This window comes from Lactuca virosa, chromosome 3 (assembly GCF_052849685.1).
Source record: "Lactuca virosa cultivar CGN04683 chromosome 3, Lactuca_virosa_CGN04683_v6, whole genome shotgun sequence".
Lineage (NCBI taxonomy): Eukaryota > Viridiplantae > Streptophyta > Magnoliopsida > Asterales > Asteraceae > Lactuca > Lactuca virosa.
The window spans coordinates 289,161,441-289,233,529 of NC_136428.1; the positions used below are offsets into that span (position 1 = coordinate 289,161,441).

General features: G+C 33.8%; 1 long non-coding RNA gene across 1 annotated transcript; it reads left to right on the forward strand.

The window, feature by feature from the left end:
* The first annotated feature begins 30,294 nt into the window (after window positions 1-30,294).
* Window positions 30,295-32,027, forward strand: LOC145163248 (uncharacterized). Its single transcript, XR_013739675.1, has 3 exons — window positions 30,295-30,405; window positions 30,496-30,580; window positions 31,956-32,027. It is a non-coding gene; the product is annotated as an uncharacterized LOC145163248 (long non-coding RNA).
* Window positions 32,028-72,089: the final 40,062 nt, after the last annotated feature.

Here is a 72,089-nt window from a genome sequence, read left to right on the forward strand (position 1 = left end):
GACTGTCTTATCAATATTAATTATATATGACTTGTAGACACAAAGCGATTATAGAGAGACTGGATAGGGATCATAATATCAAGTATCATTCACCAGAACAATCTTTCAGTTAGAACACTTAATACAGTACAAAACATTCGCAGTAGTAATAACAAGGTCAAAACAGAAAGCACTAGAATCGTACACACAGATGCACTGATGTTATAACACGACAACTCCTTCCGAACTAACTTAACACGCGAGCCTACGATGTCATCCCACCTAGTCTAATTGAGTCCACGTTATATCAAACCCACGTGTCACCGAGGAGACCCTTCGCCTTAAACCGACCGAATAACAAAACTCTCGTCACTCATAACGACAAACTAGATGCGAACCTTGGAATAGTCTCTCGCTTCAAACCTCCGAAGTACTCATGCGAGAAGTACGGTATCCTCCTGTAACCTTCCTTAAGAATTTCCAGCAGATCACTTGGAAGATACCAATTGCGCAGCAAGTCAAGTTCAAGCCCAGAGGCTAGGGACGAATACGGTTAGCCTATCATGTTTTGTGAAAGCGCGAGGGTGGTGTATAATTAAGATTCTATGGACTTAGGATGTGTGTTTCCGCCCTATCTCCTGTTCCTTGTCTGGTTGTGGACCTGGGGCAGAGCCACCCATCCGACCGTCTTATCAATCTTAATTATATACGACCTGTGTACACAAGGTAATAGTAGACGAACCAGGTATGAGTCCTACCATGAACTTCAGGACAAAAGCTACTCAGATCTACAAATGGACATTCTACCAGTTAGATCAACATGGTCAAGCAAGTCGAACCTACACACCCTCCACAAGCCAAAACAGTAGACACAACAGGGATGAGCCGCTGAAGCACCCAGCGAGGATCTGAATCCACAAAAGAACGCGAGGGTTAGATGGAACCGAAGTACCCACCTCATTTCTTTATCCTTAACCAACAACTCAGAATCCTAATTTCGAGACGAAATTCCATCTATCGGGGGGATGATGTGACAACCCGAAATCTCTACATGTAAGTCAACGCAACCAATATAAAGTCAGACTTGTTTTTGCTTCGGTCTTACTGTGTTTAGGATCAGTTTGAGAGTCTCTAAGCCTAGTATACTTAACGATTGAAGGTTGAGAAGTGTTAGTTCTGGATTAGAGGAATGCATTCGAGCCGGAAACATCATCTAGGGATGTTCACGGCCGCAAACTAGGTTCACGGCCGTGAACCCATGTTGGGCCGTGAACCCCTCTCCATATATATATATATATATATATATATATATATATATATATATATATATATATATATATATATATATATATATATATATATATATATATATATATATATATATATATATATATATATATGTTTTTCCTTCATTTACCCCTCATTTCTTCTCTCCTTAGCCGAAAACTCCTCAAGACTCTCTCAAGACTCATCGAACAAAAGCTCTCTTTTCACCCCACAAACGTAAGTAAATCATCCCTCTTCACTTGTTAATCATCTTATTCATGTAAAGAGCTTCATATTCATCCATTGATTCATCACTTTCATCATCATCTTTATGAACTTGAAGAGTTCACGGCCGTGAACCCTTCATAGGGTCGTGAACCCTTCATAGATGGGTCGTAAACCCATCAAGTGTTCATGAGTTCATGGGCCGTGAACACATATTGGGCCGTGAACCCTTCATGTGTTCATGGGCCGTGAACACATCTTATGTCGTGAACCCATGGTGGTTTGGCCGTGAACTCCATTTCATCCCTCATTCTTGGTTCTAACACTTCATTGCAAGTGTTTCCTACATTCTAAGGGTGTTTCCTATGATCATTAGTGGTTTTGGACACTAATTTTAGGCCTATTCATGTTTTTATGTGCTTAATAGGGCCGTATTGTGCTCGGGACTTCACTTAGCATACCAAGCATCCTACTTTTGTCATTCATCCAAGTCATTCACAATCAAGTGAGTTCATACCCCCTATATTTTCTGAACTTTTAATGTTTTAAAGGGGGGAGGGGGGAATACAAGTAAAAGCACAAGTAATCTTGTGTTTGAAAATATAATTTGGTTTAATATATTTTCCTATCATTAGCATACATTGAATATAGAACTTACTAAACATGGTAAACATTGTTACTACTAGACTTGAAATCAGTTTTACAAAACATGTTAAGATACAAACATTACAAACACAGTTTTCAAAACAAAGGAAACAAGCTTATGAATTATGAAATAAAAGGTACTATTTTATAAGGATTCATGTTAATAACAAAAAGGGTTTTCATAGTACTATTCGTGGATTCGTTGAGAGAACTACAGTGTGAGACACGTCTTCTGGGAAGTCTACCCCTTGTAACCAAAGTCTCCTGGAGGGAGAGCGTGAGTTTGTGTATAGATCTATATGGGAGTGACAATCCCGCACCCTGACTATTAGCTACAGTCAACCTGGGGTGACTAATGTCATTCAGTTTGCGACGTCCGAAGTACGTCGTAATGTTTATCGTCCATAGTATGGTTATAAGAACTCACAGGGGAAACAACGACTCGTTTACGTAATAATATACCTAACGAACAGTCAACAGGGTTAGTAACTATGTGATGACTTAGTATGTACATTAGGGTAATATGAAATTAACATCCGACATGCAGCGGGATGTGTGTTCTCCACCTCATTTCATGTTCTTTGTTTGGTTGTGGGCTTAGGGCAGAATCACCCAATCGACTGTCTGTTCGATCTAGATTTATATAACACGTATGTACTAAGTGATCACAGGAGGGTATTAACAACACTTCTAGATTACAGAACATACTACATATTACTGGTGGTAGCCAAGGTTTTTCAAACAAAACAATGCTTAAACAACATAAGTATGGTAGATACTTGTACTCTTTAGTTTCGGAACAGTTAAGACAATAACTTACACTTAAGGAAAATATTGGATTTTCCAGGATAAACATCAGTACTTTACAAACAATTGGTTTATTATTCAACTAACGAATATTCATTATTAATTCTATAATTCCTTAGTTTATGCATCCAGGTTACGTATGAAGAATATCCGATAGACGGTGGAATGTGTGGTTTCCGCCTCATTTCATGTTCCTTGTTTAGTTGTGGGCTTAGGGCATATCCACACAATCAATTATCTATTCGATATTGGTTTATACATAGCTAGTATGAGCTAAGTAGTTATAGAAGGAATTAGTTTAATCATGCTTTCACTAAGAAAATATTGGATTTTCTTGAGGAACACTATCAATAGATTTCAAAAGACCAATACAGTTAACTTTGTAAGTCCTAGTGAATACTTCAGGGTTATATACATTAAGGTCCGACAACCAGTGGAATGTGTGGTCTCCGCCTCATTTCTTGTTCCTTGTTTGGTTGTGGGGTTGGGGCAGAACCACACAATCGATTGTTTGTTCGATCTGAACTGTATATGATTTGTATACACTAAGTACTCGCAGGAGGAACTAGTAAGAATCATTTTTACTTAACATTCATTACATCGGAAAATATAAGGTTTTCTGAAGAAACACAACGCACTTTTCGAAAGAACAAAGAACCTGTTTTCTAAAACAAAACGCTTATGAACTCACAAGCTTTATGCTGATACTCTTTCAAAACCTACTTGTATTCTCAGGACGTTAGTAGACAGGTACACGCACAGGATTCAAGAAGACGGAGCATAGTAACTTTGAGTCTTTACTTGTTATTTACTTTTGGAGTCAATCGTGTATGATTTGAATGTAATGTAAACATTATACTATTAATACAATGGTTGTTGTTGCTTTGATTACTATTATTCAATTGTTGTGATACTATACATGACGTCCTCTGCCCCCGAACGTTTCCGCCGTTCCGGTTTGGGGGTGTGACAGATCTTCATCAAAACATCACAAATCTTGTGTTATACTCCTAGAATCATCATATTTTTGAGGATCCTCTCAAGAAAGCTTCTAGGGCCGAGATCCTTCTCAATATTCATCCAAGACCGAAAACAACAACCCAAAGTGAGTTCATACCCCCCCTAGTTTCGGTTTTTACTATGTTTTGGGGGAGAATACAAGTTGTTTTGTGTAGATATATGTGTGTATGCATGATTTTGTGTGTTTTTCATGTTATATATGTGATTATGTGTTATAAACTCCATGAACTTAAAGATCTACTAAAAGATGATGCTATTTGTAGAACATAACACTCATTTCAACTTATCTTACAAGGAAATGGTTTTAAAATACATACAAGTTACTTAAAACCAAGAAAAATTGTATAATAGGGCCAAAAGTGACAAAATGACCAAATTTGGGTTTATTTATGTAACTCACAGTTAGTAGGGGTTCAAAAAGGATTATTTTTGCTAAACATGGTTAGTTACGGCATTTGAGACCCTACAAGGAGTAAAAATGTAAAAAAAATTCATAATTGGGCTTTATTTGGGCTTCTCACGGCCTTAGGCCAAAATTGTAACTTTTTGGGCTTTGTGGGCTTAAGTGTCATTTTCAACATAGTTGTGTCAAAAATGTAAATTTTTGCTAAGAAAAACTAAAAATATGAATTTGTTAGAACTTGGGCCAAAAAGATAAAACTATTTACAAATGGGTCAAGAATGCACATTTTCATAAAAATCAAGCCAAAAATGATATTTTGACAAAAAGGAGTTGAAAATGTTATTTTTACAAAAACTAGCCTTAAATGCAAGTTTCGTTCTTAAAAGGGGCCTAAAATGTTATTTTTACCAAAAATGTGTCTTAACTGTAAATTTTCGGCTTAATGGGCCAAGAATGTCATTTTTACAAAAAGTGGGCCTTTTATGTCATTTTGGTAAATAATTGAACTAAAACAAGCAATATAATAACAAACGGGCTAATTACGTCATTTTCATGTTTATTGGGTCTTAGTGACCCATTTATATGTTTGATAGGTCTTGTATACTCTTTACATGTTTATTGGGCTTTGTTGACCCATTTACATGCTCGACGGACCTTGGATTCTCCTTACGTGCTTATTGGGCCTGTAAATAATATACATGTTAATTGGGCCTTAGTTGTCCTTTTACATATATATTGGGCTCGGGTTATATATATAATCTCATTCCTTTTGAGCCTAGAAATGATTTATATGCTTAGCGGGCCTTAGTTGTCCACTTACATCTTCATTGAGCCTGGAATGTACCTTAAATGTTTCTCTTCGCGTAAATTCGATTAAGGATCTAGTGAGATGTGTCGGTTGACACCTATTGAGTGTACGATCATAGCCTGTAGTTATAACCAGACTCTCTTGGAGGGAGAGCGGGGGTTTGTGTATAGATCTATACCTGGGTGACACCCCACACCTGAGTTGTTCGCTACAGTTAGACTAGACCAGTCTAGGGTGACAAAAAGCTTACCTTATTCCGTCGGCGTCCGAAAAACACCAAGACAAGCGAAATTGTCATTATCTAGTATGGTTATAACTACTCACTTAGAGGAATTAACGTTATAAAATTTACGGGAAACCATTCTCTTTTCTCTTTGGATTACTCGGTAACATACTCGCGCTGGTACTCAACCTCGGGGGTTGATATACCAGCATTCTCTTTCACAGACAACATGGGGTTGTCTAGGGTCATTCTCTTTATATTCTCTTTGTCATTCTCTACATTCTCTTTTTGCATTCTAGTAAACATTAACACACATGCATTAATACAAGATCGGACACAAACATACTAAATTGTTTTCAGAAAATATAGGATTTTCTGGTGGTTACAAAGTTATACAAATCATTTTCTCAAACATGCTTATGAACTCACCAACATTTTTATGTTGACCTTTTTAAATTAACTTGTATTCTCAGGAAATCGTTGAGCAGGTTGGGCAGAACGAATTCATGGATATTTTGTCATATTTTGTTTCATCATACTTTAACTATTTTGGCATGTAATATTCAAATACAATACTAGATGTAAACTATGAATATTGTTATATTACATGTGTGATGATGATGATGTTATGTTTCAATTATATACTCTGTGATGATACTACAAAAATGAAGTCACGTCAAGCCCCCAGACGTTTACGCCATCTGGTTTGGGGGTGTGACATATATATATATATATATATATATATATATATATATATATATATATATATATATATATATATATATATATATATATATATATATATATATATATATATATATATATGTTTGTGTGTGTATGATGTGCATAATGTAACACCTTGAATTTCACAACAAATTTTTCGTTTTTAATTCACCAAACATTACTCATAAATTCAAGTCATCACATAAATTATAGGTTATTATCAAAACATCATCAGAGTATCCCAAAATCCACAAGATATCATAAGCCGACGAATGTGTACAATCATGCCTCTGCCTTCCCGGAATCTACAGAAGTACCTGGAACATATTTAAATCAACATTGTAAGCATGAAGCTTAGTGAGTTCCTCAAAATACCATATACACAAATAAGTAGCCTCTCGTGGCTAAATCTTGGTAAGGACCCTCCGGTCATGTGTCTCAGTGAAAACCCTCCGATCTCACGTCTCGGTATGGACCCTCCGGTAATAGCTCAACATATATACATAATAATATAACAGCATAAGTCACAAAGACAAAATTCATAATATCACATAAACAGATAAGAAAATAACACCCTCCGTTCAACAATATGAATAAGACCCTCCGGTCGATAATATAAATAAGACCCTCCGGTCAATAATATGAATAAGACCCTCCGGTCAATAACATGAATAAGACCCTCCGGTCAATAACACGAATAAGACCCTCCGGTTACACATGCATTATCACACAGATAAGTATAGTGGGAAGACTCACCTCAGCGATGGACCATTCCTACAACTGTTGATGTCGCGCACCGACCCGAAACACTGAGCCAAACTCACAACTAACTCAATTAGTATCCAAGGCTAAACCCAAGCACTAAGTCCAAAGATGGCCCAACTAACCAGGCCCACAGAAGGTCCAAGCCCATTGGGCCCACTAAGGCCCATAAATAAGTCCAATCCTTAATGCAATCCTCAGTCCATCAAAAGCCCAAATAGCACAAACCCATACAAAACCCAAGGCCCAAAGTCCAAACGAAGAACAAGTCCAAAAGCCTACTGACCATCATTACGATGGGCGTAATCCTGGTATGCCCTGCGTACCAAGTTGCTCGTCTGAAAACGGGGAGATGCATGCGTACGCTCAACGTACCCATTTTTACGCTCGGCGTAAGCGCCAAAAACCCAAAATATCCATTAAGCACTTAATGCTTAAGACCAGAAGCCCACAACACAGATCCAACTCTTAATGAACGTCTAGAACCATAAAGTCACGGACTTGGTGACTTTGCATTCCCCAAGAGGACCCCATCTCAAGAAATGACACTCTACTTCCACTACATGAACATTAACTTATGCATGAAAGGATTATACTCATCAAGATCTAAACATTAACTTGTATTCTCAGGAAACCAACAAGGACCAAATACAAAGATCAAAGGTTCTGGAGTAACTCCTACTCACAAGAACTACCACAAGGGGACCAAAGCCATAACCAAAAACCACCTAGCTAGATCTTCATGAAAAAGTTGCCAAGTTTGAGACTTTATACCTCCAGAAGCTTGCAAAGTTAATGAAGGTTCTGGATCTAGAAGCTTTACTCTAACCATAGCTTGATCACCAAGTTCCTTCTTCTTCAAGGGCCAAACATAACAAGTCATAACCCAACTAGATCCACATGAGAAAGACACCAAGATTCAAGCTTTATAATTTCTGGAGCTAGATCAATATGAGTAGGGCTTGGATCCACATGCTCCAAGCCAAGCAATTGTTCCTCAAGAAACTCCTTCTTCCAAAATAAGCACCAAAAACCCACTAAATCACCAAAAAGCTCAAGAATCACTCAAATGGAGGCTCAGGGACAATTTCTAGGGTTTAGAGGGATGGAGGCTGAAGATATTATGATTAGGTTATGAGATAAGGAGCTTAAATAGGGTCTAAGACCCTAAAATAGGGTTTGGGTCTGATTGGAGTACGTCCAGCGTACTCCGAAGAGCATCCGCGATCATCCTGGTCAGTACGCCCAGCGTATGCCAAGGTATGCCCCGCGTACTACTCTCTTCACTAGTATGCCCCGCGTAACCTTTGAGCACGCCCCGCGTACCCGACTGAACCTCAAAACCACCAAACTTCCAGAGGCCAAAACTTCTTTGTTATAAGTCCGTTTCCGACGATCCTTATATCCACGAAAAGGTAGCGAGAAGCCCTACACTTCTATCAACGTTATTTCTCCTGACGCCCACTCGAACTTAGATCTAAAATTCATGAAAGGCTCGAACGAACGCCTTTAACAATTCCCTTGGGCTCTAAAGCACAAACCGAACTCTTTTATCACACAACCTACCTTACCCACATCCCAAAAGGGTCTAAACCTTCCTTCTTTAAAGCCTCAAAACTTCTCATACCCAAATTATCGCCCACGAGCCTTAAATTACAGAACGCTTCGAAACAAGATGTTACACATAAACTTGTCATGAAATATTTATGATGTTATTTGTGTTGATTTGTTAAAATGGTTGTAATATTTATTTATTTATATGGTATGTATTAATTAAATAAATAGGTTTCATTTTATTTATTTTTGTAACTAATTGCTTAGCTAGAATAGTTTATTTTTATAAAAATGCAACAAGATCGAAGATGGTAGCCATTTTGAAGATCAAAAGTTCATGAACTTAATTTTATTAAAGTTTTATAAACATTTTAAAATTATTTTTATGAACTTGCTATAAGGTGTTGAAGCAAATAGAAAAACATAAAGATATCATAAGAAGATTTGTTCCCTTAATGTCTCTTAGGAATAGACTTGGCATTTTTTATTGATGAGTCACAAAATATCATTAGTTTATGGTTGGTTTATGCACACATGTTTTATGCTTTGTGATGCTTAATTTTATGTTATATTATTCATGGTTTTAAAATTAGATTTTAAACTGTTAGATAATATTTTAAACATAAAATGATCATAAGGAGTTTGGTTTTAATACAGTTTTTCTTTGAACATAAGATGGTAAAAAGGTTTTAAAAATAAAATGAACTTTATCGTTTTAAACTAGCTAACAACATATTTAGACGATTTAAAATTTATAAGATTAAAATTGGGATTTTAGAGACTTATTAAACAATAAACTTTATATTATAAAATAAAGTTTTATTAAAAGGTTTATAAATATTCTTTAGCGCTCAAACATCAAAACTTAATACTAAATATTAACTTTAAAGTTTGATCGTGTCAATTATATAAAATTGAATTTCATAGAAGAACATTGTTAAAATGTAATTTTATATAAAAGTATGTAATGGCTTATTGCATGCATGCAATAACCATAATATTATATGGTTTTTAAACTAGAATTATAAAAATAAAAATAAAAAACATTAAAAGACCCCTTATTAAACGCAAATCTATGTCTTCTACTATGAAAGCACTCACACGTATCCCTCAAATGGAGGCTCAGGGTCAAATTCTAGGGTTTAGAGGGATGGAGGCTGAAGATATTAGGGTTAGGTTATGAGATAAGGAGCTTAAATAGGGTCTAAGGCTCTAAAATAGGGTTTGAGTCTGATTGGAGTATGCCCAGCGTACTCCGAAGAGCACCCGTGATCATCCTGGTCAGTACGCCCGGCGTACGCCAAGGTATGTCGCGCGTACTACTCTCCTCACTAGTACGCCCCGCGTAACCTTTGTGTACGCCCCGCGTACCCGGCTGAACCTCAAAACCACCAAACTTCAAGAGGCCATAACTTCTTTGTTATAATTCATTTTCCGACGATCCTTATATCCACGAAAAGGTAGCGAGAAGCCCTACACTTCTATCAACTTTATTTCTCCCGAAGCCCGCTCGAACTCAGATCTAAAATTCACGAAAGGCTCGAACCAACGCCTTTAACAATATCCTTGGGCTCTAAAGCACAAACCGAACTCTTTTATCACACAACCTACCTTACCCACATCCCAAAAGGGTCTAAACCTTCCTTCATTAAAGCCTCAAAACTTCTCATACCCAATTACCGCCCACGAGCCTTAAATCACAGAACGCTTCGAAACAGGATGTTACACATAAACTTGTCATGAAATATTTATGATGTTATTTGTGTTGATTTGTTAAAATGGTTGTAATATTTATTTATTTATATGGTATGTAATAATTAAATAAATAGGTTTCATTTTATTGATTTTTGTAACTAATTGATTAGTTAGAATAGTTTATTTTTATAAAAATGCAACAAGATCGAAGATGGTAGCCATTTTGAAGATCAAAAGTTCATGAACTTAATTTTATTAAAGTTTTATAAACATTTTAAAATTATTTTTATGAACTTGCTACAAGGTGTTGAAACAAATAGAAAAACATAAAGATATCATAAGAAGATTTGTTCCCTTAATGTCTCTTAGGAATAGACTTTACATTTTTTATTGATGAGTCACAAAATGTCACTAGTTTATGGTTGGTTTATGCACACATGTTTTATGCTTTGTGATGCTTAATTTTATGTCATATTATTCATGGTTTTAAAATTAGATTTTAAACTGTTAGATAATACTTTAAACATAAAATGATCATAAGGAGTTTAGTTTTAATACAATTTTTCTTTTAACATAAGATGGTAAAAAGGTTTTAAAAATAAAATAAGCTTTATCGTTTTAAACTAGCTAACGACAAATTTAGACGATTTAAAATTTATAAGTTTAAAATTGGGATTTTAGAGACTTATTAAACAATAAACTTTATATTATAAAATAAAGTTTTATTAAAAGATTTATAAATATTCTTTAGCGCTCAAACATCAAAACTTAATACTAAATATTAACTTTAAAGTTTGATCGTGTCAATTATATAAAATTGAATTTTATAGAAGAACATTGTTAAAATGTAATTTTATATAAAAGTGTGTAATGGCTTATTGGATGCATGCAATAACCATAATATTATATGGTTTTTAAACTAGAATTACAAAAATAAAAATAAAAAACATTAAACGACCCCTTATTAAACACAAATTTATGTCTTCTACTATGAAAGCACTCGCACGTATCACTCAAATGGAGGCTCAGGGTCAATTTCTAGGGTTTAGAGGGATGGAGGCTGAAGATATTAGGGTTAGGTTATGAGATAAGGAGCTTAAATAGGGTCTAAGACCCTAAAATAGGCTTTGGGTCTGATTGGAGTACGTCCAGCGTACTCCGAAGAGCACCCGTGATCATCCTGGTCAGTACGCCCAGCGTACGCCAAGGTATGCCCCGGGTACTACTCTCTTCACTAGTACGCCCCGTGTAACCTTTGTGTACGCCCCGCGTACCCGACTGAACCTCAAAACCACCAAACTTCCAGAGGCCATAACTTTTTTGTTATAAGTCCATTTCCGACGATCCTTATATCCACGAAAAGGTAGCGAGAAGCCCTACACTTCTATCAACTTTATTTCTCCCGAAGCCCACTCAAACTCAGATATAAAATTCATGAAAGGCTCGAACCAACGCCTTTAACAATACCCTTGGGCTCTAAAGCACAAACCGAACTCTTTTATCACACAACCTACCTTACCCACATCCCAAAAGGGTCTAAACCTTCCTTCTTTAAATCCTCAAAACTTCTCATACCCAAATTACCGCCCACGAGCCTTAAATCACAGAACACTTCGAAACAAGATGTTACACATAAACTTGTCATGAAATATTTATGATGTTATTTGTGTTGATTTGTTAAAATGGTTGTAATATTTATTTATTTATATGGTATGTAATAATTAAATAAATAGGTTTCATTTTATTGATTTTTGTAACTAATTGATTAGTTAGAATAGTTTATTTTTATAAAAATGCAACAAGATCGAAGATGGTAGCCATTTTAAAGATCAAAAGTTCATGAACTTAATTTTATTAAAGTTTTATAAACATTTTAAAATTATTTTTATGAACTTCCTACAATGTGTTGAAACAAATAGAAACATAAAGATATCATAAGAAGATTTGTTCCCTTAATGTCTCTTAGGAATAGACTTGGCATTTTTTATTGATGAGTCAGAAAATGTCACTAGTTTATGGTTGGTTTATGCACACATGTTTTATGCTTTGTGATGCTTAATTTTTTGTTATATTATTCATGGTTTTTAAATTAGATTTTAAACTGTTAGATAATATTTTAAACATAAAATGATCATAAGGAGTTTGGTTTTAATACAATTTTTCTTTTAACATAAGATGGTAAAAAGGTTTTAAAAATAAAATGAGTTTTATCGTTTTAAACTAGCTAACGACAAATTTAGACGATTTAAAATTTATAAGTTTAAAATTGGGATTTTAGAGACTTATTAAACAATAAATTTTATATTATAAAATAATGTTTTATTAAAAGGTTTATAAATATTCTTTAGCGCTCAAACATCAAAACTTAATACTAAATATTAACTTTAAAGTTTGATCGTGTCAATTATATAAAATTGAATTTTATAGAAGAACATTGTTAAAATGTAATTTTATATAAAAGTATGTAATAGCTTATTGGATGCATGCAATAACCATAATATTATATGGTTTTTAAACTAGAATTATAAAAATAAAAATAAAAAACATTAAAAAACCCCTTATTAAACGCAAATCTATGTCTTCTACTATGAAAGCACTCGCACGTCACTTGTATAAGCTAGTGGGATAAAGCTCACCTAACCACTAGGGTTATCTTTTAATGGTTGAGGTGTATTTCGATTTATGTAACCAAGTTATAGGTTGATTATACAAGTTCCTCAAACTGGATGAGTTGATCAGAAATCTATTGTGATAAAAGTTACCTAAGCAATAGAGATTGATGCGTAGATGGGATCAAATTGATGGTTTTTTTTATGCATCTTTACACTAGATTTAGGCAACTGAAGCATTAAAAAATAATGCTAAGTGTGCACCCTAGCTTTTGGCAACCTACTTTCAAGACTATGAATTTAACTATTAAGAAGGAATAAAATTACTAACCTTTCAAATATAATCGTATATTCTTGTGATTCCTTTAAAGATCGTGAACTCTTAGTTGCTCTTAGATGAATCTAGCACCCAAAGTAGGAATGCCTCTAATGACTCACACCCAAAAGACCAAAATATTTATTAAGAATCAAATTCTTATAGATAATATATTTGTTTCAACTTGTTATTGGTGTGACCCTTTAGGATCATATGATTCTTGAGCATATAATCTTTCAATCTCCCACTTGCACAAGACTCGTTATTGACTGATATAAACAATGGTGAACGTCTAACAACATTTCACTGCCCCTAATAACAACGACAAAGTGTCATTCAACAACATGCAATTCCCAAAAAGCTCAAAGCTTCAATTGATGTTTAAGGTAAGTAATCAGTTATCTTTTTATCACAGACATCATGTTGAACATGATATATATGGATCACAATCAATCTTATTTAGTGTTCAACTTTTGATAAGGCTCTTTAAATGTCTAATTCTCAACACATAAGATGAAAAAAACTCATTCTTGACTATACACATCTTTTGTGTAGTTCATATTATACCTAATAATGATCTATATAATTGTCTGGTTAAATAACAACATTTGACCATATCAAAGTATAACATTCCCCACACTAAGTCTCAAATATGTATCTCAAGTATAAAGATACACATATATGACTTTTATCAAGTATCACAAATGATAGTGATCAATGAAGTGATCTCGAAATTAGTCAAGTTCAATACTCGTTCTCTAACAAATACATATGAAGTTGGATGCAACTCTTTGTCTACTTTCATCTTATGAAAGTAAATTAATCTACTTCATATTAGTCTTACATCATAGTTATTCTCATAATTATGACCGACTATAGACCTTTTAGAATAACTAAATTATTTATGGACTAAACATGTTAATATGGAACACAACAAATATTAATGAAAATAATATCCCATATATCAAAACAAATCAACAATTATTACTTCTAATATTCAAATATTAAATCCAAATTAAATCTTATTACTAGAATAACGAAGTCATGTTCCCAAGCATGACCTTCAACAACAATATAGACATGTTATAAGATAAACAATATCGCATACTTTATTTTAAGACCTTTTAAAAATAGTCGCTTGTATAATAAAATATCGATCTAGCAAACTAGCTAAATTATTTAGTGTGACAGGATTAACCAATGTCAACCGACCAAAGAACATTATTGAACGTAGAAAGGACCTGAACTTTGAAATAGGTTGCTTCGTTCAACTTTTTTCTATATTAAAATTTTAATTTATGTTTGGTAATATTATGGTTATTAAGGTGCCTTGTGTCATCACTTATATTTAATATTATGGTTATTAAGACGCCTTGTGTCATCACTTATATTTATGTCGATTTAATGGACAATAATTCATAAATTAAAAACATCAGTTTCATGTCACAATCTGATTATTACTGATGTGTTTGACCAAAAACGGCACGTGGTTTAGATCTTTTAGCTTTTTCTCATAACCCCTTTTTAACATTTAAATGATTATGTCTCAAACGTTTTAATTTTAACTTGTAGTAGTTACTTTTCTAACATTGGTAGATAAATTTTATTTTCTATTGCCGACTATATAATTATATAATAGCTTTACGCTTTTTGTATGGTTGGTTTCATTACCAACAATAATTAAAACAACAACAAATAGAAAGGGAAATGATATATATATATATATATATATATATATATATATATATATATATATATATATATATATATATATATATATATATATATATATATATATATATATATATATATATATATAGTACGTGTAAAACTCATGTATTATATGGGTTCATTTAAAAAATTATATATAAAATTATAAACATTTGAAAAGTTGAATTTATAAGAAAAATAGAAAAATATTGAATTATTAAAATTAAAGTGTTTTTTCTTTTTTAAATTTAAACAAATAATTTAGATAAATAAACAAAGAAAACTAATAAGCTTTAATTTAGAAAATTTAAAATTAAAAGGAAAATCAATTAACGAAATGCAAATGTCTTTATTATTATATTTATTGCAATTAATACATTTAATAAAAATGAAACAACCACAAAATACCATGTGAAAAAGAATTTAATTGAAAATAACTACAAAATGACATTTGGCCAAATCAATGAGAATGTGACAAGTGACAAAAGTTTTTTATTTATTAGGGAGGATATATATATATATATATATATATATATATATATATATATATGAGAAATTAAATTGGTTCCTACTTTTTATGCCTACAAATGTTCCTACCCAATAAGATTATGACAAATGTCATCATTCCATATTTTTTTTAACTAACTCATTAAGGCTATATTAGAAATATATTAAATAAAATTGAATTTAATGGTGATTTGTCATAATTTTAGTGGGTAGGAATAATTGTAGGCATAAAAGTTAGGAAGTAATTTAATTTCTCTCTCTCTCTCTCTCTCTCTCTATATATATATATATATATATATATATATATATATATATATATATATATATATATATATATATATATATATATATATATATATATATATATATATAGGATGGTTTAATTGAGAAAAAAAAGGTTGAGAATACGGGATTCATTCTCAGCCATACATTTATTTTGCCGCAAAACACTTAGGCGTACCGGCAGAAATGGATAACGAATAAACATGTGTTTTCCAACCAAACATGTTTTCTTAAACTATGTTAATCATTACCTTAATATACACAAAAACATACTTTTTTTTGTTTTTTTGATTTTTAGAAAGCCATTTTTATCGAAAAATTATTTTAGATATATATCGAAATTCATAATTTTTTATTCTCTATAAATAGACATCCATATTGATATAGTTTTGAAATAAAATAAAAAAATTATTTTTTTAGTGATTCAGCTCTCGTTATTCATAAGTGAATAAAAATCTATCAGATTTTATTACAGTTCATTCGTTATTCACTTATGAATAAAACGTATGCTTAACTTTTTTTAGTTTAAGTATCGTTCATAAGTAATAAAGTTTTCTTACTTAAAATATATTTTTTACATCATCTTTCGCCATATATTATATTTATATATGAATAAAATGTGTATTAGTTGTCGTTATATTTTATATTCATATATGAATAAAAAATTTATCAGATTTTTGTTACAGTTAATTTGTTATTAATATATGAATAAGTAGTATAAATGATACTTAAACTGTAAAAAAAATTAATTATATATTTTTATTCATAAGTGAATAACGAATGTACTGTAGCAAAAATCTGATGTATTTTTATTCACTTATGAATAACGTTAGTTGAAAATATAAAAAATATATATATTTTATCTTAAAATTATATCAATATGGATGTCTATTTGTAGAGAATAAAAAATCATGAATTTTGGTATATTTAAAATCATTTTTCTATAAAAATAGTTTCTTAAAAATTAAAAAAACGAAAAAAAAAAACTATGTTTTTGTATATATTAAGGTAATGATTAGTATAGTTTAAGGAAACATGTTTTGTTGGAAACACATGTGTATTCTTTATCCATTTCCGCTGGTACAACGTAGGCTTTTGCGGTAAAAATAAATGAGGCTTTTGTTGAAAACACATGTGTATTCTCTCTCTCTCTCTCTCTCTCTCTATATATATATATATATATATATATATATATATATATATATATATATATATATATATATATATATATATATATATATATATATAAAAGGAATATGATTTTTTTCAAATAGGATTCTTCTCAAAGAAAGTTGTAATATTTTCTATCAGAGAACCTTTCTAAGAAGATGGAAAAGGATATTCCAATTATTGATAGTGACATTTTTTCGAGACTTGTACCATATAGCTTTTTACTCAATGTTTTTTTAGATTATTTTGTAATTTTTTAATGTTTTACTCCATAGATAACCTTTCGTAATTTCCCGTGACTCCGTAACTAGACTTACCAATATGAGCGAATAGATATTGATTCACATCCTTTTAATAAATTTCAAAATTCGATCAAAACAAGCTCCGTAACCCATAAGGTTTTAAATAATCATACTCATATCTTTATCCATCGAATTAACAGATATCCAAACTCGTCCTGTAACCCATATGTTTTTTGAATAATCAAAACACAATTTACTTACTTCTTAAAATAACATTTCTTAAATAGAACAAATGTTGATTTAGAAAATGCATTACGTACTCAAGGACTTTCTATTAGAATTAAAATCACTATTATAGTAACTTTCGATTGATTTTTGACTGTCGATTATAGTGGTAGAGTATAACAATTACAAACTTTATGTTGGGTTAATCGGATATTAAACCAAGGGCATTTTAAGAAAGTTCCATATTTAAGTTTTATTTTATTGTTTTAGAGTTTGAGTAGGTCTCTTTTAGAATTAGTATAAGTAAGTGTATTTCGATTGCTTTGTTTAATCAATTTTAGAACCAAGTTTTGTAGCAGTAACTTGTTCTTAATCTACTATTGGTTATTCTTTTTCCTGTGTATTTTATGGGGCCTAAACCTTAAACTTGGTATCAGAGCGGTTTCGTTGAAGGGGGCGTGATTCAAGGTTGATTAGAAGCAACCTCGGTTTCTTTTAATCGGGTTTGTGAGAGACTAATCGGAGGCGCGGAATAAACGGACAGGAAGACGTCAAAGCGGGTGGTTTTGATTCGGTACGTTTTGCGGGTGACGGAAGACAGTAAAGGTGGTCGTGACCTTGTCTTGTTATCCGGTGGAAGAGTTCTCTCGGAACAAGCTTGATTAAAGAAGCTGGGGTTAAGGAGAAAAGGATGTTGTTGGTTAAAGAAGGAAGTTCGATGACATATCAAGTTCCGGTTTTGACTCCAACGAATTATCAAGTGTGGGCGGTCAATGTCACACCCCCAAACCAGAACGACGGAAACATTCGGGGGCGGAGGACGTCATGTTCAGTATCATAACAATGCATAATAGTAAAACAAGCAACAACATCATCCATTGCATTAATAATATAGTTAATACAAGTGTGTTCTGAATGTATTTGTAAGACACCAAAAATATATATATCAAAATAAAAGACGAGTCTTGAACACACTCCGTCTTCTCAAAACCTGGTCCAGTGTACCTGTCTACTGGTAACCTGAGAATACAAGTTATTTTGAAAGCGTAGATCAGCATTTAAGCTGGTGAGTTCATAAGTATTTTAGTGTCAATTGTTTGTATAAGTTTGATGAAAATGTTTGTAAGTGTTTGATGTAAAGTTTGTAAATGGTTGATGTAAATGTTTGTATACTTCCTAGAAAATCCTATATTTTCTACTAAATTGGAAAGTAGTCTTCTACCAACACCCGAATGTTTTGTATGTTTGTTCTTTTGTAAAAGTGAGTGTTTTCCCAAGTATATGACTATTATTACCAGAAAATAGTTTACATTACCTTTTATGTGAGAAGATCACTATATGAATGTAATGGGAAAATGACAGTGTACAGTAATGTTGTAATAATTAACTACTGAAGCACTAACTACCTTAAAATCAATTTGTTTAATTAAGGTTAAATGTGATGAGGTTATAACCATACTGATTGACGAGTGATTAACACGACGACCTGCTGGCATCGAAACTGATGTGACATTTGTCACCCCTTGGCCTGCCGGCCAAACTGTAGCGAACAGTCGGGATGCGGGATTTTCAGTCCCGTATAGATCTATACACACAATGCCCGCTCTCCCTCCAGGAGACTCTGGTTACAAAACGCGACCTATGTGACAACCCAAAATTTCTATCTTATCAACCAGTCAATTCAATCAAAGTCAGACCCATTTCCGTTATCTTTTAGCATTGTTTAGAGCCTGTTTGAGTGTTCTAAGCCTAGTACCATCAAGGTTTGGGTTTAGGGATGAGATATCTTAAGTCATAATATAGCATTCGGGCCATTCACTCCTTCACGAGGAGTGTACGGCCGTACACCCGTACACCCATGTACGGCCGTGAACCCTCGCCTATATAAGTGATACTTAGTCATTTTTCAACACTTTTTCACCTCTCCAAGCTAAGAATTCGGATTCTCTCTCTAGCTTCATCAAGTTTCTCACCTAGATCCCCAAAGATGTAAGTGTTTCCTACCTTAATTTGTTACTACATAGCTTTAACTAGTGATGAATCCATGTTTCATTCCATAAATTTCATCTTTTGTTAGATCTTCATCTTTCACCAAGAACACACACTAGTTCTTGGTGGCCATAAACCCTCAATCAAGCTTCCAAATTGTGAGTAACTGCTTCCTATGCTTGTTATCTACTAGAAACACTTGTTATTTATCTTAAAATCGACAATCCTAGCAAGAACATGAAGGTGTATGGTCGTAGACCCGTGTACGGCCTTAAACTTTCATTAAAGCTAAGCATGGGACCAACAACACTTCCTTGATACCAGATAGGGCCTTAAAAGGACCTCATTTGCATACCTCTTCATGAGTGTACGGCCGTACACTCATGGGCCGTAAACCCCATGGCCGTACACACACTAGTGTGGCCGTGAACCTCCCTTATTCAATCATACGTGATTTTAGCACTTAGTTTCAAGTGTTTCCTAGTCCCTAGGGTGATTCCCTATCATAACTAGTTGTATTATACACTAATTTGATACAAATATGTGTCATTATATCCTAAATAGGATCCGTGTATACTCGAGTCTTCACTTGACACTTAGCTTCCTACAACCAATCTTACGTACACATCACTCGCAGCAGGTGAGTTCATACCCCTACATTTTTCCGAGTTTTTAATGTTTTCAGGGGGGGAAATACAAGCCAAACATAAATGATTTTATGAAATTTATACAAAAATGATTTCAATAAACTTAAAACGGATGCAATCGATACAAACATACAGTTTCCATACTTTTATAAAATATTTAGATATTTTATCCCTTCTGTATTATGCTGAGCATAAGGGACGTTTTCAACTTACAAGATTAACCACAGTTTTCAGATCAATACATGATTATACATATACAAACACACAAACTATAATGGGTATAGTTTGGGAATTCATACAAGGTTATACATATACAAACACACAAACTATAATAGGTATAGTTTGGGAATTCATACAAGGTTATACATATACAAACACACAAACTATAATAGGTATAGTTTGGGAATTCATACAAGGTTATACATATACAAACACACAAACTATATTAGGTATAGTTTGGGAATTCATACAAGGTTAAACATATACAAATACACAAACTATATTAGGTATAGTTTGGGAATTTATACAAGAATATACATATACAAACACACAAACTATAATAGATATAGTTGAGAATTCATTTAAACGGTTTACAAACTTATCTTTTATAAACCTCTCCGTTATTTATAAAAAGGGTTTTCCTGTATTATTACTTGTAAAGTCGTTAATCTAGTTGGAGACACGTCCTTGGGCGCTTACAAACATAACTAAGTGGAGGACTACCCCTTATGATCCAGAGTCTCCTCGAAGGAGAGCGTGAGTTTGTGTATAGATCTATACGGGACTGACAATCCCACACCTTGCTGCTAGCTACAGTAGGACCGGCAGGTCTATGGGTGACAAACTCATAAAGGATACTGGTGCCCGATTCGCGCCATATCTTGTTTAGTATGGTCATAAAACTCGCAAATAGATAACAACGATATACTTATGTAATAATATACTTTACATGAAAAATGATTATTTAGCATAATTATGGAAAATACATGGTTTCTTTATGAGAAAGAAAACCACTATACATACTGGTAATAACCAGGGTTTTCAAACAGAACATTCTACACAGAGGTTTTTCATACATAATTCATCATACAATACATCTAGTAGTAATCAAACATACCAACTAATATGTTTTATATACTACAACTGGATACAATAACAAACATTCATAGTTAGTTCTATAACTCTTTAGTTTATGCATCAGGATTACGTATAAAGAATACTCAATAGACTGTGGGATATGTGTTTTCCGCCTCATTTCCTGTTCCTTGTTTGGTTGTGGGATTAGGGTAGATCCATATAACCAACTGTCTGTTCGATAATTGTTTATACGTGGCTAGCATGAACTAAGTGGTTATAGATGAAATTGATATTATCTCACTCTTACTAAAGGAAATATTGGATTTTCTTGGAAACATACAAACATTTCACTGATTCGTTAACCAGTTTTTTTTCTTTTATTACAAAAAGATGCTTATGAACTCACCAGCTTTTATGCTGATACTCTCTTTCAAAACCGCTTGTATTCTCAGGAAATCAGTAGACAGGTACCTCGACAGATTTTCGAACAGACGGAGCGTATGGAGTCTCTTATTTCTTTTTGTTACTTTTGGATGTATTAAAATATGATGCAAACAGATGTAAACACTTATTATATATATTCAATGTAATGGTTGTGTTTACTTTGATTACTATGATGCAATTGTTGTGATACTATACATGAAGTCATCCGCCCCCGAACGTTTCCGCCGTTTCGGTTTGGGGGTGTGACAACCTAACAAGTATATTGCTAAGCCGTGAAGTAGTGGTTTCACATTAATGTTATCTTGTTCTTGTAAAAGGATGTATGTTCCTTTCTGTTCTTGTTATTGTATGTTCCTTCCTGTTCTAGTTATTGTATGTTTCTTCCTGTTCTAGTTATTGTATGTTTCTTCCTGTTCTAGTTATTGTATGTTTGAACTGACTCATGTATGAATTGACTCATATAAGTTTCATTGTTCTAGAAATAGTAAGTAGTAACTTCCTAAACTATACCTATTATAGTTTACTAGTAAGCTATGTTATTGATTGACTGATCATGTTTGTTGTGATAACCGTCAAATTTCGCTCAAGTCAAAGTCAAACAAAGTCAACAAGTCAAACCGGTCAACTCCATTAACCCTTGTATGTTAGGGTTTACATTATACAATTCGCTATTTCAATGAGAAAACATCATTTGAAAAATTCATGTGTTTGATTTTCCTTAGCCTTAACAGTGCTAAACAACAAACCAAAGCGATAAAACACTATTGCACAATCATCGGGATTGTGTAAGACACTAAATCATGGCTTAACGGGGTTTATGGACCTTTCGTTGCGAAGCCGGACACTCAAAAAGATCACAAACGAAACCTCTCACAATCTCTTTCACTCAACCTCTCTCTATTAAAATCTCTCCCAAATCTCTCCCGAATCTCTCCCAAATCTCTCTCAAAAGTTCCTTTAATTTTTTGTAATCATTCGGGCCATCCCGACCCTTAACTGGGTCAAAAACCACTTGAAACGGGGTAAAAACGGGTAAAATAGGCTTAAGGACCCAAAACTGAAGCTTCAGGACCGAAGTCCCTGTCATAAAGGAAGACGACACACATTTGTCTGTCGTAACCTTACGACTCGCGTATTGATGACACGCAATGAGTATCAAGGAAGCCCCTGTCATAAAAGAAGACGACATGCATGTTTGCGTGTCATAATGTTTCCGGTTTTTCGACTACGACTTCGTTTTAACTCCGTTTTTCATTATTTTAACGTGGGATTTTCACCCAAAACTTTATTTTATAAACTAAGGCCCCAAAATATATAAATCTCCAGGGTTTTTATAAAAATGTATTAAAAGAATTGGTGGTTGGACTAATTATTGAGGGAATATTTGCTTTTCCTTATTTTATGACAAAAGCAAGCCACCACCACCTCACTCTATGATCATCCACTCTTTCCCACTACTCCTTGTCACCTTAGTGGACCTTTACACCCAATCTCCAGCTCTTCCCATGTTCTAAGAGCTGGAGGATTGATCCTCTCTCCTCATTCTCCATAAAGTTCTTTCATTCTACACTTAGCAACCAAAGGACACTCTCCAAAATTCTCTCATCTTTTCTCTCAATTTCAAGAACTTCAAGGCTTTCTCCAGGGATTTCTTCCTTCAATTAGTAAGTATCTTCATCATTCACATAATTATTAAACTCCATTCTACTCAAATCATTGATATCTTACACAAATTCCATCTTATTCGGTGTTAGATTCTCGAATCATCAAGACATCTTCTTAGTGTTCTTGGGTTGAACACTTCCTCTATCTCACTTTCATCTACTGAAATCACATAAGGTGAGTTCATACCCCTACATTTACATGTTTTTCTTAAGTTTTAAGGGGGGAATACAAGTAAAATCATCAAGAACACAATTAAACTTTTTCTAACAGATTACATCAGAAAAGATGGACGTTAATCACGGACTGTTTTGGTCAACTTAAATATTTTAGTTTTCAAAACTGTTCCAGGTACAAGTAGTTCAAACTCTTAGCTTTAAAATGGCTACTTGCACATCTCCATATGATTTTTCTACAATTTATGGTGATTTTTACAAAACTGCCTGTCATTTCAGAGGCAAACCCGGACCTGTCTGTGATTATGAACATTTTCACCTCTGTTAGAGATCACTAAAAATCATGGTAAAATTTACGAACAAACTAGACTCATATTCCAAACTCTCAAAATTTGCGGATTTGGATTTAGAGTTTTGATGATTTTTTTATAAATTTTGTAAGAACAGTAACAGAAACTGTTTTTCAACGAAAAGTTGCTGTTAATTTCATTTCACCTTGTAACATGTTGAGCAAGGTGTATATCTTTATGTGATTATATGTTATTGCAATATATGACATTTTATCTTAATATTTAGACACACATCAGTTTACAAATGGATTTGGTCATATAAAATATAAAGAATAACAAGTGATTATAATCAAAGTACAATCGATACATTCAAACATTTAATAAACTATTTTGAATATAGTTTGCATACATTACCACGTACTACCCTTGGTTGATAAACTATAATAGGTATAGTTTATGATACATTACATAACAAATACATTTAAAAAGGGTACATTTATACAAATGATATTTTCATTAAGCAAGGTACGGCCATACGGTACCAAGTTTTCATAACACGTAATTCCGTTAATGACTTTGTGAGACATTTACTTCAAATTACCATTAAGTCCTGTATTGTAACCAGAGTCTCCTTGAGGGAGAGCGTGATACTTGTGTATAGATCTATATTGGGTTTGACAAACCCACACCTAAGCTGCATGCAACAGCTAGACCGGCAGGTCTGGGGTGACAAATGTCATAACATTTCCGACGCCTGAAGAACGTCGTTTCAGGCCAACTAGGTCATAGCATAGTTATAATAACTCACATAAAGTATTAATAAACGTTGGAATTTACGGGAACTTCATTAAAATTTAACGAGTTTATGTCGATTTAAACTTGCATTGTTTTACTATAAATATGACAAATTACTTGTACATTTCGGTCTTTGGGTTTTAAGACTACATTTACACATTAAGGAAAATATTGGATTTTCTAACACAAATACTACTTTCACAAACGAAAGGCTTTTAATAATACCAAACAAAAGCTTATGAACTCACCAACCTTTGTGTTGACACTTTTTCAAACAACTTGTATTCTCAGGAAATCATTAAACAGGTAATCAAGTGCTTTTGAGGATGGGACGCTAAGGCGTCTACTATTTCATATTTTGTCAACATATTGTAATTGATTCGTAAACATGTAATTCATACAATGATGTAACTTTTTCAATTATATATATGTTGGTTGTGTTTGCTTGAATTACTATTACAATTGTTGTTATGATACTATACATGAAGTCCTCCACCCCCGGACGTTTCCGCCATCCTTGGTTTGGGGGTGTGACAGGTTGGTATCAGAGCACAGTTTATAGTGAATTAAGTATATCAAACCACATAAGATATACAAACTATAAACACAATTGGGACTAATAGTCTCTGATTTGTGCATTTTTCAAATAAATATACTTTTAGAAAATAAATGATTTTTTATTAAAAGTATAAATACATGCATACATGCTCATATAGTGTCATAACTAGAAGAACATAAAATAAAAGAAGAGGAGTTGTACATTATGGGTATGCCTTGGTATATGTAAATCAAGTCTGGGAAGGATATAGCCTGATCAACTATATCTGTCCGAGGAGTGACTTACATATACTGGGGGATAGTCATAATGGGCAACAAATCTATCAACCTAACTACACCCTACAGAGAATACTTTAAGAATCGAATCTAAATAGCTAAAAATACTATAGGAGTATTTGGTGATACTATAACCAACTTATGTGAAAACTAAAGACCTCTATTAGTAGGCCTATGATAACTGAGTGCATACGCCAAGGTTATACATAATTAAAGATATTATAGACTCAGAATCTATGACTATTGCTCTACTTCCTGTTCCTTGTTTGGTTGTGGACTTAGAGTAGAGTCATTTATTCGAAAGTCTATTCTATCTCAAATTATGTATAACTGATATGCACTACGTGATTATAGACGTAACTAATAAGGATCACCCCTATAAGTAATTATAGGATTAGGCGTCTATTAATTATCTCTTCTACCCCTATTCTCGCAGGAGCAACATGATGTGTAAATTTTAACGCCCGTACAAAACCTACTTCTACCCACTACCATAACTCCATCTCCAAGACGTTAACAGAAACACCAAGAATAGTTCACTAAAGTGCGAAAATATACATGTGTATATAAATGGTAAGGATATTTACTAAAAGGTTTATCAATGAAATAGGCATGCATTTTATTTCATTGAATCTCACTACTTGGTATTACAAACAATTTACAACTGGTAACTCTAAGATTCTTTAGGTGTACCTCGAAGTTATGTGTAATTAAGGAATGATTGACCTAGAAATGGTGAGTCCGCCTTAGGACCTGTTCCTTGTTTGGTTGTGGACTTAGGGTAGACTCATTAGGATCAACAGTCTAATAAAATTTTAATTATATATAACTGGGGGCATGTCAAGAGAATCTTAGGAGTGGATCAGACATGGAACAAATCACAAGATTATAATCAAGTTATTCCTACTAAATTCATAAGTCTATTTATATAGACCTCTGGTATAGAGTCGTCGGCGTAGTCGTGTCGGCAATCTAAAATATGGCTAAATACATAATACAAACTATAATACCCAAATTATACAAAATTTTCTGCATTAAAAATCAATAGACAAATACATAAAATGAAACTAAAAAAAAAAAAAAGAGTATCAAACTATCAAGAGAAAAACACATACAATGTAGATTAAAATCCACTAATGATAACAAAATGGCTAAAAGAAAAGGTAAGGACTAAGGATTGTTAAGTCCTCTCTTCTTATAAATAGCTTTGAAGCAAGCTAGCCTAAGCTTCTTTGTTCTTTCTGTCAGTTCCATACCTGGCAATTTCTCCATCATCTTCTTGTGCCCTGCTAACGTCTCTACCTCCTCCTTTAATCCCAACTCCTAGTTTTTTTAGGTAGATGCAATATATTTTTCGTGTGAGTTCATAAAATTTACAATGAGTTAAGTTTATGTAAATATAAATCAGAAATCGTAGTAAAACAATTGATTCGATGTGGCATATGCCTAGGGCCTATGTTTATGTTATAAAGAAACTAATAATTAAAATTTTAGAAAATACCAAAACTACTTTGGTTACCAAGTGCATGCATACATGCATGAGTAATGTATAGAAGGTTATTATCGTAGTTTACCTTGGCATTTTGAATGAGGGATTGAAGGCTCTTAAGTTTTCTATGAGGCCATCTGTTTATGTTTAGCTCTCTGCATCTTTTCTTCAACAATGTTAACCCTATCCCTAGTTCCTTTGCTGCCATGATTATCGGCATCTCAAAGTACTTCGCTATCTCTTCAAACTCCAATGGTCTCAATCTATTTGCCACCTTCCGGCCACCGTGATCAGTGGTGGCAGCACTAGAACTACCTGTAGCCTCACCACCGGATTTACAGTCTTCACTGAAACTAACCAATGGTAAATTACCATCCTCCCAACAATCCCATAAGCTTATGTCTTCAAGGGGATCAAGATCATGAAACTCATTTCTAGAAATGATGTTTTGATCTTTGTTAAGTACTGTGGAAACATTCTGATCGAGCACTTCATGCGATTTTTCCGACAACTCGAAATCCTGATGGTTGAGCAGGTCACCACTGCAAAAATCAAACCATGTTTTGATCAATATAAACAAAATCACTTTTCGGTGCGAAAGATGGTGTAATGAGTGACATTTATATATACCTGAACAGATACTGATGATCAAAGTACTGAAACCGATCGAGGTCATCTATGGGGTTTTGATGATCTGCAGGCGGATCCATTTGTGAGGGAGAAGTTAAAGAGTCGCGGTAAGAATGTGCTGATTTATATAAGGGAAGTGGGAGAAGTAACGAATAACAAATAAAGAGGAAATGAATGGTCTTTGAGCCGTAACCTTCTTCTGTGATGATTTATATAAGGTAAGTGGGAGGAGTAATAAATAAAAAATAAAGAGGAAATGAATGGTCTTTGAGCCGTAACCTTCTTCTTCAATTCACACACATATACGTATATATTGCTGCAAATTAGGACTTTTGTGCCTCATGCATTTAATGCATCACATGCCTACTGTATATTCTTGACTTTGAAGCTACGTACCAGTTTCGAATTTCCCCAGTAGCACACTTTTCATTAGAAAGTACTCCAAGTCTTCTCACATGCAAATTATGACTTGAGTGTCGCTATAGGTAACTAATAAAACTTTATTTTTTTTAACCCCTTAAATATCAGTACAAGCATCTAACATCGACATTTAAATTCTAAATTTCTTTTTATTACTAAAACTAGCATCTATTCAAGTCTATAAACCATGAATCTTGGGAACACGGCAAAACCCAAATAAGTCTTATCATCTATGTAAAAACTCAGGGTTTTTACCAGTGAATCTATCAGTAGCGGAGCTTGAACAATTAACTTGGGGGAGGGGGCCGAAAATATTATAAACTGAAATTAACAAAAAAAAAAAAAAAAAAATCAAAATCAAAATTTGAGCAATAACCAATAACTCATTTAACAATAACCAAATCTATAAGTTCATAACTTGTAAATCAAATTGGAAAATCGCCAAATCACAAATGACAGCCAAATTAAAAAGGAACTCAGTAAGACAGTAGTAACGCATAAATAGGCAACGGATTGACTGAAAACAGCAGCAGCAGTGCAATACTCCAACACCAACAATCAACAATCTTACAATCAGAAAGGAAAGAACAGCTGAACAGGATATGGGTCTCGGGATTACATACCTGATTTCTGTGAAGTGTGAATAGGGATGTGGGCATTAGGCGATGGCGATTGGCGAGAGTGAGACCAGGCGACTGACTTAGCGAGACAGCGAGAAACGAACAGCAGGCGAGATAGGCAGCGAATTGGGCAAATAGGGATGAATCGATTTTGATTTCTTGATATCGGGCTTGGTAACACTTGCCTATAACCCAAGTGGGGTAACAAAGTGGATGTTCATTTGAGTTGGCCCAGTAGGCAATGTGGGCCTGAAGAGCCGAGACATGTTATCTATCCACTGTCGAGAGAGAAGAGTTTTTGCAGCTCTGTGAAGCCAGCCTGACGCATTGCCTCTTTCTCTAAGACCCAAGCCTAAGCTCAAGCCACATGAATCAACTCTCGACTTGGAGCGGGCAAGAGTATTGGACCATTCTGATTAGGAATCGGGAGGGGCCAAAGCCCAAGTTTGAAGATAGCAGGCTTATAACAATTTTATTTTGAACTACAATTCCTACTCCTGGCCCCAATAATACTACGCCCCTGGAATCTATGATGGCTAGTGTAAACGTTATGGTCATATATCATTAAGATTCTATGGACTTAGAATGTGTGATTCCGCCTCATTCCCTGTTCCTTGTTTGGTTGTGGGCTTAAGGCGGGGTCACCCATCCAAAATGCCCTTGCAATCTTAATGATATACGACTAGTTTACACCAATCGACTATAAAAGAACTAGTAGGACTTATAATGCAAATTTCGTCAAAATTTGTTGAAACATTCGTAATGATGGAACTCGCTAACTATAAAATATTCATAGTGGTAATACCAAGGATAAAACAGGGAGTATAAAAGCACACATAGAATATTCTATCATCCTAAAACAATAAACTCCTTTTAAATTGACTCAGCTCAAGTTACAATAAGAAATTTCCAAGGTCGTCATGTGACATCAGGCAGGTTGTTCCTCGCCATAATCAATTTCTTGTACTACGAGAAGTTTTCCACATCTTTTTCCAAACTCTTGAAGTCCCAGTCAAAATGCAAATTTCGGGACGAAATTCCCTCTAACGGGGGGATGATGTGACAACCGTCAAATTTCGCTCAAGTCAAAGTCAAACAAAGTCAACAAGTCAAACCGGTCAACTCCATTAACCCTTGTATGTTAGGGTTTACATTATACAATTCGCTATTTCAATGAGAAAACATCATTTGAAAAATTCATGTGTTTGATTTTCCTTAGCCTTAACAGTGCTAAACAACAAACCAAAGCGATAAAACACTATTGCACAATCATCGGGATTGTGTAAGACACTAAATCATGGCTTAACGGGGTTTATGGACCTTTCGTTGCGAAGCCGGACACTCAAAAAGATCACAAACGAAACCTCTCACAATCTCTTTCACTAAACCTCTCTCTATTAAAATCTCTCCCAAATCTCTCCCGAATCTCTCCCAAATCTCTCTCAAAAGTTCCTTTAATTTTTTGTAATCATTCGGGCCATCCCGACCCTTAACTGGGTCAAAAACCACTTGAAACGGGGTAAAAACGGGTAAAATAGGCTTAAGGACCCAAAACTGAAGCTTCAGGACCGAAGTCCCTGTCATAAAGGAAGACGACACACATTTGTCTGTCGTAACCTTACGACTCGCGTGTTGATGACACGCAATGAGTATCAAGGAAGCCCCTGTCATAAAAGAAGACGACATGCATGTTTGCGTGTCATAATGTTTCCGGTTTTTCGACTACGACTTCGTTTTAACTCCGTTTTTCATTATTTTAACGTGGGATTTTCACCCAAAACTTTATTTTTTAAACTAAGGCCCCAAAATATATAAATCTCCAGGGTTTTTATAAAAATGTATTAAAAGAATTGGTGGTTGGACTAATTATTGAGGGAATATTTGCTTTTCCTTATTTTATGACAAAAGCAAGCCACCACCACCTCACTCTATGATCATCCACTCTTTCCCACTACTCCTTGTCACCTTAGTGGACCTTTACACCCAATCTCCAGCTCTTCCCATGTTCTAAGAGCTGGAGGATTGATCCTCTCTCCTCATTCTCCATAAAGTTCTTTCATTCTACACTTAGCAACCAAAGGACACTCTCCAAAATTCTCTCATCTTTTCTCTCAATTTCAAGAACTTCAAGGCTTTCTCCAGGGATTTCTTCCTTCAATTGGTAAGTATCTTCATCATTCACATAATTATTAAACTTCATTCTACTCAAATCATTGATATCTTACACAAATTCCATCTTATTCGGTGTTAGATTCTCGAATCATCAAGACATCTTCTTAGTGTTCTTGGGTTGAACACTTCCTCTATCTCACTTTCATCTACTGAAATCACATAAGGTGAGTTCATACCCCTACATTTACATGTTTTTCTTAAGTTTTAAGGGGGGAATACAAGTAAAATCATCAAGAACACAATTAAACTTTTTCTAACAGATTACATCAGAAAAGATGGACGTTAATCACGGACTGTTTTGGTCAACTTAACTATTTTAGTTTTCAAAACTGTTCCAGGTACAAGTAGTTCAAACTCTTAGCTTTAAAATGGCTACTTGCACATCTCCATATGATTTTTCTACAATTTATGGTGATTTTTACAAAACTGCCTGTCATTTCAGAGGCAAACCCGGACCAGTCTGTGATTATAAACATTTTCACCTCTGTTAGAGATCACTAAAAATCATGGTAAAATTTACGAACAAACTAGACTCATATTCCAAACTCTCAAAATTTGCGGATTTGGATTTAGAGCTTTGATGATTTTTTTATAAATTTTGTAAGAACAGTAACAGAAACTGTTTTTCAACGAAAAGTTGCTGTTAATTTCATTTCACCTTGTAACATGTTGAGCAAGGTGTATATCTTTATGTGATTATATGTTATTGCAATATATGACATTTTATCTTAATATTTAGACACACATCAGTTTACAAATGGATTTGGTCATATAAAATATAAAGAATAACAAGTGATTATAATCAAAGTACAATCGATACATTCAAACATTTAATAAACTATTTTGAATATAGTTTGCATACATTACCACGTACTACTCTTGGTTGATAAACTATAATAGGTATAGTTTATGATACATTACATAACAAATACATTTAAAAAGGGTACATTTATACAAATGATATTTTCATTAAGCAAGGTACGGCCATACGGTACCAAGTTTTCATAACACGTAATTCCGTTAATGACTTTGTGAGACATTTACTTCAAATTACCATTAAGTCCTGTATTGTAACCAGAGTCTCCTTGAGGGAGAGCGTGATACTTGTGTATAGATCTATATTGGGTTTGACAAACCCACACCTAAGCTGCATGCAACAGCTAGACCGGCAAGTCTGGGGTGACAAATGTCATAACATTTCCGACGCCTGAAGAACGTCGTTTCAGGCCAACTAGGTCATAGCATGGTTATAATAACTCACATAAAGTATTAATAAACGTTGGAATTTACGGGAACTTCATTAAAATTTAACGAGTTTATGTCGATTTAAACTTGCATTGTTTTACTATAAATATGACAAATTACTTGTACATTTCGGTCTTTGGGTTTTAAGACTACATTTACACATTAAGGAAAATATTGGATTTTCTAACACAAATACTACTTTCACAAACGAAAGGCTTTTAATAATACCAAACAAAAGCTTATGAACTCACCAACCTTTGTGTTGACACTTTTTCAAACAACTTGTATTCTCAGGAAATCATTAAACAGGTAATCAAGTGCTTTTGAGGATGGGACGCTAAGGCGTCTACTATTTCATATTTTGTCAACATATTGTAATTGATTCGTAAAGATGTAATTCATACAATGATGTAACTTTTTCAATTATATATATGTTGGTTGTGTTTGCTTGAATTACTATTACAATTGTTGTTATGATACTATACATGAAGTCCTCCACCCCCGGACGTTTCCGCCATCCTTGGTTTGGGGGTGTGACATTTGTACACCTTTGCTACCCAAAGGTATTGAACTAATTGAAGGTACTTTTATATCTATATACATATACATAATATATAACTAAGATTCAAACGACATTCGGACAAACAACCGATACCCTAAGTCCACAACCAAACAAGGAACAAGAAATAAAGCGAGTTATCAGTCCTAAGCCCTTTCAACCTTGTTTATATAACTATATCTATATAGACATGATGTTGACAATATATATGTTTAAAAGAGGTTTGTAAAACATTTAAAGAGTTTATCATTTGAAAAGGGTTTTAACCATTTGAATGGTTATTAATGACTTGATGTCAGTTTATAAAATGATTTGAAACAGTTTGTTTGATAACACAGTTTTGAAGTATAAGGAATCTCTTGTTTTGATATTTATAAATCACATGTGATTGATTATACAACTATATTGTTTTCTACTTGTATCCCCCCCCATAAAAGCATTTAAAATCATTAAAATATAAGTTTAGGGGTATGAACTCACCTGTAGTGAGTGATTCGAATGAAAGATAGATATAGGATGCTAAGTATGCCAAGTGATGTGTTGAGCACAACGGATCCTAGTAAGCATATAATGACACATATATGTATATATATAACAACTAATCATATAAGGGAACAACCTTAGGTGCTAGGAAACACTTGGAATGAAGTGTTACAATCACATATGATTGTAGAAAAGGGTGTTTACGGCCATACAATGATGTGTTCACAGCCAAGGAGTGTTCACGGCCACACATGAAGTGTTTACGGCCAAGGAGTTTATGGTCACCACATGAAGTTAAAGGGTTTAGGGCCATGGGTTGAAGGGTTCAAGGCCACCATGATCTTATGAAGGGTTTACGGCCACTTGAAGGGTTTACGGCCGTAAACTCTTGAAGATCAAGCATGAAGTGGTTATTTCTTGGTTGTAATTCAAGAGCTTTTAATGGATAACTAGTATATGGAAAGGATACTTATGTTTTGGAAGCTTATATGGTGATTACGGCCCAAAGAACAAGTGTGTGTTCTTGGTGATTTAAAGATCTAAACCCAAAAGAGATGAATTCATGGATGAAATCATAGCGTATCACTTAAATAAGAAGGATATCAAGAAAGAATGGAAGAATCACTTACAACTTTGAAGAGAAATGGAAGTGTTCTTGATGATACTTGAGAGAGAAATGAGTTTTCAGCCTTGAAGATGTGAGAAATGAGGAAGAAATGAAGGAATCCTATACTAGAAGGAAGGGGTTTACGGACAAGCTTGGGTTTACAGCCGTAAACCCACTTTGGGCCGTAAACATCCCTTGATGGATGAACTTGGCTCAATATGAAACTCATAAAATCCTTACTCACAATTCATAGCATTAAGTCCTAAGTGTACGAGGCTTAAAAACTCACAGAATAACCCTTAGCACGGCTAAAAGGCAACAGATACAAGTCTAACTTTGATTGATTTGCTTGGCTTATAAGATAGAAATTTCGGGTTGTCACAGTCAAAGTCAAGTCGATTATGGATGCAACGACATATGGGAGGCAGTCGAACCAAAGGCGTTAGGTGAGCATCGGATCAAAAGAATTCAAAACAAGCTCTTGCTTTTTTGTTTCAAGCGATACCTAAAGATATGGTGTTGCATATGGCGAGTTATGCCGACCCAAAACAAGTGTGGGATGGGCTAAAAACATGGTATTTGGGAGTGGATCGGGTGAGAACGGATCGACTTGCAACCTTAAAAAGGGAGCTTGAAAGTTTATGCATGAAGGAGGGTGAAACTGTTGATGATTTTGTAACAAAATTATCCGGTTTAGCGTCAAAAGTAAGGAGTCTTGGTTACGAGTTTGAAGAAGGTGATTTGGTGAAAAGGTTACTTGATTCGATGCCTAAGTCGTTTCTTCAAATCGTAGCTTCAATAGAGCAATGTTTCGAGTTGGATTTGATGTTATTTTATGAAGCGGTTGGTAGATTGAAGGCATACGAGGAGCGTATAAGAGGAACTGAGAAAGTGGAGGACACTCAAGGTGGGTTGTTGTTGGCTAGTGAGGAAAAGTCACATGTTTGTAAGCATTGTGGCAATGGAAGTTCAAATCGGGATGACTTTAAACGTGGCCGGGGAAGAGGTCGGGAGTCCGGGAGAAGTCGAGATGGTAATAAACGTATGACATCCCCATTTTTACGGCCAGAAAAGACCGATTTGTTTATGCTTTATTTGAAAATCAGAGTATCCTTTTAAAGAAAAATGTTGCGGAATTTGTTCCCAAAATAAAATATGATAAAGATTTATCAACGCATTTCCGAAGAAATGTGTTTCATTATATTAAAACCCCGAGATGTCATGTTCGATACAGATCAAAAGCATAAACAGTACAATATAAGCGTTACAACATTATTTCATATCTACAGGCCTATAATCCGTAATCCCTCATCCAAACATCACATCTATGCTCGAGTGCCACTACCTGTAATACAAGAAACTGAGTAGGTCAGGCTTGGGAGCCTGGTGAGTACATAGGGTTTTCAACCCACAATAAATAAGTTTATTATTTTCATCAACCAAACAAACCCAATTACCCGTTCCCGTTATCCTCACTTTACGTCCCTAAAACATCTAATACAAGGGACCTAGCCTAAGGATTTTCATCGGGGCAACAACACTGCTTCGGGGGTTCCTCAGCAATTTATGTCAAATAAGGCAACCAAGAGGGGGATGGAGTACTGTTGGCGAACATTGAGTTCTAATAAACACCTACAGGTTGCGAGCCTGCTAGCGTTCCACTAGACTATCTAGAAAAGTCTGTGGTCGTCATCTATACTCCGCTAGATAACTGGATCAACAATAACTTCGAGGCCTCTCATTATTTTATTTTATCACACAACAACTATTACATCTACTCATGTTTTTAACCAACATATTAGTAGATATAAAATACATATACAGTTTAAATCATTTAAAACATGTATAAAATTGTTCATCTAGCATAGATAGCAAGTATACAGATAATATGCACACATAACACATAATTTATATAAAATACTTCATATCTATGTGTAAGATGAAAGTAACTATGCACTCACCTGATAAGGTGGTGACTTGGTACTTGGACAACGTTCTGTTTACTTAAAACAACTTATTTTCACAAAACCTAGTATCATTACAACTAGAGTTTAGTCTAATGTTCATCGAGACTAATTATTATTCTTGGTATTATTACTATTATATAAGAGTTAAAACAATACTCTTCACCTACTATGTACAGACAAGGGCCAGACATGAAACACCAGAGGGTAGGACCATTTTGGCATATAGCACTTCTGAAATCCAACAACCCAAGTGGCCCGTCAACCCGGATTCCCCGTACCGCAAGTGGTTAAAAAGATATTATAACGACACTTGTATAAGTCATAATAATAGCCCAAATATTTATTATAAGTTCATAACAACAATACTATATTTAAATATAAGCTATACTTAAAGTAGGGTAAGCATAGCTTACCTACGAGGGGGTTTAGCTAGGAGCCGGGCTCTGCAGGGGCAGAACTTCCAAGCCGAAAGCTCTTCTTCTCGGAGCCTTTCGGCGCTCCGGGACTCACCTCTAGCACCTAGGAGGTGCTAGGGAAGGAGGTAGGGGTTTGGGGGTAATGAGAGAGAAAGGGTATGAAAGGTGTGAGTTTTGGGGGTGATTTACGCCTATATTTATAGGCTGTCTGGGCCGATTCATGTCGTTAAAAAGGGTGCTCACGTCGTGAGCCTTGTGTAGGCTCCAAGGCGAAGTCTGGTGCCGACACGTGGCGTCGGACGCCGGTAAAACAGCCAATCTTTAAAAATTCATAACGTTCGCATACGAACTCTGCTTTTGACGTTCTTTATATCCACGCGTAGATAAAGACAAGATCTACAACTTTCCTTTTGACTCCATTGGCTAATTCTCGACCAATTTTAAATTTAATAGTAGGAGAAGATTATAATGTTAAATGACTGCGTAAAATTCATAACTTCTACATACGAACTCCGTTTTCGTCTATCTTTTTATCATTGAGATCCTATTAATGAGATATTCAATTATCATTTAGGTTACGCTGGCCAAGAATCGATCGATCTAAAATTCGAATTTCGGGCTGTGCACTGATATGCCAAATCTTAGAAAAATCATAACTTCCTCATACGAAGTCAGATTTCGGCGTTCTTTTTATGCACGCTCTCGGTTTAACGTATACTACAAATTTCATTTATATATCTAAGGCAAAAAAGTAGTTTATCAAAAATTTAGTTTTTACGTTTCGCGGTGTCGTGCCGGTTTTGCCGTAAAACTTCGATGAGCCATAACTTCTTCGTTATAACTCGGATTTTGACATTCTTTATATGTACGAAACCCTTGTGACATATTCTACAAATTGGTTAAGAATATTTATTCTAAATAATCTTTTGTCAAAAATTCGTTTTCGACACTTATTGTCTCTAAATTGACTGGCCCGAATCTGCGGGCGTTACAGTTATCTCCCACTTAGGATGATTACGTCCCAGAATCATCAATGAAACAGGGCTTGTATAATGATTCCATATGTTATCTCTTCATCCTAGGTAATAACCGTAACTTCTATGTTTCTTCGAACGAGTATCTGACTTTGGGTCTTCATGACTGCAGGCGGTGCTTGATCTTGCACCCGCACTCTGTCTCACATTAGGCTTTCAATCATGACCTTCCTGTCATAATATCGACCCTTATTGGAGACTCCTTGTTCTTATTAACAACTTAAGATAAGTTTCTTCCTTCGATTATCATAATAGACCGTTGGGTCACGTTCTAATGACCTCCCATCGTATGATGCAACGCTTAGACTCTGGTATTTTAGAGTCAAATTCCAGAACGGAATATACCTTCCTTCATGTCCTAATGTGATATAATCACCTTTTAGTATGTAGTACTTCTAGCTACAAGTTTCTTACTTTAACAACGATCGCGATACTTCTACTGATCGCTTCGATTATCTTTCATTCCAATCTTCTGGCTTAAATCAAATGCTACATCGATCTTGGTTCTATGAACCTCGTAACATACTCATCTTAGTCGGACTCGATTTCATATGACCACTAGGGTCGGAACAACAATCATCTTTTTAGTCATCACCGAAACAATGGTATCGACATACTTGAACAAAACGGAATCAATTACTAGCTTCTTGGTAACCTTGTGACTTTACCTAATCCAAGTGTGAGTCATGTGCTTCCAGTAGTATAGGCCTCTACTACCATTCACACCTACTCATACCCGTCCTAATTATTGTCTCGCATTTTTTCAAGTCACCATGCAAGAATTTTCACATAATCATTTAACACAATAGATGACATAACGAAGCTTTATATTATTTCTTGAAACGATTACATAAACGTTCAAGTTTAACCTATACTATGCCTCTAACAGGCTACACCATATGTTAATATCCACATGGCTACTTCATGGCTTGATCTTCGGAGATCGGTCCTCACTCCTGATTCCTTGCGTTATCAGCTGCCTCATCAAGGATCATATGGAATCATCTTGCTTTCGGCTTTGGCGGGACATTTGGCTTTGTAGCCCCTTCCCTCTTTGGGCAGTCTTGCTTGAAGTGCCCTTCCTCATTACATTCGTAACACACTCTTTTGTTGAATTTACACTCGTTGGCGTAATGCCCATGCTTTCCACACTTGCAACAAGTCACCTCCTCACCATATTTTCCAGAGTGTTTCTTTTTGCACTTCTCACACCATCTTGCTTCACTTCCTCCTCCAGACTTCAGGAATTTGCTCTCCTTGTTAGACCTTGAAGATCCTTCAAACTTCCTATTCTCTCCAACTTCAACCTTGTTGGCGGTTCTGCCCTTGATCATTTCTTCGATAGACTTAGCAACCCAGATGGCAACCTCAAGGGTGCGTGCTTGGCGTACTGGCACAGTGTACTCCCATGGTAGTCCCTTTGCATAGCTATTGATTTTTGTCAGCTCGTCAGGGGCAATGCGCAGAGCAAACTCCATCTTGTCTGTGAAGGCATTAGTGTATTCATCAACGGACATACCACCCTTTTCCAACGTCAGGATTGGTTCTCTAGCCCTAGCAGATTTTGGGCCGAGCAGAACTTATGCTTGAAATGCATCAAGAACTCTGCCCAAGTTATTTGCAGGGGCTCGTTGGGGATTAAAGTCTTCCCTAGAGTGTTCCACCAGCGAACAGCTCCTCCTCTGAACTGACGCACTGCAAATGTGGTTTGTAGCTTGCCCTTTCGACCACACGTCATGAAGGCCAACTCCATCTCCGAGACCCAATCCATAACTCCGATCGGATCTTCCTTCCTAGTGAAAGTCGATGGCTTGCAAGTTAGAAAGTCATTGTACTTGCAGCCGTTTCTCTCGACTCCGTCCTCGTAGTTATTCCCCCTAACCACCGGTGGATCAGCTTGACCAACGGTCCTGCTGTAGTTCCCCTCTTGTGATTGCCCGTCATTTAGCTCTGGTTGTTCGACAGGCATCGTAGGTTCATCCCTATTATTCAGCAGCAATTGCCTCATCTCTTCCCTCTGTTCGGCCATCATAGCCCAAACCATGGCTTGTACTCCGGCCATTGTGATTGGCTCAGGTGCAGTTGCTACCTCTCGTGCATGTTCTATCACAGGCCGCTGATTAACGTCTTCGTTAGCATTCCTGAGTCCGCTTCGAGTTCTTACCATGTCGATCTATACACCAATTTAAACGTTCGGTGTGTAGTGACGAGAATTTAGATAGGAAATATTCATTTACGATAGACGTATAGATCTCTTTATTACTTCGAAAAGTTACATGCCAACTCTAATACCGTAATTAAACATTTAAAAATCTTAACACATAAAATTTCCAGATTCGGTCGGCAACAGACCATAGATCCGATCAGAAGATAACATCATAAAACATCACAAATCATTTAGCCCATAAAAACATTTAAGGCATCTTCCCTAATTAAGCTAGTACTTGTGTCTATTTAGGTGTACTTCCTAAAATATATTAGACACACTCCTCACGATCATCGCTTAGCATTTTAAGTTTAAGTCTAGAAATAAATCCTTATTCCTAGTTCTCTTAAAATAATGTTCTGATACCAACTATAACATCCCCATTTTCACAGCCAGAAAAGACCGATTTGTTTATGCTTTATTTGGAAATCAAAGTATCCTTTTAAAGAAAAATGTTGCGGAATTTGTTCCCAAAATAAAATATGATAAAGATTTATCAAAGCATTTCCGAAGTAATGTGTTTCATTATATTAAAACCCCGGGATGTCATGTTCGATACACATCAAAAGCATAAACAGTACAATATAAGTCTTACAACATTATTTCATATCTATAAGCCTATAATCTGTAATCCCTCATCCAAACATCACATCTATGCTCGAGTGCCACTACCTGTAATACTAGAAACCGAGTGGGTCAGGCTTGGGAGGCTGGTGAGCACATAGGGTTTTCAACCCACAATAAATAAGTTTATTATTTTCATCAACCAAACAAACCCGATTACCCGTTCCTGTTATCCTCACTCTACGTCCCAAAAACATCTAATACAAGGGACCTAGTCTAAGGATTTTCATCGGGGAAACAACACTGCTTCGGGGGTTCCTCAGCAATTTATGTCAAATAATGCAACCATGTGGGAGATGGAGTACTGATGGCGAACATTGAGTTCTAATAAACACCTAAAGGTTGCGAGCCTGCTAGCGTTCCACTGGACTGTCTAGAAAAGTCTGTGGTCGTTATCTATACTCTGCTAGATGACTGGATCAACAATAACTTCGAGGCTTCTCATTATTTTATTTTTTCACACAGCAACTATTACATCTACCCATGTTTTTACCCAACATATTTGTAGATATAAAATACATATATAGTTTAAATCATTTAAAACATGTATAAAATTGTTCATCCAACATAGACAGCAAGTATACAGATAATATGCACACATAGCACGTAATTTATATAAAATACTTCATATCTATGTGTTAGATGAAAGTAACTATGCACTCACCTAATAAGGTGGTGACTTGGTACTCGGACAACGCCCCGTTTACTTAAAACAACTTCTTTTGACAAAATCTAGTATCATTACCACTAGAGTTTAGTCTAATGTTCATCGAGACTAATTATTAGTCTTGGTATTATTACTATTATATAAGCGTTAAAACAATACTCATCACCCACTATGTACAGACAGGGCCAGACATGAAACACCGGAGGGTAGGACCATTTTGGCATATAGCACTTCTGAAATCCAACAACCCAAGCGGCCCTTCAAACCGGATTCCCCGTACCACGAGTGGTTAAAAAGATATTATAACGACACTTATATAAGTCATAATAATAACCCAAATATTTATTATAAGTTCATAACAACAATACTATATTTAAATATAAGCTATACTTAAAGTAGGGTAAGCATATCTTACCTACGAGGGGGTTTAGCTAGGAGCCGGGCTCTGTAGGGGCAGAACTTCCGAGCCGAAAGGGTATGAAAGATGCTAGGGAAGGAGGTAGAGGGTTTGGGGGTAATGGGAGAGAAAGGGTATGAAAGATGTGAGTTTTGGGGGTGATTTACACCTCTATTTATAGGCTGTCTGGGCCGATTCACGTCGTGAAAAAGGGTGCTCACGTCGTGAGCCTTGCGTAGGCTCCAAGGTGAAGTCTGGTGCCGACACGTGGCGCCGGACGCATGTAAAACAACCAATCTTTAAAAATTCATAACTTTTGCATACAAACTCCGTTTTTGACGTTCTTTATATCCATGCATAGGTAAAGACAAGATCTACAAGTTTCCTTTTGACTCCATTGGCTAATTCTCGAACAATTTTAAATTTAACAGTAGGAGAAGATTATATTGTTAAATGATTGCGTAAAATTTATAACTTCTACATACGAAATCCATTTTCGTCTATCTTTTTATCGTTGAGCTCCTATTAATGAGATCTTAAATTCTTATTTAGGTTACGTTGGTCAAAAATCGATCGAGCTAAAATTCGAATTTCGGGCTGTGCACTGCTATGCCAAATCTTAGAAAAATCATAACTTCCTCATACGAAGTCAGATTCAGGCGTTCTTTTTATGCACGCTCTCGGTTTAACGTATACTACAACTTTCATTCAGATATCTAAGGCAAAAAAGTAGTTTATCAAAAATTCAGTTTTTACGTTTTGCGGTGTCGTGCCGGTTTTGCAGTAAAACTTCAACGGACTATAACTTCTTCATTATAACTCGGATTTCGGCGTTCTTTATATGTACGGAACCTTTGTGAAATATTCCACAACATGGTTAAGATTATTTATTCTAAATAATCTTTTGTTGCAAAGTCGTTTTCGACACTTATTGTCTCTAAATTGACTAGCCGGAATCTGCGGGAGTTACAGAACGTGTCCTGGATAAAAGTCACGTTAGATGTTACAAATGTAGTGAGCTTGGTCACTATAAAAATGAGTGTCCTAAATGTGAAAAAGAATAAGTGAGTCTAATCGAAAAGGAACCAACATTGTTTTGAACGACGAGTGGCTCGTATGACAAATCTGATTAAGGGGGTGAATGTTGGGTTAATCGAATATTAAACCAAGGGCATTTTAAGAAAGTTCCATATTTAAGTTTTATTTTATTGTTTTAGAGTTTGAGTAGGTCTCTTTTAGAATTAGTATAAGTAAGGGTATTTCGATTGCTTTGTTTAATCAATTTTAGAACCAAGTTTTGTAGCAGTAAATCCTTGTTCTTAATCTCCTATTGGTTATTCTTTTTCCTGTGTAATTTGTGGGGCCTAAACCTTACATTTTCTTCCGGTTGATAAATGACTTTATTGATTCATAAAAGAAATGGGTGATTTTTTGATGAAATATAAATGAAATAACATCATGAATTTCGGTAGAAGACTGAAAGTCTATAAATCGACTCATAAAGTCCTACATTAAAATAGTTTGGTCTTTGACATTTTCCCTTTGTACTTTTGATTGGAAGTAAAAATAAACTTTAGGCAGTATAAATATAAATGTATATTTCTAAAATTTATATCGCGGGAGGAGGGGGGGGGGGGGGTTGGGGGTATAAACGGGGTGAATTGATGATGATCCATCCCCGACCCTTTTAATAAAAAGGGTTAGTAGCTACAGGTCGTTAACGGGTAAATAAATCAAAAACCATGCTCCAAACCCATATATTTTTTAAGGGATTGGATCGAATCAGTGTTAAAACCAGCTCCATTGCCAATCCTACTCATAGCTAACTTTTATTTAAAATCTAGTGGAATTCATGCGTTACATCGCTAAAATTATATATATATATATATATATATATATATATATATATATATATATATATATATATATATATATATATATATATATATATATGGGAAATGACGAAAAAACACTATATTTTTCCAAACGTTCGACTTAACCACCAATTTTAAAAGTTACGAAAAAACCACGAATTTTTGGTAAAATGTTTCAGCGTGACCACTGTTACTTATTAGAACTTATTTTATGTACGAAAAAAGCCCTATATTTTTTCGAAAGTTCGGTTTAACCACCAATAAGTTGGTGGCTAAACCGAACATTTAGAAAAATATAGTGTTTTTTCGTATTAAAAATATGTTCTAATAGGTAAAAATGATCGTGCTGAAACATTTTACCAAAAATTGGTGGTTTCTTCGTAACTTATTAAAACTTGGTGGTTAAACTAGAAAATGTGACAAAATATAGTGGTTTTTTTTTCATTATTCCTATATATATATATATATATATATATATATATATATATATATATATATATATATATATATCAATTTTATTAACTATAAAATAAGTCAAATAACTATTTTTTCTATATCAAATCAAACGGTTGATGTAAAATATTATTATTATACAGATGCATTTGATAAAATAAATTAATATTGAAGTTGAATATTTAATTATTTATAAACAGTGCAAGTATAATTGAAATTCTAAATATCAACCACATTATATAAAAATAAAAGATTGTACAAAACCCTAACTAATATTAATTCGAACACAAGTGCTCAAACCGACTATGAAGAAAGGTCCATATCGCATGAGGCTCCATTCTGACTTCGAGTTTTTACACTTTACTTGAGCGGGTCGACATCCACCAGGTCATCGATTCTCAAATTATATTTTACGGTTTCTATTACATGAGATCCTCCATGTTTCTTATAATGATCCACCATGTAATATCACTAAATTAATAGTCATAGCTGAATTGATTGTATAGTTGATCAAATTATAATCTCACAAAAATATCACTAATGGGCTATTTGGATTTACTAATTAATAACTAAATAAAATTAATATTTATAATAAATTATAAGGAATATGTTAATAGAAGGTGAGCAAATAGAACGATCCATGCAAGGACGAAGTATGTATCTATATCTTTTAAGAAGTCACCACATTATGATAATATTTTTCCAAAGAAATGACAACTATGAAATAACTATTTTTCTACCAGATCAAAATGTTGATTTAAACCATTACCATTATACGGAATCATATGATAAAGTAGATTAATGTTAATATTAAAGTTGAATATAAACAAAGCAGGTATAATTGTAATTCTAAATATCAACCACATTATATATATAAAAAAAGATCATACAAAATCTTAACTCATATTAAGTCGAACACAACTGCTCAAACCGACTATCAATAAAGGTCAATATTGCATGAGGCTCCATTTTGATTTCGAGTGTTTACACTTTACTTGAGTGGGTCGACATCCATTTAGGTCATCAATTCTCAAGTGATATTTTACGGTATCTATTACATGAGATCCTATAATTTTTTTACCATGATCCACCATGTGATATCACTAAATCAATAATTAGAGCTGAATTTTTTGTAAAGTTAATTAAATTATAATCTCGCATACAATTTTATAATGGTATTTTTTAGTTAGCGATCAAAATGAGCATTGAGTGTTGATGCATGTCGTTTTCACAAAAATATCACTACTAGGCTATTTAGAAGTACTAATTAATAATTAAATAAAACTGATATTTATAATAAATTATAAGGAATATTTTAATAGAAGGTGAGTAAATAGTACCATCAATGCAAGGAAGAAGTATTTCACATTTAAAGTAATTAATCACACATAATCCCATTCCAAGAAAATCACACAAGTTCAACACCTCATGCATTTGAAACCCCCACACCCTTTCACCTTCATTATATATGTAGTTATATTAGTACATTTTTCTTACAAAAAGTCGTCATTTGGTTGAATATATTATGATTCAAAAGTTTTCATATAGTTGAAGCATTTACGATCCAAATATGATGATTTGAAGAAATGGGTTATGTCGCATCGACGGTAATTGTAATATGATTTTTTCTTTCAACCCAAACAAATGAAGTTTTTCTATTCTTTCTTTATATTCAATTTCTCATTTAATCTTTATATGTGATTTGTATGTATTACTCAATCTTGAATGTGACTCTCCAAACATCAATGTTTTGCTTGGAATATTTTTCTCATTCTTCTTTTTCAAGAAAAACATTTTGATTGCAGGTTAGTGAAGAATTGTCATCAAGTTTCTATGGTTGAATGGTGTTAAATAAAGAAAGAAGATGCATAAAACTGATATAGGTTTTTTTTTGTTTGAGCAAAGTAGACGAATGTTAGTTTTTTCTTTTGATTTAAACGTATATTTATGTAACATTTTTATTTATATATTCAACCACCCAATGTTCTTATTTATTTGATTGTAGTTTTTCTATTTTGATTATGTTTACTTTCTATTATTTTTTTGTTGGGTTATCCTACACAACATATTTACAAGACAATATTTAAAAGATAACATAATTTTTAACATTTGATATGTAATTATGATGACTTATCATGATATGTTCTTCATATGAAACTAATTTATCCATATTACTACGACAAGAATTACACATGACATTTACGAAAATATATATTATGTGTAATTTGTTTAACATATATATATATATATATATATATATATATATATATATATATATATATATATATATGCACCTATGTATGTTATAAATTTATAATTAAATATCTTCATGTTTAATAATTGAAGGGATTAAAATGATGCATCAAAACCAATTATTTAGACGAATATTATAATAATAATAATAATAATAATAATAATAATAATAATAATAATAATAATAATAATAATAATAATAATAAATACACATTTCTAAGTACCGTATTCATTTGAAACTCACACTACAACTCAAGAGTTTTCTAATTTATGTATATTTATTAGTTACAACTCAAAAGTTTTTAAATTATGATTATTAATTAATAATCACTAATAACTTTTTATTTTCCCTTCTTTTATAAGGTTGTAAAGTTTTGCTCATTAAAAATATTAATGTATTTGAAGAGATTTGTGATTTAAATAAGAAAAGTTAATATAAATGTTATAATCAATGTTTTAGTGTTTTATGTTATTAAAAGTTGTAGTGTTTATTTTTCATATTTTTTACTATTCATTATATATATATATATATATATATATATATATATATATATATATATTTAATACAAATGTTATAATATATGTTTTTGTATTTTGTATGTTACTAAAAGTTGTAGTTCACATTTTTGTTCCTACATTTTGTTACCCGTTATATATAGATTATCATACGTTTGATATATAATTTACATAATTTTAAACGGTTTATAAATATATCAAATAATTGTATATATTAGAATGACTTAAAAATTAAAACTATAATCATCATATCATACTATATTATAAAGGACACATTTTTTCTTTCACCACACTCATTTGAAACTCCCAACTTTTCATATTTCCATACAATATGCTTAATTTATTAACTTAAATATGCTTTTAGTTGTAAATATTATCATAAATGGAAGAATTTGTGACTTATCAATATGATATAATTAATTTGTTAACTTCAATATATAGTTAAATAAATAACCTAGATTAATATATCAAATAAACTTAAAAATTTAGTGTAAAATTTAAAACCTAAAGTAAAATATCAAATAATGTTTAAAAAAAATTCAATTTATATTTTTTAACATAGTTAAAAGGAAAACATTAAATATAATAATAATAAAAGAACCTAAATTGATGAATCGAATTAACTAAAAGATGTCTGAAAACTATATTCTAACAATATATTTTTAACCTGCGCCGCGCAACGCGTGGGAATTCGTCTAGTATACTTATAAATGAAGCATTTTTTCTTTCACCATATTTATTTGAAACTTCCATGCATTTTTCCTTTCACCACATTCATTTGAAACTCCCATGACTTTTCAATTTCTTTCTAATAATGATTATAAGGTGGTTAATAAGGTTAAGTAACTATCAAACCTAAAGTGTAATCATATATAAACTACATTTCAATATTAAAAGAATATATTTTCTTCAACTTATGAAGTTATGTTTTTAACTTTTAACATATTATACTTAATTTATTAGGTCTAATATGTTGTTGTATGTAAACCATTATCATTTTAAAGCTACAACTTTTGAATAATTTGTATAAAATACTTAAATTGTTAATTTAAATATAACCTTACATGATAAAGGAAGCATTTTTTCTTTCACCACATTTATTTGAAACTCCCAACTTTTCATATTTCCATACAATATGCTTAATTTATTAACTTAAATATTGATGAGACAATGAATCAAGTATTGAACAAATTAGAGAGTAAATTCAAAGTAAAATCAAAAGATTTGAACACCGATGTAAATATGATCTGTTTGGCTCTATTACGCTTTTGCAAATTTTACAGAGTACAATGAATATTCTGTAAAGACTTTTTTTCTAAGACACTAGTAACCACTCCTATTTATAGAAGAGAAAAACGTACAAAAAATATACTAAGGACTAAACATGAAGCTTCGAATATTATGCCCTAGTAAAATACATTATAAAAATACTCGAAGACCCTAAATACAAACTTCGACTATTACAACATTTCGACCCTTACAATCTCCCCCTTTGTAATCAAAGTCGAAGTCTTCAGTTTGTAAGTAGAGTAATGGAGTACAGCAAAACTCTTCGAACCTCAGTATACCAAGAAATAATTTTCTTCAATTCCTTCTTGTCTCCTTCATTATTCTTTTTGCAGTGGTTCATACGAACAATCAAGTTCGTATATTGAGATGTAGAATATCTCTCCACTTCGCTAGCTTGGAACAAAAACCGCTTTGCTTTTCCAGCTTTATCCTTTCCAGCAAAAACTATTCCAAATGGCTTTAAACATATTTCTCCATCAGCATATTTCTTTAACTCAGACTGAGTCAACGAAGGAGCCATTGGAACTTTTACTTCCATTCCCTTTTTGCAGTAGCCAACTCCACATCAGTCAGTGCTAGGCACTCATAATAATTCTCAATGAAGATTTTGATGTGAGCAACTCCAAGTTTGAATTCCTCTGGATCTGTGTTTTGCAGAAAAGAAAAGGATTTGTCTTTCAGAAGCAATGCCACTTGTATAAGGTCATACAAGTTCATCAGAGGAAAATCTGCAATAGTGAATTCACATGTTTTTCCATTTGCCCTGACCACAACATATTTAACATTTTGAATAATGTTTTCAAAGACCACATCCTTTTTCATGCTTATCACCTTCTTGATCTTGATCAGTGACCATACATCCTCAGGGGCTTTGCCAAGAACTGCATGAAAACGAATTTTCATATGAGTCCCTTCATCCTTTTCTTTGAAATTCCTTTCAGCTTTGAACTGAGGCATGATGAACATCATCTCATTTATAGGGAAATCCAACTGGCATGCATCAGTGTTTGTAACCACATAACTCTGTTTTGGCTTCTTATCAAATGAGTACATGTGATTAAAGGCAACCAAGGCTTCGATTGTTTCATAGTTGTAATGTTTTGCTGGATCACCTTTATTCATGCCCTTCGGATCATCAGCCCTCTGAGTCATGATGCTTTGAATAAGCCTCATTTTCTCGAGTTCAGCTTCAGCTTCAGCCTTCTTTTCTTCTTTAGATTTTTCAACCAGAATTGACTTTCCTTTGTCTTTCGAAGCAGATTTTTCAGTTACGTCTTTTAGCTTCGAACCACTTCCACCAGATTCCAAAGGTTTACCAATTACAATTCCTTTCGAAATTGTTCTTGTAATTGGTAATGTTGTTACGATTGTTGAGGTCACTGGTTGAGCAGTCACAATTACTGGTTTTATTGAAGGGATGCTAGATGGAAATACCTTGCCCACCACTTTCGCTTCTTCTTCTGTTGACTTCCTTTCTCCCCCTTGCACCCCTGTGAAAATAGGAGGGGCAGTAGTTGTGGGAAGAAGACTAGATATGCGAAATAGTGGAGCAAGTTGCTTGTTAAGTATGGCTTCGAACTGCACAAACTTCTGGGACAAAAATTCTGGAGTAATCAACGGTGACGAAACCGGTTTTGTTGAGATCTCCTTCAACTCCTTTAACAACTTGATCACATCTTCAAAATTTTCACTTTCAGACTTGGAGATTTGAGTTAGTTGAGGACTCAAACCTTCGTATAGCTTGACAAATCGAGTGACAGCATCACAAATGATATCGACCTTCTGATTCAAGGACGCATAATCATGTTGAACATATAAAATTTCCTTTTTCATGTCTTCACGAAGTTCGTGAATTTGGGAGTTAACATCCTCCCTCACTTTCTTGACTTCCTGAACAAAAAGAACATGTCGTTCTTTTGTTATGCTTCGCAGATCCTTAACTTCTCCCATAAAATCAGATCTGAGAGTTTTAACACGAAGCTCAAAATTCTGATCTGTATAATCAATCTTTTCTAAAATAACAGACTCTGAGGCTTTTATCATTCCAGAAACTTTGTTGATTACTCTTGATTCAAACATCTTGAGCATAGAATCAACCTCCAAACTTGAAATAGATGAACCTTCGCCAAGATCAGCTTGAGATTGAATGATGGAGTTCAACTTTTGATTAAGAATTTTGTATTGCTTCATTGTCATTAACATATGATCAGGAAATTCTTCATCTTCATCATGAAACTATAGGTCTTCAAATGTTCCACCAAACCCTTCATTATCAGTTTCAGTGGGTGAAGATGGTTTGGGTGTATCAGTGGATTGAGAGGAAAAAATGGAAGTAATTGGTTGATTGATGATATGTTCAAAGATTGGTGAAACAGAAACCAATGATTCGAAAGGAGTAAAAATAATTGGACCTTGATCTGCATCTTTCGAACCACCTTCACCCATGTTGACATTTGCATCCGTATCAGATACGTGTGCAGGGATGCCTGAAGTTCGAACCTCCTCAAAAATTGACTTGGCAATCGAAACTTCGGGTGGTATGGTAACAGTCTTCTCAGGGATGGAACTTGTAATGATAGAATTGAACTCTGGAGTTTCTGGTATTCGTTCATCCTCTTCTGTAGACTCAGTAGATAAAACAATTTTTCGAGTCTTCTTCATCTTCTGCTTTTTTCGTTGTGACAAGTGTTTTGCCATATCTTCTGCTGCTCTTTTCTTGGATCCGGGAGAAACAGGAACATGTACCTCACGAATTAAAAATCCTTGGTGAGTAATTTGAGGCTTGCGAATCAACTTCTGTGATGGTGACTTTCGTTTGTGAGTGGATTTTATCTTGATTCTTCGAAACATCCCTGTTTTCGAAGGAATAATGACGTTCTCTTGAGTCTCTTCCACTATTGGCTCAATCACTTGTGTTGCTTCAACTGTCACTGCAACATTTTCTGTCTTCTTCTTTGAAGATTTAGAGGATGTTGTACCCTTCGTTTTCTTTTCAGGTGAAGCAGGATCAGCTTTCTTCGACTTTTTGGTCTTCTTTTCTTCGCGTGGTAACAAAATTCCCGTAGGAATAGAAGAATCAAATGTTTTCAGATATGCAATCAAAACAGGATTCGTAGGATCCACCCTTTTAAGCATTGCGTCTGGAATCCGAGCAACGTTTGGAAATTCATCATCATTGTCAACAACTTCCTTCGGAAAGTGATAAGATTGAAAAGTAACCTTCTCTTCTTCATTTGAAACCAGGATGCCTTCCTTGTTGTAAAAATGTTGCAGAATTAAACTCCAGTACCTAGCACACGAAATTCCATGAACAACATTCGTATGTTCTACTCCTTTTTGGAATTCCTTCCATAGCTGTGTAGAGTAGTCTGCTGGAAGATCATAGTATATAAACCAGCCACCATGGCATAAACCTCCATCCTTCCTTTATCTAATCCAACTGTTCTTCCGGTTAAACAACGCAAAAATATCCCAAACAAAAAATTCCATACTTTTGGAAGACCAGACTTCTTAAAGTCACTTATCTTTGACAATGGGGGCTGATATCCCATTTCATTAAACATATGAATTATTTGGGAGAATTGAAATTCAACAAAAGGAGGTGTATTTGGAATGTCAAGAATCTAACAAAACAGTTTCTTGGAAAGCCTAACCTTTTTGTCATTGATTAGGTGAAAAGTAATCGAATCAGAGGCTTTGTTGTATGTGGCAGTAGATCCTGCTTGAGAAAGCCAGGATACCGGAACAGAAAAGAAATTGAACATTGCTTTGGATAAAACAGAGTGTTTTAAAGAAACAATAAGCATCTTGAATTCTTCTGGACATTGAGAAAGTTCACCATCCACATAATAATTGGTAGATTGAATCTTCATAACTGGTGCAGAAGAAGTATCTTCAGTAGAAGGATCGACATGAGCATTAGTCGCCATTGTTAGGGTTTGAAAAAGATGAAGAACAGAGAATTTGGGAAGTTTTGAGTTTTGATTACATAAACGTATAGAGTACTCTTGAACCCCCTTTTATATGTAACCCTAAATGATTTGAATTTGAAGCGGGATGCATTTAATGAGATCCGACGTGGCACCTTGAAAATCGGACATGTACAGCGGAAAGGTAGCCATGCGTCAAAAAGTGTCTGTCACATCACCTGGAAAACCGGGCAAAATACCATACGTCACGTATACACAGCCTGCCATTATCCCCTTAACTTTCGAAGTTCATTTCACTAACTTTCGAAGTTGTGGGAATATCAGTTTCTTTCTCAACTATCAAATACTTAACTTTTTCTTTCCCTTTAGAATTTGAAGCAACATTAACAATAGACAATTGAGAGCAATCAACATCTTCAAGTTCACTAATTTCACTAATATTGTCAGAATTATCTTCAATATCAGCAAAATTAAATTGAGAATCAGATGATGAATTCTCAGTCTTTTTTAAAATGTGAATTTGTTCAGATTTAGTCAAAGTATCATTTACAATGTTAACTAAATCATTCGAATCAAGACATTCATCAACTTTGACAATTCCATATCTATACTTGTCATTCAGAACTTTGTCAAAATCAGCTATTTCTTTTTCACAGTCATACGAAATGTTATCTACCTTAGCTCTTTCATAAGCTAAAAATGGCAGCAATTTTCTATGTTGTTCTTTACTGATTTCGCATGAATGATGAAGTTCAGTTATTTTCCCATATAATCTTTTAGCAGCATTACAGTAAATGTTTCTTTGTGCTAACAACAGTTTATTATCACTAGATAAATTGTCCCTATCAACCATGATATTCGTTATTTGAAGTTCTAGACAATCTATCTTAGTGATTTTCGAATCTAATTTCTTCTGTGTCTCTAGCAATTACATTGACAGCTTCTTAGCCTCATTGCTAGCAGATACCACAATCGAATCAAAATAAGTAATAGTTTCATCAAAAGATACTAATTCAGAATTATAAGCATGTACTGGAATATTAAAAGATTCAAGAATGTTTCGTACCTTTGTGGTCATTGGTGATTTGTCAGCAGCTTTTGATACGAAGCATCTTCCATGCACTTCGTATGTTTCCTCCTCTGATTCTTCCTCCATTTTTGCAAACATAGCTCCATGAGTTGGATTTCGCATTTCCTCATCATCTGATCCAGATGACCAGATTTGATAAGTACCATCTTCATCCTCATTTGCACCCTTTGCAACCAGAGACAAATTCTTAGCTTTCGCACGAACCTCCTCCAACTTTTCAGCATAGTACGCCTCATCCTTGACCTTATTCTTTCTCTCACTCTTCTTTCGAAGCATACAGTCATTAGCAAGGTGATTAGCACCATTGCAATAATGACATTCAATCCCAGCATCTCCCTTCAGTTTCTTCTCAGACTTTCCCTCAACAGGCTTCGAATCTTTCATTTCATCTTTCTTTTTCTCTTCCCCAACACTTTTACTCAGAAAGTTCCCTTTTGTCTCAGACGACTTTGCCTTCAGATTGAAAGGCTTTTTGAAGAACTTTTTCACACGATTGTTTAAATAAAAGGCAACTGCCTCATCATCTGAGTTCATGATGAACCCTTCATCTTCATCTGAAACATCTTTCTCAGCATCTTTTTCAGAGATCTTCGAAACCAAAGCTAGTGGACCTCCCAACATAGCCTTCGATTCTTCAGCTATTTCGTTCACTTCGCTTTCATGAGTCTTAAGTTGGTTGTACAAGTCATTCAATGTTGACGTATCAAAGCTCTGTTGATTCTTCACCATCATGCTCACACTACGCCATTCCTTTCGAAGTCCCATAACAAATATCAGATTGAATTCCATGGCTGATCTAGTGATACCATATCGATTGCATCCATATATCAATTCATTAAGACGATCGTAATAAACTTCAATTGTTTCACCATCTTTCTGTCTGAAGTCCTTCAGCTCCACTAAACATTGCTTCACAGAATTAACTTTCGTCTTCTCACTTCCCTGAAATTTTTCCTTGAGATTGTTCCAGATTTCCTTTGCAGTTGTACAACTCCTCACGTAGTTGTAAACAACTAGAGGTAAAGCTCCTCTTAGCTCTCTTATACACCTTTTCTCCAGCTTTTTCAGACGATCAGATTGATTTTCAACTTCAGAGTTTCTAGAAGAAGAACCAATTGGTTGAACATTCGATGGTGGATTGAGATTGCCAGAATGCAATTCCACAGTTCTTCATCCAATTCATTGAGATAATCCTGCATACGATCAGCCCACTGATCGTAATACTCAGGAATGAGCATAGGACTTTTGGTGGATGATCCTAGAAGATGAGAAAATGAAGTCATGGAATTCAGATTAAATGACGCCATTGTTGTACGGAATAGATCCTTGAGAATTTTTGAAGAAACTTTGAGAATTTGACAACAAACTGTATGATTCAAATCACAATCACTCTTAGAACACTCGATTCAATGAATTAAGTGCAGAATCGAATCACATACTTAGATCTAAACAATTTTTCACTTTCAAAAAGTGCGGAAACTTTTGAATCAAAAAGTTGACTCAAAAACCTTTTGAACAAAGTGAAAATCAGACCAGAGATATGATTCCTACTCTGATACCAATTGATGAGACAATGAATCAAGTATTGAACAAATTAGAGAGTAAATTCAAAGTAAAATCAAAAGATTTGAACACCGATGTAAATATGATCTGTTTGGCTCTATTACGCTTTTGCAAATTTTACAGAGTACAATGAATATTCTGTAAAGACTTTTTTTCTAAGACACTAGTAACCACTCCTATTTATAGAAGAGAAAAGCGTACAAAAAATATACTAAGGACTAAACATGAAGCTTCGAATATTATGCCCTAGTAAAATACATTATAAAAATATTCGAAGACCCTAAATACAAACTTCGACTATTACAACATTTCGACCCTTACAAAATATGCTTTTAGTTGTAAACATTATCATAAATGGAAGAATTTGTGACTTATCAATATGATATACTTAATTTGTTAACTTCAATATATAGTTAAATAAATAACCTACATTAATATATCAAATAAGCTTATAAATTTAGTGTAAATTTTAAAACCTAAAGTAAAATATCAAATAATGTTTAAAAAAAATTCAATATGTATTTGTTAACATAGTTAAAAGGAAAACATTAAATATAATAATAATAAAAGAACCTAAATTGATGAATCGAATTAACTAAAAGGTGTCTGAAAACTATATTCTAACAATATATTTTTAACCTGCGTCGCGCAACGCGTGAGAATTCGTCTAGTGTACTTATAAAGGAAGCAATTTTTCTTTCACCATATTTATTTGAAACTTCGATGCATTTTTCCTTTCACCACATTCATTTGAAACTCTCATGACTTTTCAATTTCTTTCTAATAATGATTATAAGGTGGTTAATAAGGTTAAATAAATATCAAACCTAAAGTGTAATCATATATAAACTAAATTCCAATATTAAAAGAATATATTTTCTTCAACTTATGAAGTTATGTTTTTAACTTTTAACATATTATACTTACTTTATTAGGTCTAATATGTTGTTGTATGTAAACCATTATCATTTTAACGCTACAACTTTTGAATAATTTGTATAAAATACTTAAATTGTTAATTTAAATATAACCTTACAGGATCAACATAAATATAAATTTTAGTTCAACTTAAACAACCAAAAGAATATTTTTTTTCAATAGTTAAAAGTGATAAATCGTATTGTCTTTCTAATAAATATTATAAGTTGATTAATAAGGTTAAATAAGTATCAAACCTAAAGTGTAATCATAAATAAACTAAATTTCAATATTAAAATTATATTTTTACTTGTAGTTATAAAACTATGTCTTTAACTTTAACATATTATACTTCATTTATTAGATTTTATATGTTGTTGTATGTAAACCATTATCAGTTTAAAGTACAACTTTTGAACAGAATTGACAAAATACTTAAATTGTTAATTTAAATATAATATTACAGAGTCAACTTCAATATAAATTACAGTTCCACTTAAAAAACCCGAAGAATATTTTGTGAATAGTTAAAAGTGATAAATTGTAGTGCTAAATGCAAAAACTAAATTGTAATATCAATTTAACTAAAATATTTCCTAAAGATATTTTTATAATTGTTAAAAGTTTTCAAATAAATAGATTAAAATAACTTACAATAACAATAGTTAAAAGTAACTCCATATAAATGATTATATTGTTACCTTAAAAAAAATTTGTTGGATGTTTTAAATAATTACAATGATAGAAATTAAAACATTAAGCAACAAATTTTAAAAAATTAATTAAAAATAACAACATCTATAAATAACATTAAACCATATATTATATTTAATTTTATTCATGAGTAACCCGCGGGTAGAGGTTGTTCAAAAGATTGAGATTATGCAGTTTAAATAGATGTATATATTATCATATAATTCAATATAATCAATATATTATATCAACTTAGTATAGGAATTATTATATCAAATTTAACAACTACATTATTGTTATATATAAAAAACATATATTTGTAAAAAAATTTAGCTATATAGATTCTTCTGCGCAACGCACGGACATTCGCCTAGTCTTTATCATATCATACTATACTTATAAAGGAGTCATTTTTCCTTGAACCTCATGCATTTGAAACCCCCCACAAAAATTTACAAACACCTCATGCATTTGAAACCTCCTATTTTAATGAATACCACTCAAAAGTATATTAATAATGATTAACAATTCCAAGTTTTTATAACTTATATAATATATTTAATAAAAAATTAAGGATAGTCTACTATAAAAACCCAATCTCTTTGAGTAGACACACAAAAACAAATCACATACAAAATCTGCAAAGAAAACAAGTTTAAAGTTTTTTGTGTTGGTTTGAGGCTTTAGAGCACCTTTTGAGCCATACTATTATGTTGAAGTTTTTAATTTGTAAGTTTGTTATATACTAATTCTTTTTTGTATTTTCTTTGTTTAAGTATTCTTTTAAGAATATCATTGTATGTTGTGGTTGAAATTTTAATGTAAATTAGATTAGATTCATATTATCGATTTTATGTTATGGAAGGTGATATATATATATATATATATATATATATATATATATATATATATATATATATATAATATTTAATTAACTATTGTATACATGTTTGTATGTTCGTATTGCTTCAAAACAATAATTAATTAAAAATCATGGATATGTCATATTATCCATAGTATCCATGTAAGCCTCTTTTAAAGTGGAAATTGTCTATCTTATCGCTTTATATTTTAGTATATGTGTAACATTTTAATTATAATAATAAGTGTTTTTTAAAAGTTTCTTTCACTTATTAATAATAATAAGTGGATTTTAAAATTAATGAACAGTAATTAAAAATAATAAAATCAAATTATAAAAATCATGGATATGTCATATTAACCTTGCAAATCTCTTTTGAAATGCAATTTGTCTATCTTATCACTTTATTATTTAGTGTATGTTTCACATTTTAATAATAATATTAAGTGTTTCTTACAAGTCTTTTTTAACATATTATTAATAATAAGTGGTTTAAAATTAATAAATAATAATTTTAAATGATAATAACATCAAATTATAAATTACATTTAGCTATAAATAAACTGTATTTTAAATGAACATCATTATTGAAATTAGAAAATCATACTATCATATCATATTATACTTATAAAGGAGGCATTTTTCCTATCACCTCATGCATTTGAAACTGTCGCACCCCCAAACCGAGATGGCTGAAACATTCGGGGGCGGAGGACGTCATGTACAGTATCATAACAATGCACAATAGTAAAACAAGCAACAACATCCATTGCATTAACAGAATAGTTAATACATGTGTGTTCTTTGTATAGTTGTAAGACACCAATATATATATATATATATATATATATATATATATATATATATATATATATATATATATATAATCAAAATATAAAAGACGAGTCTTGAACATGCTCCGTCTTCTCAAAACCTGATCCAGTGTACCTGTCTACTGCTTCCCTGAGAATACAAGTTAATTTGAAAGAGAGTATCAACATTTAAGTTCATAAGTATTTACTGTCAAATGTTTGTAGTTGTATCATGAAAATGTTTGTATTTGTCTAGTGAAATGTTTGTATTTGTTTAGTGAAATGTTTGTATACTTCCCAGAAAATCCTATACTTTCTTCTAAAAATGAAAAGTAGTCTTCTACCCAAGACCCAACTGTTTTGTATGTTTGTTCTCTTGTAATAGTGTAAAACGTACGTTTGTACTTGAAATAGTATAAAATGTATGTTTGCACTTGAAATAGTATAAAATGCATGTTTTCCATATTTGTAAACCATCTTTACTAGAAAAATAGTATGCATTTCTCATGTGAGAATATCATTGTATGAATGTAATGGAAAATGAAGGTTCACAGTAGAATTGTATGAAATACACTACTGATGCATTAACTACCTTGTAACCAAACTGGTTAATTAAGGTTAAAATGTGATTAGGTTATAACCATGCTTGATTGACTAGTATAATACACGACGTTCTTCAGGCGTTGAAAATGATATGACATTTGTCACCCGTAGACCTGCAGGTCCCACTGTAGCTAGCAGCAAGGTGTGGGATGGTCAATCCTGTATAGATCTATACACAAACTCATGCTCTCCCTCCAGGAGACTCTGGTTACAAAACGTGACATAACAAGAATATTGCTATGCCATGAAATAGTATCTCACATTTTAGTTATCTTGTTCATGTATAGTATGTAAGTTCCTTTCTGTTCTTGTAAATGAATAGTATACTTTGTAATGAATAGTAATAGTATGTATGTATTGATTCATGTATTGTTTCTCTGTTCTAGAAAATAGTATGTATTGATTCATGTATTGTTCCTCTGTTCTAGCAAATAGTATGTATTGATCCTCTAAACTATACCTATTATAGTTTACTAGTATGTTTGTTTGAACTGTAACTGATTTGGAGAAAAGACTCAATTGCCTAAAATCTGCAACGGAGTTAAGTATGTACTTTGAAAATGGAGTTTAATATTCATGTATATATTTAGCAAGTATAACTATGATTTAGCCGACAGTCGGACTAGTGATCCTACCCTAAGCCCACAACCAAACAAGGAACATGAGTCAAGGTATTTAGCAATAGTGCTAAGTCCGTTAAAGCATACTTCTACATAAATGTATAAATGAATACGATTTTGATAATAAACAGCGATCTAAAATAGTTTGAAAGAGTTGGAAAATGATTTTATCAGCATTTAAAAGCATAAGAAATCCTTTGTTTGTTTGTTTTCACATGTAAATGTTAACACAAATAAATTGTGTTCTACTTGTATTCCCCCCTAAAAGCATTTTAAAAAGGTAAATTATAGGGGTATGAACTCACCTTAAGTGAGTGATTCGTTTGGATGTTCGATATAGGATGATTGTTTCCACAAGTTAGATCCTGAGACAAAACAAGTCCTAAAATGCATTTCACACGATATATTGGCATGAAATTAGTGAATATAACCTCAAAGGTGTTTAGGAAACAACCTAGGATGTAAGAATTACTTACAAAAGAAGTGTTAGAAGCGAAATCGGGTGACTGCTTGGAGTTCACGGCTGGGCTTCGGTGTTTATGGCCGTAAACGGTTCACGGCCACTTGAAGATTCAAGTGTTTTCGGTTGTAAACTCAAGTGTGTGTTCTTGGTGTTCTTGGTGAATCCAAGGAGATTCAAGGGTTTACGGCTCAAGTATCTTGATGAAATGAAGATCACTTGAAGATCCAAGCAATATCCTAAGAAGATTCAAAGGATGAAGGATGAAGGATGATAGTTGAGAGAGAAATGGTGTTTGCGGTTGGGTGTTCTTGAGTGAGGAGGAGTGAGTTTTCGGCTGGAACAAGAAGAAGTGAGGAAGTATTTACGGTCCAGCCCCTATATAGGGTAAAAACTTGATGGGACACCTTCATTGGATACCACACCGAAGGGATAAGACCGAGGTTTGCGGCTGCGAACCGTTTGCGGATGCGAACTGTTTGCGGCTGCGAACCGTTTGCGATCCGAAGTCTTAAATTATGCGAGGGTTAGCGGCTCGGATGAAGGGTTCTCGGTTCCTATTGTTTTCCTCCTTAAACACACAACACCTTTGAATACAAGGTTGATACACTTATAACTCATTAATCTAACCAAATTAAGATAATTAAAGAAATAATTTTGACCTTTATTTGATATTTTTGACTTTCGTTAACCAAGATTGACTTTTACAAGATTTGAAATTTCGGGTTGTCACATCATCCCACCATTAAAGGGAATTTCGTCCCGAAATGAAGTCTAAGAGATACACATGGACTAGGGAAAATATGAGGATACTTAAGTTTCATTTGATCCTCCCGCTCCCAAGTGAATTCAGGCCCCCGTTTTGCATTCCAGCGAACCTTCACTATCGGGATACGGCTTTGTTTTGTTTTCTTGACTTCCATATCCATGATTTCTACTGGTTCTTCCACGAAGTTGAGGCTGTTATTGATCTCGATTTCATCGAGTGGGATAACAAGAGTCTCATCAGATAGACATTTCTTTAGGTTCGATACGTGGAAGGTAGGGTGTACGTTACTAAGTTCCTGTGGTAGTCGGAGTTTGTAAGCTACAGGGCCGATTCTAGTGTGAATATGAAAAGTCCCAATGTACCTTGGATTTAGTTTGCCTCGTTTTCCGAAGCATCATGCCCTTTGAGGATGAGACCTTCAATAGAACAAGGTCACCAACCTGAAATTCCAAGGGTTTCCGTCTTTTGTCAGCGTAGCTTTTCTGTCTGTCTCTAGAGGCTTTCAATTGTTCATGAATTTGTACAATCTTTTCAGTCGTCTCCCTGATGATTTCCGGACCAGTGAGAGTGTTGTCAGGAACTTGTCCTTTAGCTAGTTGCGTGTCACCCACCTCAGCCCAGCACACAGGGGATCTGCACTTCCGGCCATAGAGAACTTCAAATGGAGCAACTTTGATACTAGTATGGTAGTTGTTGTTGTATGAAAACTCGACCAATGGTAAATGGATATCCCTCACTTTACCAAAGTCGATCACACAAGCTCTCAGCATGTCTTCCAATGTTTGTATAGTCCTCTCACTCTGTCCATCAGTTTGTGGGTGGTAGGTTGTACTCATGTGTAGCCTAGTTCCCAGAGATTTTTGTAGCGACTGCCAAAACCTTGGGGTGAATCTACTGTCTCTATCGGAGATAATAGATATGGGCACACCATGCAATTATACGATCTCTGTAATGTATGTTCTTGTCAATTTCTCCATCTTGTCAGTTTCTTTGATTGGCAGGAAGTGTGCGGACCTGGTTAATCTGTCGACGATCACCCAAATGGTATCAAGTCCACCCGTTGTCTTGGGAAACTTGGTTATGAAGTCCATTGTAATCCGCTCCCACTTCCACTCAGGTATCTCTGGTTGTTGTAGTAAACCTGAGGGCTTTTGATATTCTACTTTAATTTTGGCGCAAGTAAGACACTTGTCTACAAAGGTATCAATATCTGCTTTCATGTTAGGCCACCAATATAACTTTTTGAGATCCTGATACATCTTGTCTGAACCTGGATGAACGGAGTATCGAGTATTGTGTGCTTCGTTCATGACAACGACTGTGAAACCACCGAGTTTCGGGGTCCAGATCCGATCCATGACGTATAAGACTCCGTCACCCGTGACTTCTAAGTTCTTATCCATCCCTCTTAGGGTTTCACATGCCACATTTTCAGGTTTCAAGGCTTCCTGTTGAGCCTCCTTAATTTGTATGGACATATGTGAATGGATTGTCATAGTCAATGCCTTGACTCTACGACCTGAGTATTCTTTCCGACTTAGGGCGTCAGCTACTACATTGGCTTTACCGGGATGATAACAAATTTCGCATTCGTAGTCATTTAGTAGCTCGACCCACCGTCGTTGTCTCATGTTGAGCTCCTTCTGGTCGAATATATGTTGGAGGCTTTTGAGGTCTGTAAAGAGAGTGCTTTTCGTACCATACAGGTAGTGTCTCCAGATCTGCAGAGCAAATACCACTGCTCCTAACTCCAGATCATGAGTAGTGTAGTTGACTTTGTGCGTCTTACGCTGTCTTGAGGCATAGGCTATAACCTTTCCTCGTTGCATAAGAACACAACCAAGCCCTTGGTTGGATGCATCGCAATAAACTACGGAATCTTCTATCCCTTCTGGGAGGGATAATATATGTGCGCTGCATAAGGCTTTCTTAAGCGTTTGGAACGCCTTTTCTTGTTTCTCTTCCCAGTCAAAGGTCACACCTTTCTGGGTCAATGTGGTAAGTGGTTTCGCAATCCTTGAAAAGTTCTGAATGAATCTGCAATAGTAGCCAACGAGGCCTAGAAATTGACGAATTTCTGTAGGCATCTTTGGTGCTGACCAGTTCTCAATGGCCTTGATTTTAGAAGGGTCAACATGAATTCCCTCTTCGCTAACCACGTGACCCAAGAATTCGACTCTTCGAATCCAAAATTCGCATTTAGAGAACTCTGCGTAAAGCTTCTCTGCTTGTAAAGTTTCCAAGATCTGTCGTAAGTGTTGACTATGTTCCTCCTTACCGCGTGAGTAGATGAGTATGTCGTCAATGAATACGATCACGAACTTATCTAAGTAAGGACGGCACACCCGGTTCATTAAGTCCATGAACACCGCGGGTGCATTGGTTAATCTGAAAGGCATCATTACAAACTCGTAGTGACCATAACGAGTTCGGAAGGCTGTTTTGGGAACATCTTCCTCTAAAACTCATAACTGGTGATACCTGGATCTTAAGTCAATCTTTGAAAAGTAGCTCGCTCCTTGAAGTTGGTCGAACAAGTCGCCTATCCGTGGTATAGGGTATCGGTTCTTAATGGTAAGTTTGTTTAGGTTGCGATAGTCGATGCACATACGGAACGATCCATACTTCTTCTTCACGAACAAGACCGGTGCTCCCCAGGGTGAGAAGCTTGGTCTAATGAATCCGTTGCTTATCAGTTCGTTCAGTTGACTGGATAGTTCCTGCATCTCGGCTGGTGCTAGTTGATAAGGCAATTTGGCTACAGGGGTATCTCATGGAATTAAGTCGATTCTGAACTCGACTTGACGTTGTGGTGGTAATCCTGGAAGATCTTCGGAAAAAATGTCGGGAAAGTCGCGTACTTCTGGGATGTTCTTTATGTCATTCACTTTTTATCTCATATCAACCACGTGAGCAAGGAACGCATGATATTCCTTTCGTAAGCACTTATGGGCTTGAATACTCGAGACGATTCAAAGGTTCGTGCCTGGTTTGTCACCATAGATAACTAAGGTTTCACTATTTGGTAGTTTAAGACGAACGACTTTCTCAAAACACATGATGTCGGCACGATGAAGACTCAACCAATCCATGCCGATAATGACGTCGAAAACTTTAATTGAGACAGGCATGAGGTCGATCTGAAATGAATAGCTATCTAGAGAGAGGGTGCATCCTATGTATATATCGTTAGTGCTCTCAGTCTTCCCGTTAGCCATTTCTACAGTGAACATTTATTTTAGTGCTTGTGGTTGTTGTTTAAGTAAGTGTGCAAATTTTTGATTCACGAAACTCCTCTCCGGTCCACTATCAAATAGTATGCATGCATAAGAGTTATCGAGGAGAAACGTACCCGTGACCACCGTAGGGTCTGCCACAGCTTCCTCATGGCCTATCGCCAAAATTCTCCCTACGCCACCAGTATTCCCTGATATCGGGCAGTTCCTCTTGTAGTGCGCAACTTCATCACACCCATAGCATGCCTGGCCTACTCCAATACCAGGGACCTGGGTGATTGGTCTTGCTGGAGCCTTACAGAAACGGGCCGTGTGCCCTTTCCTGTTGCAGTTAGCACATTGCATCTCCCGACAGGGTCCGTTGTGGTGGAAGTTGCACTTGTTGCACTTCGGCAAACTCCCATCGTACTGTTTTGTTGGTGTAGGGACAGCAGGGGTTGTTGCGGCATGAACAACCACAATCTGTTGTTTCTTGGCAGAGTTCTACACCGATTTGTCCTTATTTCTGTCCCAAAACTTCCTCTTGTTGTCGGTCGTTTTGGCTGGTTCTGGGACAGGGGCTGTTACTAGCGTGCAGACTCCATGGTCAATGAGTCGCTGTGCCAATCGTTTGGCACTATCGAATGTAGAGGGGTTTGAAGACAATACATTCCCCTGAAATGGAGGTACCAGTCCCCAGATGTACCTCTCGATCTTCTTGCCTTTAGTGGGGACCATCCCCGGACATAGAGCCACCAGATCACTGAACCTAGCTGTGTAGGCTACTATGTCTGAGCCTTTAATGGTCAGGCTCCAAAGTTCATGTTCTAGTTTTTGAACTTCGCCCCTCGGGCAGCATTCTCCTACCATCAGGTCCTTTAGTGCTTCCCAGCCCATCGAGTTAGCAACTATGAGAGTAAGTGACTTGACATGGCCATTCCACCATGTGAGGGCCCTATCTGAGAAGGTGCAGGCAGCAAATTTTACTTTGCTTCCTTTTGGGCAGGAGCAAATCTCAAAGATAGACTCCGTTTTCTCTATCCATTGCGATAGAGTAATGATTTCACCGCTACCGTTAAAGGTTTTGGGTTTGCGGTTGGTGAAGTCTTTGTATGAACACTCCCTAGGGTGTCGTGAGGTTGTGACTATCACCTTGGGTAGAGTTAAAACCCGTTCCACCTCCGCTAGTACCGCTAGCGTTGATCTGAGTTAAGGTTGTCGTTACAACCGCGGTCACCGCAGCTTGAAAAACTACAGGATCGAATTGTGGAGGAGGTGGTGGTTGAGTTGGAGTTATTGGTGGATTGCATTTGCATGATCTACGAGGAGGCATCTTTCAACTATAAGTTTACAAAGATGAAGATAATTTGTAAGATGTCAATAGTGAGAATAATGAAAGTGTTCCTTGAACTAATTCACCATAGTTCAACCTGTAATTGTTTGAGTGTTTTCAATAGAGAACTACCATTAGAAAGATGAAAGTATTTGGATAGAGATTTTCCAAGAGGATTGGATGCCTGTCAATATCATTGGTATTATAGATGTATAGAGCTCAGGAAAATTTGACCTTGTAATAGGTCTACAACGTACCAATATAGAGAAAACTTTGACAGCACAACGACCTAACGAACTAAAAGTTCAAGGTCTAGATATAAACAGGAAAATAATACTAGAGTTTAAAAGTAGACCTAATATATATCCAAAAGAGTGAGTAGAGTATGCTCTACTCGCGAGGAGTGTTGTTTTGGTTCGTACTAGATTATGCCCTGGACTCAGCCAGCTGGTGTTCTGTTTCCCACACACGCCTTTCCAATGCGACTTGACCCTGTCGAAGTTCTCTAACTTCGGATCGACTGGCATTCAGTTCCATCTGTAGTGCGTCAGTGTGAGTCCTGGTTAACTCATGGTCATCGGTCAGATGGCGGAGACGAATTGTGTTGACTTCTGAGTTAGCCCTGATTTCCATGACTTGGTCGATGGTTGCTCTTCCTTGCTCGGCATTGGGAGCAACACGACAAAACAAGATAAGGAGGATTCTGTCAGCTGAGCCTCCCTCGTTCAGGTTGTAGAAGCTTCGGTCTCCATTATATGGAGGTGATTGTCCCTGTTCGTGGCTCCACCTTCCCAAGTTCACTGCCCACAGAGGCGTCGGGCCTTGAAAATCCTGTCGATGGTTAGGATTTTGGGCAACTTGAGGTGGATTATACACCTCAGGTTCTGAGTCAGAGTCTTCTTGCACATCCTCTTCGTTCTCTTCCTCAGAACTCTCCTCGGGGTCTTCCTCTACTGGGACCACAGGGTTCTCTTCTTCAGGTTCAGCTTCAAGCCATCCTCCGTTCCCTTGATCGGGAAAGTACAGGTCACCAGGTAGATGGAATCCAACCATGTTTATCTAAGCGAGAAAAGGGGTGTAAGAGGCATATAATAGATGTATTACTAAAGATATTTATATAATGATCCTTACCAGTTACTTCAATACTTGCGTAGTGCATATCAGCTATATATAACCAAGATAGAATAGAGCTTCGAATAAGTGATCCAACTCCAAGATCACAACCAAACAAGGAACAGGAAGTAAAGCGAAGATCACAGATTCTAAGTCTATAACATCTTAGTCACATATAACCTTAACGCATCCACTCAACAACTATTAACCTACTAGTAAAGACCTTTTTAGTTTTCACATAAGTAATTATAGTACAACAAAATACTCCTATAGTATTTTAAGTTTTTGTTATGTTCTAGTGTTTCATTGTAGTAGAGTTGGTAAGTTTTAGACTTGTTGCAACACCATAACCATTCCTAGGCACATACTAATCACTTCTCGGATAGATATAGTTGATCAGGCTATATCAATCCCAGGCCTGATTATATGTCCCCAAGCCTACTTGTGTTGTTCAACAACCACAATACTTTTGTTCTGTTCTAGTATGACACTGTTCTTAGAATGAATGCATATATGTATACTTTAGTAAAATATTTTATTATTTAAAAATTAGAATCTCTTGGTCAGAGTGTTTTAATCCCGATGTGTTTATAGTTGTATATCTTTTATGGGTTAATATACTTAGTTCACTATAAACAATGCTCTGATACCACTCTGTCCCACCCCCAAACCGAGATGGCAGAAACATTCGGGGGCGGAGGACGTCATGTACAATATCATAACAATGCACAATAGTAAAACAAGCTACAACATCCATTGCATTAATAGAATAGTTAATACATGTGTGTTCTTTGTACAGTTGTAAGACACCAAATATATATATATATATATATATATATATATATATATATATATATATATATATATATATATATAATCAAAATATAAAAGACGAGTCTTGAACATGCTCCGTCTTCTCAAAACCTGATCCAATGTACCTGTCTACTGGTTCCCTGAGAATACAAGTTAATTTGAAAGAGAGTATCAACATTTAAGTTGGTGAGTTCATAAGTATTTACTGTCAAATGTTTGTAGTTGTATCATGAAAATGTTTGTATTTGTCTAGTGAAATGTTTGTATTTGTTTAGTGAAATGTTTGTATACTTCCCAGAAAATCCTATACTTTCTTCTAAAAATGAAAAGTAGTCTTCTACCCAAGACCCAACTGTTTTGTATGTTTGTTCTCTTGTAATAGTGTAAAACGTACGTTTGTACTTGAAATAGTATAAAATGTATGTTTGCACTTGAAATAGTATAAAATGCATGTTTTCCATATTTGTAAACCATCTTTACTAGAAAAATAGTATGCATTTCTCATGTGAGAATATCATTGTATGAATGTAATGGAAAATGAAGGTTCACAGTAGAATTGTATGAAATACACTACTGATGCATTAACTACCTTGTAACCAAACTGGTTAATTAAGGTTAAAATGTGATTAGGTTATAACCATGCTTGATTGACTAGTATAATACACGACGTTCTTTAGGCGTTGAAAATGATATGACATTTGTCACCCGTAGACCTGCAGGTCCCACTGTAGCTAGCAGCAAGGTGTGGGATGGTCAATCCCGTATAGATCTATACACAAACTCACGCTCTCCCTCCAGGAGACTCTGGTTACAAAACGTGACATAACAAGAATATTGCTATGCCATGAAATAGTATCTCACATTTTAGTTATCTTGTTCATGTATAGTATGTAAGTTCCTTTCTGTTCTTGTAAATGAATAGTATACTTTGTAATGAATAGTAATAGTATGTATGTATTGATTCATGTATTGTTTCTCTGTTCTAGAAAATAGTATGTATTGATTCATGTATTGTTCCTCTGTTCTAGCAAATAGTATGTATTGATCCTCTAAACTATACCTATTATAGTTTACTAGTATGTTTGTTTGAACTGTAACTGATTTGGAGAAAAGACTCAATTGCCTAAAATCTGCAACGGAGTTAAGTATGTACTTTGAAAATGGAGTTTAATATTCATGTATATATTTAGCAAGTATAACTATGATTTAGCCGACAGTCGGACTAGTGATCCTACCCTAAGCCTACAACCAAACAAGGAACATGAGTCAAGGTATTTAGCAATAGTGCTAAGTCCGTTAAAGCATACTTCTACATAAATGTATAAATGAATACGATTTTGATAATAAACAGCGATCTAAAATAGTTTGAAAGAGTTGGAAAATGATTTTATCAGCATTTAAAAGCATAAGAAATCCTTTGTTTGTTTGTTTTCACATGTAAATGTTAACACAAATAAATTGTGTTCTACTTGTATTCCCCCCTAAAAGCATTTTAAAAAGGTAAATTGTAGGGGTATAAACTCACCTTAAGTAAGTGATTCGTTTGGGTGTTCGATATAGGATGATTGTTTCCACAAGTTAGATCCTGAGACAAAACAAGTTCTAAAATTCATTTCATGCGATATATTGGCATGAAATTAGTGAATATAACCTCAAAGGTGTTAAGGAAACAACCTAGGATGTAAGAATTACTTACAAAAGAAGTGTTAGAAGCGAAATTGAGTGACTGCTTGGAGTTCACGATTGGGCTTCGGTGTTTACGACCGTAAACGGTTCACGGCCACTTGAAGATTCAAGTGTTTTCGGCTGTAAACCAGGGCCGGTCCAAAGATATAGTGGGCCCAGGGCAAAAAGAAAAAATGGGCCCCTAAAGTTGAAAATAGACAAACCGTTATAAAATTCACTATTAATATTAAAAAGAAAAAATATGACCACAACATTACAAAAACAACTAATTTAAAGAAAAATATTTTTCCTAGCATTTTTAGATAAGTTGATTTTTTTTCTCTATATATACCATATATTATAGGAATTTTGGGCCCCTAAGAGACATGGGCCCTGGGCGACCGCCCGGATTGCCCACCGTCTGGACCGGGCCTGCTGTAAACTCAAGTGTGTGTTCTTGGTGAAACCAAGGAGATTCAAGGGTTTACGGCTCAAGGATCTTGATGAAATGAAGATTACTTGAAGATCCAAGCAAGATCCTAAGAAGATTAAAAGGATGAAGGATGATAGTTGAGAGAGAAATGGTGTTTACGGTTAGGTGTTCTTGAGTGAGGAGGAGTTAGTTTTCGACTGGAACAAGAAGAAGCGAGGAAGTGTTTACGGTCCAGCCCCTATATAGGGTAAAAACTTGATGGGACACCTTCGTTGGATACCACACCGAAGGGATAAGACCGAGGTTTGCGGCTGCGAACCGTTTGCGGTCCGAAGTCTCAAATTATGCGAGGGTTTGCGGCTCGGATGAAGGGTTCTCGGTTCCTATTGTTTTCCTCCTTAAACACACAACAACTTTGAATACAAGGTTGGTACACTTATAACTCATTAATCTAACCAAATTAAGATAATTAAAGAAATAAGTTTGACCTTTATTTGATATTTTTTACTTTCGTTGACCAAGATTGACTTTTACAAGATTTGAAATTTCGGGTTGTCACGATAAACCCCCACACAAATTTCCAAGCACCTCATGCATTTGAAACCCTCACACCTTTTCACCTTCAAAGTAATTAATCACACATCATGAAAAGGTTTTATAACTTATATAATTAATTTAGTAAGCAATTAGTGGATAGTCTACTATAAAAATGTGTCATTCTCTTTGAGTAGATACACAAATACAAATCACATACAAATTTCACAAAGAAAACAAGTTCAAAGGTTTTGTATTGGTTTGAGGGTTTTAGACTATTTTTTTCAGCCATGTTATTATGTTAAAGTCTTTAATTTGTAAGTTTGTTATATACCAATTCTTTTTTTAGATTTTTCTTGGTTGAAGTATTCTTTTAAGACAATCATTGTATGTTGTGGTTGAAACTTTAATGTAAATTAGATTGGATGCATGTTATCAATCATATGTTATGAAAAATGATATAGATAATATTTAATTAATTGTTGTATATATGTTTGTATGTTTGTGTTGCTTCAAAGTAACAATTAATTAAAAGTCATGGATATGCAATATTATCTATAGTATACTTGTAAGTATTTTTTTAGTATATGACTTTATATTTTAATATTTTAGTATATGCAAATTGTCTATCTTATGACTTTATATTTTAGTATATGTTTAACATTTTAATTATAATAATAAGTGTCTTTTAAAAGTTTTCTTTCGTTTATTAATAATAATAAGTGGTTTGAAAACCAATGAACCATAATTTTAATAATAAAATCAAATTATAAAAATTATGGATATGTCATATTATCCATGCAAGTCTTTTGAAATGCAAATTGTCTATCTTATCAGTTTATTTTTTAGTATATGTTTCACATTTTAATAGTAATATTAAGTGTTTCTTAAAAGTCTTCTTTAACTTATTAATAATAATAAGTGGTTTAAATTTAAAGAACAATAAGTTTAAATGATAATAACGTTAATTTATAAATTACATAACGTTAACAACAAATAAATTGTATTTTAAATGAACATCAATATTGAAATTAGAAAATAATCGTATAAGTAAAAATTTAAATTAATCAATCATAACAATTGTTAAAAATAATATTAAATAGCTAATTATATATAATTTTATTAATGAGGAGGTGGGTTGATGTCAATGAATAATAGTGTTCAAAATATTATGTCAAAGTTAATGTCAATAACAAAACCATTTTAAACATATATTTTTCAACATTTTAACAATATATTTTTAACCTACGCTGCGCAACGCGCGGGAATTCGTCTAGTATACTTATAAAGGAAGTATTTTTCCCTTCACCACATTCATTTGAAACTCCCATGATGCATTTTACTCAAACCATATTCATTTGAAACCTCTTATTTGAATGAATACCACTCAAAAGTCTTTTAATAATGATTTACCGTTCAAAGGTTTTATAACTTATGTAATATGTTTAATAAGAAATCAATGGATAGTCTACTATAAAAGGCCAATTTATTTGAGTAGACACACAAATACCAATCACATACAAAATTCACAAAGAAAACAAGTCTAAAGGTTTTTGTGTTGGTTTGAGGGCTTTGAACCATTTTTCGAGCTATGTTATTATGTTAAAGGTTTTAAGTTGTAAGTTTGTTATATATTAATTTTTTTTTCTTGGTTTAAGTATTCTTTTAAAACAATCATTGTATGTTGTGGTTTGAATTTTAATGTAAATTATATTAGATTCATGTTATCGATCATATGTTATGGAATATGATATAGATAATATTTAATTAAATATTGTATATACGTTTGTATGTTTGTGATACTTCAAAGCAATAATTAATTAAAAATCATGAATATGTCATATTATCCATATAAGTCTGTTAAAATGCAAATTGTCTATCTTATCACTTTATATTTTAGTACATGTTTAGCATTTTAAGTATAATAATAAGTGTTTTTTAAAAGTTTTCTTTCACTTATTAATAACAATAAGTGGTTCTAAAATTAATGCGCAATAGTTACAAATAATAAAATCAAATTATAAAAAACATGGATATGTCATATTATCCATGCAAGTCTCTGTTGAAATGTAAATTGTCAATCTTATCACTTTATTATTTAGTATATGTTTCATATTTAAATAATAATATTAAGTGTTTTTTAAAAGTCTTATTTAACTTATTAATAATAATAAGTGGTTTAAAATTAAGGAATGATAATTTTAAATGATAATAACATCAAATTATAAATTACATAACATTAGCTACAAATAAATTGTTTTTTAAATAAACATCATTAATGAAAATAGAAAATAATTGCATAATCTTTATCTTTATCTTTATCTTTATATCTTTTATACTTATAAAGGAAGTATTTTTCCTTTCACCACATTCATTTGAAACTCCCATTATGCATTTTAATCAAACCATATTCATTTGAAACCTCTTATTTGAATGTATACCACTCAAAAGTCTCTTAATAATTATTAATCATTCAAATGTTTTATAACTTATATAATATGTTTAATAAGCAATTAATAGATCGTCTACTATAAAAGGCCAATCTCTTTGAGTAGACACACAAATACCAATCACAAACAAAATTCATAAAGAATACAAGTCTAAAGGTTTTTGTGTTGGTTTGAGGGTTTTGGACAATTTTTCGAGCCATTTTATTATGTTAAAGTCTTTAATTTGTAAGTTTGTTCAATACTAGTTCCTTTTATTATTTTTTTATTATTTTTGGTTTAAGTATTCTTTTAAGACAATCAGTGTATGTTGTGGTTGAAATTCTAATGTAAATTAGATTAGATTCATGTTATCGATCATATGTTATGGAATGTGATATTGATAATATTTAATTAAATATTATATATATGTTTGTATGTTTGTGTTGCTTCAAAACAATAATTAATTAAAAATCATGGATATGTCATATTATCTTTATTATCGATGAAGTCTCTTTTAAAATGCAAATTGTCTATCTTATCCCTTTATATTTTAGTATATGTTTAACATTTTAAGTATAATAATAGGCGTTTTTTAAAAGTTTTCTTTCACTTATTAAAAATAATAAGTGGCTTTAAAATTAACGAACAATAGTTATAAATAATAAAATCAAATTATAAAAATCATGGATATGTCATATTATCCATTCAAGTCTCTTTTGAAATACAAATTGTCAATCTTATCGCTTTATTATTTAGTATATGTTTCATATTTGAATAATAATATTATGTGTTTCTTAAAAGTCTTCTTTAACTTGTTAATAATAATAAGTGGTTTAAAATTAATGAACAATAATTTTAAATGATAATAACATCAAATTATAAATTACATAACGTTAGATACAAATAAATTGTATATTAAGTGAATATCATTAATGAAATTAGAAAATAATTGCATAAGTAAAAATTTAAATTAATCAATCATAAAAATTGTTAAAAATAATACTAAATAGATAATCATATTTAATTTTGTTAATAAGGAAGGTGGGTTGATGTCAATGATTATTATTGTTCAAAATAGTTGAGATTATATATATATATATATATATATATATATATATATATATATATATATATATATATTAGATTAAAAATATTATGTCAAAGTTAATGTCAATAACATAATCATTATAAACATATATTTTTCAATATTATAACAATATATTTTTAA